The sequence below is a fragment of the Lygodium microphyllum genome, chromosome 6 (genome assembly GCF_053477565.2).
Source record: "Lygodium microphyllum isolate KBCC chromosome 6, Lygodium_microphyllum_v1.1.10, whole genome shotgun sequence".
In the NCBI taxonomy this organism is placed as follows: Eukaryota; Viridiplantae; Streptophyta; class Polypodiopsida; order Schizaeales; family Lygodiaceae; genus Lygodium; species Lygodium microphyllum.
In genome coordinates, this window is record NC_141140.1 from 56587761 (window position 1) to 56659849 (window position 72089).

Genomic DNA, 72089 nt, shown 5'->3' on the forward strand with positions numbered 1-72089 from the left:
AGTAAGGTGAACTCCAAAAAGAAAGGAGTGCCAACACTTTCTCTTATGAAGTTTCATCCATCTCCTCTTAAGTCTAAAGAAGAAGATAAATAGATGCAAACAAAAACTTGGAGGAATCTTCTTTATTATTTTACATCATTGTATATTTTCATTTCAATTTTGTAGCTCTTGATTTAATGAAAATATTTTTATTCTATGTAAATGTAATAATTGTTTTCATATTTATGGCTCAAAACCTACAATTGTAGGAGGCAAGTAACTCATACAAGAGAAAGATCATTCAACTCTTTTCCCAATTATTTTACCATTGACTTTGAACTTATATCTAGGGGATCTATTGTCTAGCAACTCCAAGGTATCCCTTACATCCTTCAAACTCCAATTGGAAGTGACATTCGCCTCCTTTTCTTCTTCATGTTCTATAACTTGTACCTTAAGTTTAAAAGGCATGCAATCTGTATCAGAATCCAAGGGAATCCAAATACCTAGTTTAAGTTTTCCTCTAAGGAGGAGAGGATGTAATATTCCCACCACAGCGCTTCATATCAAGAAACCAATTCGGGGGTATAAAATACACCTCATAGTATCGCCCTTATGATCATTCTCTCTAGATTTCCAAAGCCTTCCCATAACGTTGTCCAGTTCCTCTTCTGCAAAATTACTACCAAGCCAAGATACCTTTGTCCTTTGTAAATGTGCTATTTTGAACCACGCCACAAAGATATGCAAGGGTATAAACCATGATAGATGTATTTGTCTTGAGATCCTTTTAGCCGTCATGGACTTTTAAATATCTTGATATATTTGGATTTGAAAGTTGTGCATCATTGCCTTATTGGGTGGGAGAACTTCAATATCATATCCTTTGCAAGGGATGCACTTCATTTTTATAACTTTTTGGATTTCTTCATTAGCTTCATGGTGTGGTTGTTTTTCTGTCTATCCTAAGTGTGAAATTATTCTTGTGTGCAAGTTGTTTTGTGTGCTCGATGAATTTTTCTTGTGGAGTGATTGTGACCCAAGCATTAATGTCCTAGTTGTGATTCTATTTTGTGTGTTATTTTCCTTCCCTATCCGATGACAATTCAAATATGATGAAGAAAAGAAATGATGATTAAAGACAAAGATAAAGATAAAGTTTTCTCAAGTGTTGATCGTGGTTCTTCTCCAATTTGTTTCCGGGGACGCTTTGTTGAGATGGCAAGCTCAACACGTGCGGACATTGATGATGGACCACTTGGCTAGATGGGTCCGCACGTCTACACTTAGCACGTTGGTGGTCATTATGATACTCACATGGCCATTGACTTATCACTTATTATATTTATTTTGTTATACCTAGCTATAGTTGGCAAAGACATAGCATAGTCGGTTATGCACTGTTTGACTTAGTAGGCCACTTTCCTTTATGTTGTATCTTATTATTACTTTGTGTACATTGTATAGTGTGTGGAAGAAGAAGAAAAAACCAACAAGAAAACGTTTTGGCCTCCATCTCTCTTCTTGTGTTCTTGAGTGAGCTTCTTCTTGTGTATACAGTGTATGTTTGGCGCAGCAGCTCAAGAAAATTCCCCCATCACGCAATTCTTGATATGGTATTAGAGCCGCGCCATTGAGAGAGACTGATTTTGAAGGCTGAAGTGAAGGAGAAGAAGCAAGGTTCGAGCAAGGGTAAGAATCTCTCCCATTCTTCCATTCTCTCTCTCTCTTGGATAGTGCCTGTGGAGGCACTGAAAGCAGGATCGAGAAAAAATCTCACATTGCTATGAGATTTGGTGTGTGAGCAGAGCACTGTATATTCTGCAGATAATCCATTTAGGGATTTCCCGCAGTTATTTTAGGCATTCGAGGCCGTTTCAGGCCCCGCTTTAGAGCCGCAAGGTTGTGGACAACAGTTTCAGGGTACACTGTGATTTCGGCTGTATTGATCGAAAGTGGGTGCACAGGTTACAGATTTCAAATCTGTAATTTTTTAGGTGTTTGCAGGAAGCAAACATATGGTTTATCTGCAAACAGGTTGCAGATCACATGTACTATTGAGCAATCAGTGAAAAAGGTTGCTTAGTGTAGTGATGTGCGCGTGTTGTGAAAGATTGCAGAAGACTAGCTTGCTGTGTTATATCATTGTTTGTGATAATGGCAGAGAACATTGGAAATCCCATTATTGAGAAGCTCGACAAGAACAACTACCCTCCATGGAAGTTCCGTGTGACAAACTTCCTCATTGGAAAGGGCCTTTATGAGTTTGTCTTAGGTGAAGAAAAGGAGCCAGAGCTGGGTATTCCCCCAACCGCACATGAATTAAAAGCATGGAAAGAAAGGAATGCGAAAGACAAAAAGATGATGTACTGGTTATCTGCAGTCATTGATAATACGATGTTGGGGCATATCAGGAATGTAGAAACTTCACATGTAGCTTGGACAATTTTTGAGAGCATGTTTTCAATAAATACAAAGGCACGAAAGATTCAACTCAAGCAAGAGTTGAATGCCTTGAAGAAAGGGAAAATGTATGTCAATGAGTATGTGTTGAAGGTGAGGAGCATTGCAGATACTTTAGCAGCAATTGATGCAATGCCGGATGATGATGATCTGGTTTCATCCACTCTAAGTGGCCTTAACAATGAGAAGGCATGGAAATCATTTGTTACTTCAGTATATGTACGGAAGTCATTTTCAAATTTTGATGAGCTTATCTCTCTCATGATTACTGAAGAGATCAATATGCAGGGTGATTTGCCTGAAAGAAATGGTGAACAGGTCCAAGCATTTTACTCGTGTTCAGGAAGGAAACATGGTAGATCCTCTTTGAGAGGCCGTGGTATGGGACGTGCTGGTGATAACCAACAAAAAAGGTTCAATCAACAGTTTGGTGAAATGCAGGTTTCTAGAGGCAAAAGAAACTTTAGAGACGCAGGGGGAGCTGTAGAGAAAGAGGTGGATGGAAGAATAGAGGTTTTTGAAATTCTACTATTGTTTGCCATTATTGTGGCAAAATAGGCCATATTGCAACCCATTGCTATGCAAAGAAGGATGACATTCGTAGTGGTAAACTATGCATCGTCTTCACAACAGAATGAAGACAAAAATGAATGTCTGTTTGTTATGCAACATATGATGAATGCAATTATAGGAAAGGGGACACATGATGATGTATGGTATGTCAATTCAGGTGCATCTAATCATATGACCAGTCATGTCGAATGGTTTGGAGAGATGCAAGACTTACAAAATCTAGGTTATGTGCAGACGGGTGATGATTCATGCCACCAATTTCACATATTGGAAAGGTTCCCTTGTCCTTATATGATGGCCAGACAAAGAGTTTGACAGATGTATTACATGTGCCATCAATTACAAAGAATCTAGTGTTTGTTGGCCAAATGGTAGAGTAGGGGTTGCAGGTCCGATTCAATGCAAAAGGTTGTTTTGTAGAAGACTTTAATGATAAGTGCAGGTTGGTCACAAAAGGAAGTAGAGTTGGCCGAATGTTCACTTTAGATGTTGGAATTCTTGCAATGGATGCTGCTATATATGCTAAAGGAAAAGGAGTAGTTACAGAATTGAAATATGGCATAAACGTATTGGACATGCAAATGTGCAAAGGCTGAAATTAATGCAGTCCAGAGGATTGGTTACAGGGTTGCCTTCTTTTAGAGTTGCAGAATTGCATAAAGTCTATGAAGCATGCTCACCCAAACCTCGAGAGTAAGAGAAAAATAGCTCTAAACACAACATCCACTCTGATAAGAAGCAATGGAGGCATGTTCCAATGGGTAAGGGTGAGAGGCAAGAGTTAGTTTGACAAGCATGTCAAATAGCATGACTTCGAGCAAGGCAACCTAGTATTACTATACTCTAAAGAGCCATAAGCAGAAGATGAAATTCAAAGGATTAGGGCCTTTCAAAGTCTGCCTTATTAGTTGAGCAAGCAATGTAGAGCTTAAAGCCTTAAAGGAAGAGGGCATAGGCTTCTTTAATGGCAGTCATCTCAAGACCATGCAATGCTAGATCTTTATGCTTTCCATCAATACAACCCTGACTTCTTCAGCTGGTTTCATCCAAGCCTACATGACAGGAACCCTAAACCATCTCTTAGCTCTATGCTAGAGTCACCCAAACCTCTAGAGCAAGAGAAAAACAGCTCTACAAAAAACATCCACTCTAATAAGAAGCAATGGAGGCATGTTCGAATGGGTAAGGGTAATGACTCGCAGCACATTCACCTCACCAATAGCAAGGTGAGGATAGCAATGGTAGCATGGCTCCACCCAAGCCCATAGTACCACCGATAGTTGTACCTAACACAAAGTCCAAGGAGGGGGTCGTGATTTGTCCCACCTTGCCATGTAATATTTCCGCACGAAATATTAAAGAATCTTGACCACTGCACACCTGTGCAAAAGCAGTGCTAAGTCATCTCCCGCAATGGAATAATGTCAGTGGGCTAAGTCCTTACCCCGCGCGCACGATAATAAGCCCCACCTGCATGGTGCATAAGAGGCCATGGCTTGAAGATCGCAAGGCCGCACGAGAACGCCCTTTACGAGAAAGACAAAAGGATAATGGTTAAAATTTTGCACATTTTTTTACTAAAAACCCCTCCCCCTCATCCGATGCATGGCAGGGGAGAGGAGTGTGAGAGGAAGTGAAGCTAGATGTCGTGGAGTGCATGAGGGAGGGAGGAGGCATGTGATGCCATGTGGGTGGCTATCTCCCCCCCCCTCTACCTATAAGACCTCCCCCTTGGAAAAAAATTTCCACAATATGAAGAAAGCTTCAAACTCTTTAAGCCATGCTTCTAGGTCTTCTCTTGCTTTCTTTTCACCATCAAACTTCTTCAATTTTACCTTCTTGAAAACCTTCTTGATAGAAACTTCACCAATATCATCTTCAAAATATATTTCTCTTCTCTTCCTTATTGTTGTGATCTAGGTTACTAAGGCATCTCTCCAATCTTTGGTGTCCTTGTAGCTTCATTGCCAGCTTGTTCCCTTCCCAAGTCACCAAGAAGACATTGAATAAGTTTTCCTTGCTCCTTAAGTTCTTGCTTCAAGCTTTCCATCTTCATGAATCAGAACTACTTTGATACCACTTAGAACACAACTAGTCACAATCTAATGAGAATCAGTACAATCTTCAATAAAGAGATACAAAGTAGAGAGAGAAAGAGAAATCTATATTATAATTTGAAGAAGAAAAAGGAGCATCAACCAATAGCACAATTAGAATATGCACTCTAGTGCGGAGCTTGAATTTCTCAATCACCCTTGAGCTAATATCATGTACATGAAAAGGATCACAATGAGGTCAATGCGACTGGACGGCAAAAAGATTACCTTTGTGGATCTAGTCTTCAGGTTAGATAGAGTACTTATTCTAGTAGCAACTCAAGACACATTGCATTGAGTTTTAGGTTGTGGAAGCTATTAGGGGCCCTTTTTCAACTATTCAAGGCCAATGGAAGTGGCCCCTAGTTGGGGGGTCTCAGGGGGTCGAACAACCCCCCTGACAAGGGTCTGGCATTATCACCCTCAGCTCGATGATAAAGAAAATACTTCCTAACTAACTAGGAAAGGTTCATAAAATGGTTGGATAGGCTAACCAAACTGTTGAGAAATGTGCAATCACACCCACCATAGCGTCTTTGTATGGAACAAACAAGGCAAAGAAACATACTGCAAATAAAGCCTTAGACTAGGTCATGTATGCATGGTTTATTAAAACCATGGTTGGTGATTACCACGGTCTCTTTCCACTTTTATCCACCTACCAATACCACCTACTGTAAGGCCTATAAAAGGCACTCACCCCCACACTCATTTAGTCTCATCAGTTGTACTTTCATTATGCTTGGATAATATTAGTTGTTCTTCTTTGTCAATGCTTATGCTTCATTATGATTGTCTATCTGCTCTTCAGTGATCCTCCATAGCATGCATTCTCAATATTTTAACATGGTATCAGAGCGGATTTTAAGTTAGTGAGTCATCAAGCCACTAATTGAGTCATTCCAGTTTGAATTTTTGGCTCCCTCCACTTTTCCATGGATCTTTCATCTACCTCCATAGCTACCCACCATCAGTGGAGGACATGAATCTCTCTTTCCAGGACATTTCAGCTCATGCTTCCTTCTGGGCAAACCTTTCTTGACTCTAGGCACTCCTCTCTATCACTTCAAAGCCCAACATTGTTGACTCCATGCTCCAGGATTGCGTACTTACTTAGTCACGCTACCGTTTTCTACGCCCTCTGCCATTCGTGCGGTTCATCCCTGCACACATCACGATGTTGATAAGCATCATAAGGCTTTGATAGCTTACCTCTTAAGCTTCATTTCTATAAAGAAATTTTTGGAAATTATCAAGTATTCAGTTCACAGGAGCTGAAAAACCAGGCTACCCCCAGAAACCCTAATGCAGACTCCATAGCCATCAACCTCAAAGCTCAATTTTTTCTTCATTTTCCTACTTTGTTTGGCTCAATAATGTCATTGACCCTCTGATCTACTAAACACTGATTTCCTAGCTAAGTTATCACTTGGAACTAGTAAGAAGAAGATTCAACATCAAGTGCCAACTACATTGTATCTCTTAATACTAGTGTTGATTAACACTAATCCTCATGTGTCCTTTGACACACTCAAATTCAACACTTATGTTGGAATATTCTCAGTTTTTTTTTTGCAACTCTAACATCAAATCAAGGAGAGGAAGACTCAAACTCAGATTTGCAAGATCTTAAAGAATCCAACTTCAACAGCATAACAGTCACCAAATCACCTAGTATCTCTTGATACTAATCACCTAGTGCTGCCTGGCACTTGTGCTCAACTAAAATTTGAATTTTTTGGAGCTGATTTGCTGCTGATCTTGCAATCTCAAAATGGGCAAGGACTTATTTACATCGCGGTTCAATGGTGTTGGATTCCATACATGGCAAACCAGGATCAAACTGATCCTAATGAAGAAAGGCTTGTGGTCAATCACAAGTGGTCAAGAGAAGAAACCAAGGGAAGCTGCAATTTCAATCATATGGGATAAAAATGATGATAAGGCTCAAGCTATTATCAAACTCAAACTTGATGACAACTACATTCATCATGTTGATGATTGTGAAACCTCTTACGTGACATGGGATCGATTAGAAACCCTATTTGGAGCTCATTCCAAATCCTCAAAATATGGTTTACTAATTGAATTTTTTAGGCTTGACATGCAAAGTAATACCTCACTTGCAACTCATTTGAATTATATGGAAAGCTTGTTGGCACAGCTTGTAGGAATCAACTTGAAGATGGATGAACACATTTGCATTGGAGTTCTTCTCAAAAGTCTTCCACCTAAGTTTGATAATGTGTCTACCACATTAATCAACATGCCAAAGCCAAAACTTGTGGACATCAAAGCCTCTCTTCTGAAAGAGGAAAAGAAGATCAAGAACAAGGGAGAAACAAGCATCCCAAGAGGAGACCAACAACTCCTCTATGTGAAAGGGAAGAAGAGCATAGTCTGTGACTTTTGTAAGAAAACTGGGCATATTGAGAAATTTTGCTATGTTAAGAAAAGGTCTCAACGAGCATATCTTGCTACAGTCAAAGAAGATGAAGACAACATTGAAGAAGAAGGAGAAGAAGAACCCTAAGAACAAAAGGATAGGACTCACTATTCCCTCTTTTGTAGCTCATTTTCTGATAGAATTTATTAAAAGGTTAAAGATGTGGACTTGCCTAATGTTCCCACCATAAGCTCCTATACTCCTCATGTAACCTCTGCACACTACAGCCTCTACACACTTAGTGAGGCCTTGTAACAGTCTCTAGCTTTGTATGGTTGTCTTTTTTTCTTCCATGTCTACACTTAGCAAGGTTCTACTCACGACTACCTTTGTATACTCAGTGTCTTTTCTGGTTGTGATTGAGGAGGGGTGTTGAGAAATGTGCAATCATACCCACCATAGCCTCTTTGTATGGAACAAACAAGGCAAAGAAACGTACTGCAAATAAAGCCTTAGACTAGGTCATGTATGCATGGTTTATTAAACCACGATTGGTGATTACCATGGTCCCTTTCCACTTTTCTCCACCTACCAATACCACCTATTGTAAGCCTATAAAAGGCACTCATCCCCACACTCATTCAGTCAGTTATTCTCATCAGTTGTACTTGCATTATGCTTGGATAATATCAATTGTTCTTCTTTGTCAATTATTATGCTTCATTATGATTGTGTATCTGCTCTTTAGTGATCCTCCATAGCATTCATTCTCAATATTTTAACACAAACTACCTTCCCATGCTATAAAAGGAAGACCCCTCCAAAGCCATCTTTAATTTTTCTTTCATCTAGTTAGAGTTCTTTCAACTAGCCACCATAAGCGCTTTGTCTATCATCTATCTAGACTGTCATCTAAGCTTCACAATAAAAGTATGCGGGTGGGGAAAAGCCATCTTTGTATCAGTTTATGTGAACTTTTTAAAATATATATTATTTTGATATTTACTATGTATTCTCTACTCCTTGCTCAGATTCTATCTGATGTGCCATGTAATTTTTATAATTATGTGACTCCTTAGGCATCTTAACTACTACTAGCCATCAAGTTAACTTTTATGATCATATACTAAATGGAGAAATGAGTGTTTTATCTTTAGCATAGGTCATTTCATAATTCATTAATGTAAAACCTACTCTTTTTATCTTGCATCTTTTTACAATTTGGCATTTATTGAGATTGAGAATAAACTCTAGAGTTCAAACAATGCATGATAAATATATTGAACCACAAACATAGTACAATATAAGTGCATTGTAGCATATTATTAGTATTATGTTACAAGAATTTAATAGCTTTTGTGCACTGCACCTTCTAGAAAGGAGCCATTATGTAGTTAAATCTCATCAAGGCAATAAAAATATTTTTGGACTCATCATACTCATAGGAAATCGTCTTTCAAGATTTTCTTCCTTCTACTTCCATATGCTCCTTCATAAAAAATTATAATTCTATTGACTCTCTAATGGATGCATTTCATATTTTTTGTATAGATCTAAGTTGAAATAGATTATGGACAACTATATGTTTTATATTGTTGTTGTGAGCTAATGCATCTGCTATCATGTTATACATGGTTTCATAACCCTTTCCAGTAATCCCATTTGCATCACATGTGATTTGAACTTGTTACACTAATAAACAATTAAGAACATCATTTAAAGAAGCAAGGCAAAGTTCTCAATGTCAAGAGTCTCTCAAAAGCATAGCTAGATACATGTGTTTTAAGAATGTCTTTAGAAGCTCCAGCTATTGACCCTCACATAGGCCAGTACCATATTCAAAAAGTTCCTTGAAAAGAGATATATTATTAAGTAATATATTGATTTTAGATTTTCCTTCAATCATTATGTACGTCAATGCTTTCACATACCTTTTTGTACTCTACCATTCAAACATATTGACAATATTGGTAGTGATTGGATGTTTTTATTCCTCCTAACCCATTGGAGTTTTCTTGCATATTTGAAACTTTACTTTTGCAATGTTCTTATAGTTCTCAATTCTCCCTAGAAGTGATTTCGATGAAGCATTCTCTTGCTTCAAGGTCAAATTTCTTTGCATTGCCATCTCTTATTCCATGTCTTTGAATTGTGTAATATCCCCCCTCCCCCCCCGTAAGACTCCCCCTTTATTATATATATTTTTTCTAACACTCCCCCTATCCACTCCGCCAGTTGGTGGATGGAGGGGGAGCTGCATTGAGATCTCGAGCACGGCAGATGTGGCAATGATGTCGAGGACGCTGATAAGGATGATGTGGTGATGATGTTGATGACAGTTTGCATGGCGGAGTTTGCATGGCGGTGGCCCACCTGGTCGCCTAGATGGAGATAGGGGGAGGGGGGGTCCATGCCATGACATTCCCTCTTCCCCCTGTTGAGTGCTGAAATGATGTGTTTTTTGGGCTAATTTTTTGTTATTTTTGTTGCTGAATGGTAATTTTTGGTGATGGATTTTTGAATTTGAAGATGTTTTGAAGTGTTTGGAATGGTTTGAGTATGTTTGAAGGGTTTATGATGGTTTTTTATGAGGATATGTTGTTCTATAGGGTTCTATAATTTTTTCTGTTTGATTCTATAAGGTCTGATTTTCTTCTGTTTTGTTCTGTTTTGTTTTTGTTTTGATAGTTGAGATGGTTGAATGGATGTTTTGAGAGATGGTTAAGGTTGTGTTAAAATGTTTATGAAATATGGAATTGGTTTTGGTTTGGTTTTTGTGGTTTTTATGGTCTATGTTGATCTTCTGTAAGGTTCTATAGTTCTATAGTATTGTTCTTCTGTTGTCTTGTTGCTCTATGGTCTATTCTGTTTGTTTCTGTTGAGTGTTATGTTGGATGTATGGATGTTTTGGGATGTTTTTTTTCTTAGGAAAATGATAAATGAAATCTCTATTCAAGTCAATTGAAGTGAAGAAGTAGCTAATGAAGACTCATAGAAGGTTACAGAAGAATAGTGACAGAAGCCATAACTCACAGGACATTATGATGTCTCTGGTGTCTCTTCGCATTGGACATACCTTTTGGGAGGTGCATCCATGACCAAGAGAGAATAATTAAGTGCCATTATAGAGTATTATAGTGAGGAGATGCTGTACTATTGATTGATTGAGAGAGAGAGAGTCAAAGATAGTCAATTCTATCAAAATAATGTATCTACTATGAGAGATTGAGAGAGAAAACTATGAAGACAATGAAGATGAATACTATGTGATTGATTTCCATTCAAAAATGGAGTATTCCTTTGTGTTCTTTTTTATTATGATGGATTATATGAAGATATTGAAGATTATGGTTGATTCTATCAAATCCGTGGGAGATATCTACTAGAATGATGCGTGAAGATTTGTTGCTTTCCTTATTTTGGTCATCAAAAGAATGAAATAAAAGCTTGTTGATGTTACAATATAGATTTCTTGCAATAGAATCCCCTTTTATTTGGTGTTCCTCTTGGGGCTCCATGTTTTTGGTATGCAGCTAGGGAAACTTGCCATTAACAAGCATCAGAAGAGGCTGAAAATGAAGGAAATGGCATTACCAAGAATAGAATATCTCAATGGATGCTTGCAAAGTTCTTTATTCTTTTGAAGAGTTGGAGATTCTTATTGCCAAATCCACTTTCCACAAGAAGTTCATCCCACAATGGTTGAAACACATTATCATCATGATGCATGCTCTATGTGGTGGACTTTTTCCTCTTCATGTTGAAGCAACAGGAACTTGCTTCTTGGTGGCAAATTGTTTGGAAACAAACTAAAGAACAAAAACAGAGAGAATGACTATCCATGGAATATTTGGTATTCATTGAGAAGTTTCCATACATCATCAAGTGGGAGATCATGAAGAAGCTTCAAGAGTCGTGGTCTGTGGAGGTTCACAAAAACAAGAAGGAAAAGAGTTGGAATTTGTTCATGGATGCTCAACAGCAAGATACGTGGGATGCTTGGTGCACTGACAATCTTCTATTTGTCCAATTAGCAACCCACTGGAAGTTGATAGACAGAGTGTTTTCCACAACATACACTGTTGAAACCATTAGAAGATGGCATTATTATAATGATGGCACAACAACGATCCTAAGAAGAATGAGTTTTGATGCTTTCAGAACGGAATTCTCCCCCTCTGTAGTGGTTTGAAAGCCGAATTCAGAGATGTTGAAAAGAAGGAAGTAGAAGAGATGTTGGCCAGAGAATCCCCTAGAGACTCAAGCCCTCTCTGATTCTATTCTATTGAGTATAGACCAACTAGTTGGAGCCAACCCCCTGATGAATGATGCAATCAAGAGGCAAGCATTAGAACGAGTCCAAAGGTACATGAGAAGAGAGAAGGCAAGAATCAAGGTGGCTGAGAACGAGCTCATATCAGAAGCCTCCTTTGACGCCCTGAAAGCACTCTTTATAGAAGTCCCCATGGCAACTCAAGGTCCCCTTCCTAATGAGATTCATCTTGGAAATATTGATGATAGGCCAGCAAATGTAGTCCCATTGCCAATTTTTAAGGGAGAGTATAATGAATACCATGATCATCATATAGTAGAATTTATGGTAGCATGTGTGGCTAACAATGCTAGAATCCTTGAGCATTGGTTAGTGATATTCCCCACCACTTTCAAAGGCGCGGCGTTTCAGTAGTATGAGAGACAAGCAACATGAACTTTTGGCACATGGGACGACTTGAAGTTGGCCTTACTCACTAAATTCAGGCGTGAAAGATTTGAAGAGAGGATGCGAGAGGAGTTCATGAACCTAAGTCAGTCCTCTGGAGAAAGAGTAGAAGCTTATGTCTCCCGAATGGAATCCATCCTAAAGAGATGGACTAACCATCATTTGGACGAAGATATCCGAAAAGGAGTGTTCCTAAGAGGCCTACAACCAAAAGTTTCAAGTTTGTGGAATTGAGAAGACCAGTCAATCTGCAAGCTACAGTGGAAGGTGCAAGATTGTATGGCAAAGTTGAATCAAGGTTGTCAATGACTCCATGAACAGGAGTCTTACATCCTCCCATGCGAGGAATGGTATACCCACCAAATGTAGTCCCATGGACAGTTCCCTATCCATATCCCCAGATGCAAACAGTGCTGTAGTATAGTGCACCTAATCCACTGTGGTCGCCACAGACGACAATGCCTCAAATGATGGTTCAACCACCACAACAAAAATGGCCTCAAATAGTCCCTCCAATGGCGACTCAACAACATTGGAACCCTACCAATTGGAATCAACAACCCCAAGTCTCAACAGGATCTCTGAATCAGAACCAAAACAGAGGACCCTCTGGATCAACCCAACCAGTGTATGCAGTAATTACAGAACCTTCCCAAAATTCTACTACAAGTACTCCAGGAGGTGAAAATATGAAGGACTACTTATCCACCTCAGTTGCAAGTATCGTTGCAAGTATCAAGAAAGAGCTTATGGATGTGATTACAGAGCAGCTACAGACGCTGAAGTGAATACCGCCAATATATCCACCCCTGCGGGAGCTAGGAGAGTTGTGATGCGTTCTAATACATGGTGCGAAAAGTGTCATCAAGCGGGAAATTTATCCACTGAATGTACTTGAAAACCAACCATTCCTGGAGCCTTTTGTTCCTACTGTTTACAGAAGAACCATACAGAGGATATTTGCTCTCTGAAAGAGATGCATGAACAAAGATAGAAAGATTAAAAAAGGAAATATGAAAATGGGCATAGCCCCATTCCCCAGCAGGCTGGAGAAGCCCATGGATCCTATCAAAGAGTATGACTTGGTCAAAGATCTAGATACCTTTAAACCAAGCCTAACACTCTGACAGTTACTGATGCTATCCCCCAATCCCGAAAGAAGTTCAAAATCATCTTGATAAGAAGACACGGACTAAGGATTGCTCCTTCAACAGTGACCAAGACCAATAAGGCCCCAGAACCTATGAAAGAAGTGGATGTGGCTAATGCCTTCCTAGATCTTGGAACCCCAGAGATTAGTGTATGGATAGAAGGATGTTTTATTTCAGATGCATTGATTGATGGAGGCTCATTAGTAAACATAATGACGGATGTGACAAGGAAGGATCTAGACTTGCAAGGAATTCAACCTACCCAGTGGCTTATGAGATTGGCAGACCAAAGCAAAATTAAACCATTGGGCATCCTCCCATACATAAAACAACCCTTGCATGAAGAGACTATTGGCTAACGTATTTGGTGGTCAAACCAAATTCTTACGGGACCTCATACCCTCTGCTATTGGGAAGACCTTGGCTTTTTGAAGCGAGAGCCAAGACGGACTAGTTCAAAGGAACCCTAACCCTAGGCAGAGGACCCAACAAAGTGGTGTTGAAATTATATGGATCACAAAAAGACAATGGATCCACATCCATCGAAGTCATAACTAACTCCTCCAATGAGGTAACAGATGGTACATCAGGAGACGAAGAGGTTTTTAAATAAATCTTTCCCAAGAAAATAGAGGCACAATCCCTAGCAGTGGGCACTATAAGCCAACTACCAAAGGAAGCCAAGTCTTTGTCTATGGGAGAATACCTCCTACCTCAACTAGAATTGACTTCTGAAATCACCTCTGACAGTGAAATGGAAGCATGGATGTATTGTTCCCCCTGTTACATGGCAAAAGCATAAGACAGAGACAGAAGCAAAAGTAGAAGTAGACACAGAGATGGAGGACCCATTCTTCTCCTACATAGCCTCTACAGAAGCAGAGATAGAGCCTCTAGAGGAAGAGGATGAAAATGATGAGGAAGAAAAAGAAGTAAATTCTGAAAGTGCAGATGAAGAAGTTCCTCTGATAGCGGACGATCTTGTTGATGTCCCTATAGAGACCTCAAAGGCTGAAGATCTCAGGGTGTTGGATGGAATGACCATGGTTCCATTTGGGTTGACCAATGGACCACAAAGTATACAGAATCTGCATAAGCAATGGATTAAAGGTATAAAAATTAAGTTCACCAATGGCTCTTGTCACCCTAACCAGTCATTCTAGAGAAAAGATAATGATGATGCCCCTTGTCAATAGAAGCCAGAGCCATTAGAGCCACGGCTTCTAGAAGGTTCATACTATGTGACATTCTTGGACACATCCTCTAAAGATGAATCCCTAAGTCCAGAAGAAATCACCACTCACATAGAAGCAAACAAAGCTCTGATACCCTTCCAATAATCTCAACAAACAAATGAGTCATCTATTCAAAAGGAGGACACTGGTTCTAGTGGAACATCAGATGAGGACACTACTTCCTTGAAAGAGTCAGACCTCTATCCAGAAGCAATCCATGGGACATTCATCCGCAAAGTGGAGGGTGAAAGGCAAGTGACGTTCGTGGATACTGATGGTATTGAACGTCACCTGAAAGTGGGTCTCAATCTTCTAGAAGAATAACTAGTGGTCCTGCGAGATCTACTAAAGGAGAACTTAGACATGTTTGCTTGGTCATACAAAGACCTAAAGGGGATTGATCCCACAGTATGCCAACATCACATTGACCTAGAGCCTGATGCCAAACCTATTAGGCAAAGACAAAGGCATATAAATCCTAATTATTTAGCTCTAGTGAAGGCTGAATTATTAAAGCTTCATGAAGTCGAGTTCATTTATCTTGTGGCTAATAGTGAATGGGTTTCGCCCATTATGGCTAACAGAGAATGGGTTTCACCCATTGTGGTAGTACTTAAGAAGAACGGGAGACTTTGAATATGTGTAGACTTTCAAAAGTTGAACTCGAAGACGAAGAAGGATCATTTTCCTATCCCTTTTACAGACCAACTGTTGGAAACAGTGGCAGGCCATGAGCTGTATTCCCTCTTGAGTGGATTCAACAGATATAACCAAGTCCAAATCGCAGAAGAGGACCAATCCAAAACAACCTTCACCACAGAATGGGGGACCTATGCCTATAGAGTGATGCCATTTGGGCTCTGTAATGCTCTTGCCACCTTCCAACGAGTAATGATGGCTACCTTCTAGAATCATTTGCATGATTTCATTGAGGTGTATCTTGATGACTTATGTGTGTATAGCTTAATCCGTGAGTATTGGGGACACCTAGAGCAGTGTTTTGATAGATGTCGAGAGTATGGGATTTCTCTCAACCCTGACAAATGTGTCTTTGGCATCTCATCAGGAGTTCTTTTAGGCCATATTGTCTTTGCACAAGGGATTGCAACAGACCGGCAAAGATTGAGAAGATTGCCGCCTTGACAGCACCAACAAACCTCAAGCAACTGAGAGGGTTCCTTGGCCATGTGCCGGGCTACAACAGAAGATTTATGGCACATTTTGCAACCAAGGCAGCCCCTCTGCACAAGCTCCTAAGGAAAGATGCGGATTTCCTTTGGACTGATGATTGCAAAGAAGCCTTTAGTACTCTAAAATAGTGCCTCATCCAAGCACCTATCTTGCAGCCTCCTAACTGGACGAAGGAGTTTCATGTGCACACAGATGCATCAATTGAAGGGCTAGGTGTTGTCCTATGTCAAAAGACCCCCTCTAAATTAGATCAACCAATCTATTATGCAAGTTAGAAAGTAATCGACTACGAGCGGAACTACACAGTGACAGAGCTTGAGTGCTTAGCAATGGTGTTTGCACTGGAGAAGTTTCGACACTATCTACTGTCAATGCATTTCAAGTTCTACGTGGATCATAAAGCCTTGTCCTTCCTGATGAACAAAGTAGATGTTAAAGGACGATTGATGAGTGGTTGCTCCTATTCCAGGAGTTTGATTTTGAAGTGGTCACTAAGCCTGGACCTTCCCATTTCCTTCATCTATCACAGATCCCTCAAAACTATAAAAGAGGAACAGGATGATCCAAACCTTCCTGATGCTTCCTTGTTTCTAGTTAAAATAGTTACTCCCTGGTATGCAAACATAGCCAACCTCCTAGCAACTCAAAAGTATCCTCCTGGCATCTCAAGCCGTGAGAAGAAGAAGCTTCTGTTAGAATCATCCCCCTACACTTTGCTAGGTGGTGCACTGTACAAGAGAGGCAAAGATTAAGTATTGCGAAGATGTGTCGCAGGAGATGAAATCGGCATAGTATTAAAATCATGCCATGATGAACTATGTGGTGGACACTTCGCAGGAGAAGCGACAGCCAGGAAGGCTCTGTTGGTGGGATACTAGTGGCCGACCCTCCACAAGGATGCACATGATTACTGCAAGAGATGTGATGCATGTCAATGAATGGAGAAACCCACCAAAACAAGTGTCATGCCACTGCAACCTATTCTTCCCCTAAAGCCGTTCGAAAAGTGGGGGATTGATTTTGTGGGTCCCATTGATCCACCCACCAGACGAAAGCAAAACAGATACATCTTAGTATGTACGGATTATGTCACAAAGTGGTGTGAAGCTAAAGCGAGGCGATGGTAGCAGCGTAGCTCTGTTCATGTATGAGAATATTATTACCCGTTTTGGCAGTCCCCTTGAGTTGGTAAGTGACAGAGGTACTCATTTCCTTAACAAAATCATGGAGGAGTTGACAGAGCTGTACAAGATCTGCCATCGCAAGTCTACTCCTTACTACCCCAGAGCCAACGGCCAAGTTGAAGTCACCAATTGCATCCTCTGCCCGATCCTGACAAGAACGATTGCTGCACATCATCGTGATTGGGACGATCAACTTACATAGGCCCTCTGGGTATACAAAACCTCTCATAAGGTAGCTATAGGACAGACCCCTTTCCAGCTGGTGTATGGTACAGAAGTCGTCTTCCTTGTTGAACTAGAATTGCCCTCTTTGCTAGTGACAGTTAAAGAACACTTGGGAGATGATGAGTCATTGCAACGCCGCCTCCTACACTTGGAATGTTTGGATGAGATTCGGTGGATGGCCCTACAATATATGGAAACCACTCAAGCACGACGCAAGGCCTATCATGATAATTTCATCAAGTAAAAGGAGTTCCAAGAAGGTGATCTTGTCCTAGCCTATGATTCGAGATTTGGCAAGTTTCCTGGAAAGCTTCAACAACGATGGATGGGCCCGTACAAGGTACTTGTTGTCAATCCTAATGGCTCTGTTTAGGTGCAGACCATTGATGCCTCTAATGATCCTTTTCTAATCAATGGCTATCGTCTGAAGAAGTACTTCCCTCCTTGGGGATATTGACAATCACAGTCGACCTACCCTCTCCCTTTTGGGCATCACACTGTCATTCTTTTCGTGCTTTTGATAGCCCTTATGATCTTCCTCATGAGGCGGTGTCATTCTGCTAGCCCCTCACAGATATCTCTCAACCCTACCTTTTGCACTCTTCTCGTCTGATCCAACAACGGTGGTGAGGTTGGTCCTGACACATGGTATTTCTACCATTCTCTTTATTAACGGAAAAAAAAAGAAAAAAATTTAAAAAAACAAAACAGACAAAGCTGTTATGGGAGAAAAGGAAGAAATTCCCTGTCATAACAGGCCTCATTTCAAGAAAAGGTGGAAACACCCTTGGGCGGGAAGCTGACTGTGGAAAAGGTGGTAACACCCCGCAGTTCAAGATAGCTGAGTCACCAACAAAACCTTTCCAGCAAGTAATTTGAAGCCACCTCCCTTGGTGCGTTGTCTCTGCAATATCAGTCTGTCTGCCCTTCTTTAACAGACAACCTTTCTTACAAATCATCGAAGTACTAGACTTGTTGGCTGCCTCCCTGGGTACTCCTCGTCTTCAATATCCTAATGACAACAACAGTCGACACGATCTTCATCACCAACCCCTTGAGTGATGTGAGCTTTCATCCTAACAGGATGGGGATGTGAGTATGGGCTGCCCTCTGTATATATCAATGAGCGTGGGACAGAGGGTGGGCTGAGTGACCAGTCTTTCCCTTCAAATCAAATGAGAGGTGAGATGTGTAACTTGAGTGTTGCACACATGGGATAGGCCTCTCAATGCACAATGCATGATCTGTTCTTGTGCACTGCACCATAAGGCTCCCTGGCCTTCCTTCTTGCACTGTATGCTGGCACAGGGCGGGATGCACAGTTGCACCATCAAATACACACAAGGCATACAACCTCTGCACAAGTGACAGTGAAGATTACATCAATGGGTTTCAGGAATGGGTTACCCTCCTGTATCTTTCAATAGAGAGTGAGACAGAGGGTGGGCTGAGTGTGACTGGTGTTTCTTCAATCAATTATTGAGAGGTGAGGCTTGAGGGATGTTACAACAATTGGTGTCAGGTACATTTATGTTTCCCTATGCACCCATGGGATGGGTCTTTGCTATTGTCACAAGACACGCCACTCTGTTATGTGCACTGCACTACAAGGCTCCCTAGCCTTCCTCCTTGCACCTATGCCAAATGGGTGGAATGCATGAATGCACCATCAATTGCACACATTGGCATACTCCCTCCAAATCAGTTTCCCCTTGTTCAATTCTACACCAACCGTGAGTTATGGGATTTCATGCTATTCATTGAGCGATGTGCATCATGGGGTGATTTAGTAGATTTGTGAGGGGTGTTGCGATTAAGCCATAGTCCTTAATGAAGATCCTATACCAGCCTGTTAATCTAAGAAAGCTACGCACTTCTTTAACAATAGTAGTTGGTGGAGGCCACTCTTGGACATCCTTAACCTTTATAGAATCTACAGAGATTCCTTCATTTGACACAATAAATCCAAGATATTGGATCTGCCTCTTGTGGAAGGCACACTTTTTCTTCTTAGCATAGATCTTATGAGTCATCATGGTCTCAAGGACGATGTGAACTTAGGACTCATCATCCTCCTCTTCCTTGGAATAAACCAAGGTAACATCAAAGAAGACAAACACAAAATCATCAAGATAAGGTCTAAAAATGTATTGTATTAGCTTAAAAATGTATTCTATTAGCTTGTTAAAGGTGATATGGGCATTAGTCAATCCAAAAGCCATTGCTATGAATTCAAAATGACCATATCCGGTATTGAATGCCGTCTTCAAAATATCCTCATCCTTGATGTGAATCTGGTAGTATCCTAACCTCAAATCAATCTTGGAGAAGATTTTTTCTCCTTGCAATCGATTAAGTAACTTGTCTATCCTTGGGTTAGGATATTTATTCTTGGTGGCTACTTGGTTAAGGCCTCTATAATCGATGCAAAGGCAAACTGTAGTATCCTTCTTCTTTCGGAACAAGACTGGAGCCCCAAAGGAGAACTACTAGGGCGTATGTACCCTTGGTCCAATAGCTATTTGAGTTGTTCCTTTAACTCAATAGCTTTAGGAATGGACATCTTGTAGGGCCTTTCTGCGATTGGTGCAACTCCTGGTATTAGCTTAATCTCATGATCCACTTCCCTTGGCAGTGGTAATTTTGTCAATTCTTCTGGGAACACATCTGCATACTCTTTTAGCCATGATGGTTCTTCATTGGATTCCTCTACATGTTCTGGTTTGTTTAGCTTGATCAGATAGATGGGTAATCCTTTTCTTATTCCTTGAGCTATTCGTGTTGCCTTAGCTAGCTAGATCTTTGGTTTACCTGCTTCTCCTTAAGTTGTAACTTGCTCACCCTTAGGATTACGAAAGGAAACTTGACCTTTTTCACAATGGATGTGAGCATTGTTGGGGATTAGCCAATTCATCTCGAGTAGGCATTCATGGACTCCTAAATTCATTACCCTGAACTTAATAGATGTGGGCTCCTTTTTGAGTAAAAATTCTACCTTAGCAGTTTGTCTAGCGCAAGTGATTTCTCACCCATTTGCTAGTTTGACAAGCAAAGTAGGTGCAGCTACAGTGGCTATCCCTAACCTTCTTGCAAAAGTTAGTGAAATGAAAGAATGAGTGCTGCCACAATCAATGAGGGTTTTGAATTTCTTACCTTGGTAATTCGATGGTGTTTGGATCACCAAAAATTAGTGATTTGGGCCCTTTTTGTGGAGAGCGGTATGAACGGATGCTTCTCAATCTCAGCTTTCATGGACGGGTCTTCTTCTTTGTTGGTTCCCTTAGTGGTGATATTGGAAGTTTTTGCCCTTCCCATTGCTGCACGTCCATGGCCCCACAGGTAGCCCTGGCTTGGCCACACAGAATTTTCCTTGATGGCGATATCCACCAAGTTTAGGACATTCTCTTTTGAAGTGCCCAAGTTCATTGGAGTGAAAACATCGTAGGACTTGGTCACTTCTTTGAGTGGGGAAAAAGTCACTAATTGCATTTACTTTCGGCTTCTTCTGTTGGCTTTGACTCTGTCCTTGCGCCCTTTTAATTTGAGCTCTCAACATCCTTGGGTTATGGTCTTTGTGAGACCAAGGTCTATTATTCCTAGACTTTGGTTGGACTTCTTGGGCAATAGGTCTTGCTCTTATCAATGTATCTTGCAAATCTGAAGGACACATTGATTCCAACTAAGTGTTCATTGGTGGATTCAGCCCATCACAGAACATTGAGAATTGTTGGGGAATACTTGTTATCAGGGCGTATTTCAGCAAGGAGACAAATCTCGAGTAGTACACCTCCAGAGACATGCCCAACTGTTTCAACTTAAAGAACTCATTCATCTATTGAGTTCTGTATGCAAGTGGCATGTACCTTCCGTGCACTGCTTCCTTTAGCTTATCCCAAGTTATTGTGCTTTCCGTGGGGACTGCTTGGTCTTTACACCATTGCTTCTACCAGAGCCTAGCTTCATCGGTAAGCTTGAGTTTGGCAATCATAGCCTAGTTTATAGGTGTTGTTATTGCTACACCGAAGTAATCTTCCATGGATCCAATCCATACTTCGGCATAAGCTTCAACAGTCTTCCCTTTTCTGTCAAATTTTGGTGGTTTAATTTGTTTAAGAAGAAACTTATTCTCTTATGCCTCCGCCGGGGATGAGATTCTGGTTCTGCCTCTGGGTTGTATCTGGTTTTCAATTTAAACTTTCGTGTTAGTGTCAGAGAGAGAACCAAGGAGAGAGAAAGAGGAGAGAGAAATACTATAGAGGAGAGAGAAAGACTGCAGGAAGAGAGAGAATAAGAGTGACGAGGAGAGAGAAGGACTAGATTTAGAGAGAGGAAGACAAGAGAGATGAGGAAGCCATAGAAGCTGTGAGCAAGAAGGGAGAGAAAGACTGTAATTGTATTAATTTGTCAAAAGATATGTAAAATTACATGTCCTCTCTTTTTATACCAATGTCAGTGTGACATGGCATAATATCAATGTTATTTACACTAATTCCTTATTCTCATCTTCTTATAATCCATCCCCACTCAAAATGAAGGTTTTTGTCCTCAAAAACAAATATTGGACTTATTGGTATAGCCAAGTGGGGGGGCTGCAGAGTGCTACTCTGTACAGCATTACAAGGGGTAAAGGAAAAGATTACCTAATACTCAATAGTAGTACTAATCTATACAGGAGGTCAAAATCAGCCTGTAGCCTCCCGGATCAAAAGGAAAAGTTGTATCTTTGCCATGCATTGGATTAACTTTCATAAGATCGAAATCAAATACTGCTGCTGGAAACATGATTATCATGATGGTACTCACTAACGAAGTCTCCATTGCAAGATGATCCTCCAAATCCACATGATGTCCATAATCTGCCTTCTTGAATTGAACTTCTTGTTGTTGAACTTCTTGTTGTGGACTCATACCAAAATGGTCTTCAACAAGATGTTCTCCATCATTTACATCATAATATTCAAATATCAAGATTATTTTGGCAGACTTTGCCCTACATGTGGCTTGGTGATTACAAGATAGTGGCTTAGCACAACGATAACATAAGCCCGCAGCATGCAGTTCTCGTATTGTATCACTAGTAAGGTGTCTAACACGTTTAGCCTTAGATAGCAATTTACACACCTGTTCAACACCATTGGTCAGCTCTATGATAGTTTTGACATGCTGCTCATAGTCATCTTGCTGCTCATACATAACAGATGGCTGTCCATGCTCATCATGTACAACAGATGGCTGTCCATGCTCATCATGTACAACAGATGGCTGTTCATACTCATGACCATATTGCTCATGATGTCCATACTGCATATGGTGATAATAGCCCTGCTGCACATCAGACGGACAGTTTGGTTGAGCATATGCATTTGCTTCCACTGATGTTTGCTGCTCACATACATAAGCATGCTGCCTTTGATCATTAGTCCCACAGCATTGGTCATAATCACTTGCTTGCTGTTGATCAAAGCTAGAAGTGTACTGATAAGCATAACCATTTCTGTCACATCCATAAGAACTGGGCTGGTCAACCAAGAGAGCTTCACAAGTATAATCATAACTATTTTGCTGAAGAGATGGATGCTCATAAGCATAAGCATGTTGACCATAATAACCATTTTGCTGCCAAGGTTCAATGGAATGATACTCTGCATTATGATATGGTACATCATATTTATAAGCATTAACATGCTGTCCAGATGTACTTGCATACTGCTCATATTCATTTGCATGTTGTTGCTGTTCATATTCATAATATGCATGTAGATCATAGTGTGTACCATCAGCATATACATGTTGTCCATAAGCATAAGCATTTGATCCAAGTGTACCATCAGCATATAGATGCTGGCCATGAGCATAAGCATTTGATTCAGGTCTTGCTGTTTTTTCCATAAGTGCCTTTATAAGAGCAATACACTGTTTAGTCGAAACTACAAGTTTGTCAATTTTAGCTTGTGTTTGAAGCCAACATTGTTCACTAGAGCTGGAGCTATTGTTCTCAGCTACCATTGCAGTCAAGTTGAAAAAAATATGTTGTTCCTTGAAAAATAGAAGTCCAAATAAGGTGTATGATAGCTTGGCTTGAAAGGTTAGGATGTCTAGTATCAATTAGAAATCCTGGTTTGAATTTAGGAGTAGCAATACCCCTCTCTGTTTAAGAATTTCCAGAACTGTCCACAGTAAACTACTAGTGAACTGCCGGTACCAAATAGGCTCTAGCTCGAGAAATATGTGTCCAAATGAGATGTTTGATGGCTCCACTCGAAGCTTATGATATCTAGTATCACTTCTAGTTGTTTCTTTGTCGTTAGAATGATGCTACTAATTTCTATAATAACTTTTCCAAATCTGTCCTTGTTTGGACTGCACCCTGTTTTAGCCCTGTTCTAGTTGTTTCTTTGTCGTTAGAATGATGCTACTAATTTCTGTAGCAACTTTTCCAAATCTGTCCCTGTTTGGACTGCACCCTGTTTTAGCCCTGTTCCAAGTGTTTTGAGTACTTCTTATCCAACTTGAGTCGATACCCAATGCCTATACACTCAAATGAGTAAGAAACAACATTCCATGAATATGGCATTACAAGATTGCATCCCAAAAGCCTATATATCCTCAGATGGTGGTTGGTTCATGGATGTTTTCCATGTTACAGATCAACTTGGACACAAACTTACATATGAAAATTTAATTGAGTATATGCAACAAGCTTTGGGAGCAAAAAGAACTGGTGCAAGTTCAGAGGTAAGAACATGTTTGGAACATACTGTGGATGTTCAATCAATTACTAAACACACATCCATAAAGTTGACTGGCACTGATCAACCAGGACTGTTGTCAGATATCTCTGCTATTCTCACAAGCCTCAAGTGCAATGTTGTTGCTGCTGAGGTTTGGACTCACAATGCAAGTGTAGCATGTGTAGTGTATGTAACTGACGAATTTACTGGATCTCAGGAGCCATTTTCCCTACAACAGCTGTTTCAGTGAAGGGAACCTTTGAAAGAGAACTGGAATTGTTAAAATCTATGTTGCAAAGCATTCATGGAATGGCATCCATGGAGTTTGTTCTCTCTTCCTAGTTTGCTTCGCGTATCCCTTGACGATTGACAGGGTCTTCGCAGGAGAAGAGGATGGTTTTCTGAGAAGCTCCTCGGCTGTTAAACTAACTCTTGCATAGAAGCTTTTCTCTTCGGAATTGTCTGTTGCCACACTTAGAACTCCGAGCTCTGCATATCAGAAACAGAACGTTGCAAAAAGAAAGGCTGAACACAAAATGTACGTAGGTAATGGAGGCCAGAGAATGCAGACGCAGCTTTCTTTACTGTGGCATCTCTTTTTGGCAGAGAATGGAGATATAGAGGCAGGAAATGGGAGGCCCGAAGAATGGAGAAGCAGCTTTTCTTCACAGGCAGTAGCATACGATCTTGCTCATAGCTTCCGAGACAGCAGGGAGATGATGATAATGATGATGAGAGAACAAAGGAAGTGCAAGGTGTGCAAGATGGATGAAGTATGCATCCTTTTATTGCCTTGCAGGCATCTCTGCCTGTGCAAGAAGTGCGAGGGATGCCTTGATGTGTGTCCGGTGTGCAGAACTCTGAAGAGTGCAAGTGTGCAAGTATACATGGATTAAAAGAGATCGCACTCGTATAGTCTGTCTAACCTCTTCGTGATAGCGGATGGCACAAACTGCATGCAGCGGCCGCTGTTACACCTCCACAGCCTCTGCTTGTCCTGGATGCCCTCCCTGGAACAACTCATGCCATGATGAAACAAAGACTGATCTAGATAGTGACGAAAATGTACATCGAGATGAACCGCTATATGGTGAAGCGCTCAACCTCAGCTTTCAAGTCTTACAATATCCAGAATCAGAAAAGCCCGGTTCATGAAATGGCAGCATCAGTGCCCTTGATGCATATGCCTTCTCATCTAGCTGCACCTTCAACATGGGACAATCTAACAGCAGCAGTGTTGATCGGTCATTTTCATCTCCGAATGTCTTCAAAAGATTGGTCGAAGCAGAATTCTGAGAGGCAGCATGCAGTGATTCCTGGAGTTCCGTGTTACCAGGGAGGTCTCCTCCAGGTTGAGATCCGTTGGCATGCAATCAACTTCCTTGTGTAGGAGCTCCTTAACCGCCGCAGCCGCAGACGAGACCTCTACCAGGCCGATGTAATCATGCTCCTTGAGTACGGACCCACTCTGTTTTGAGCTTTCTTATGCTGCAGCTCTCAACAAACTAGTATATGAGCTTGAAAACATTGTTGAGCAGGAAAGAGATGCAACTCTTGGAAATGGAGGCCTTGGCAGACTTGCCTCTTGCTTCCTTGATTCAATGGCAACCTTGAATCTCCCTGCTTGGGGATATGGACTTCGTTACAAGTATGGATTATTCATGCAGAAGATCACCAAAAAAAATCAGAAAGAGTATGCTGAAGACTGGCTTGAGAAGTATAGTCCTTGGGAGGTTGTAAGGCATGATGTGGTCTATCCAGTGCAATTCTTTGGTGAAGTACAGATACATGCAGATGGCAGGCGAAGTTAGGTTAGTGGTGAAGTTTTACAGGCTTTGGCTTATGACGTACCTATTCCTGGCTACAAGACAAAGAATACTATAAGTCTGCGGATTTGGGATGCAAAGGCCTTTGCAAAGGACTGATATCCCTGCTGTCGTTCAATTGGATCATATGAGGTTGATCTGTGGTTTCACGTCCAGAGGTGCAGAAGTCCGAGTCTGTTGTCCAGTCAAATACGCAGGATCTATAGATTCAATCAAGCCATTGAGCTCTCTGCAATCTCACTTCAGGGACCCTGCAAAGGACTGATATCCCTGCTGTCGTTCATGGAGATGTTAAACCGAGTAATGTGCTGCTAGATCAGAAATTTTCTGCGTACATTGCCGATTTCGGATTTGCTAGGTTCAAGATCCAGGATCTCGTCCGGGAATCCGGCAAGCAAGAGACTCCTGATAGAGCTGGAATTGAAGCTCCTGAAAATTTCAGATCTGATCTTTCTGATCAAGCGTATCAGACGCCAGGCACACCTGAGAGCATGCGCGGATCCAAGACGAAGAGCAGCTTCGATACTGACATTGTAGAGAATGGAGGTAGCATAGAGCTTAGACAGGCAAGGAAGATGAAAGGCGGCATGATAAACTCTGTGTGGCAGACCGGGCAATGGCTGCTTAGGGATTGACTGAAGCAGATTCTGTACCTAGTTCTTATATCGGATCGCCTCACAGCGAAATACGGTGGTCTTCTGTGGAGGCCGCAATCAAAGCCGACATCTAAGGGTCTGCGATCGTTGCAACAGGCAGATCTCTAGATGGCCTTTCCGACAGCCTCGTTGTTGAACAAGAAGCAGAGGCCACGCCTCCAGCCAAGCGAGCATCGTTGGAGAAGAGGTCTTCGGGCAAGGATTGGTGGTGGAGAAAGAGAAAGACGTAGAGAAAGAGAGAGAAGGGGAGAGGAGAAGGGAAATGGAGAAGAGGAGAAGGCCAGAAAGGAAGAACTTGTAACTAGAGGATAAAGTGAGGCAGCTGAGCTTGGAATCATAGCTATGGCAGAACTTGGCAAAGAACAATGAGCTTATGGCGTTCAACCTTAAGAAATACAGCAACAACATTGTGTAGGGTACCTTTGATTCCCTGTTTAAGTGCAAGAGAAGCACACAATTTTGCTGCTTTTGTAACACCTTTATGCAAAGCAATGGAGGCCATCTTTGTCTGTCTACCTCCATTTTTGGTCCAAACTCCATTTAAGACTCCAAGAAAGGCTGCCATGGTCTATGTGGTCTTCATAGAAGCTACCATTAATGCTCCTGCATGCAGTCCTTATGGTCCAGAGATGCTTTGGAAACTCCCAAGAAAGCTGCCATTAATGCTTCTGCATGCAGTCCTTGTGGTCCAGAGATGCTTTGGAAACTCCCCTACTGCTCCCCGTACTTGTGTACCTGTGACTCAAAATTCCATGTAACTAGAAAGTTGTAACTAGGTAAAAATGAGGGACTAACTGGGACCAAGAACCTAGGCTCTGATACCACTTGTCAGAGAGAGAACCAGGGAGAGAGAAAGAGGAGAGAGAAATACTGCAAAGGAGAGAGAAAGACTGCATGAAGAGAGAGAATAAGAGTGACGAGGAGAGAGAAAGACTAGATTTAGAGAGAGGAAGACAAGAAAGATGAGGAAGCCATAGAAGCTGTGAACAAGAAGGGAGAGAAAGACTGTAATTGTATTAATTTGTCAAAAGATATGTAAAATTACATGTCCTCTCCTTTTATACCAATGTCAGTGTGACATGGCATAATATCAATGTTGTTTACACTAATTCCTTATTCTCATCTTCTTACAGTTAGGATTGCATCTACACATCTCTACACAACTTAAATCAATGCACAAATTGTTTTTTCATCACTACTGTGCAACAAATCAAATAATTATAGAATTCTTATTTATCCATAAAGAAGCATAAGCCTCAAGTACAATTATTTGGAAATAGATGGAGATTGGCTAGGATGATATTCTTTCCAAGAGATACATCAACGCTCGGTTAATAATTCCCTATTGGATTCACCTAGAGGGATAGAATAGTAATATGGATTGGAGGAATGGATTCTCAGGAAGTGGTAAGTCATGGAAAGTTCAGGAAATCCCCGTTTTTGATAGCCATGACATTCGTTTTGCCCCATTACTTTAATTCTATCTACTGGAAAAACTTTGACAACCTTCTCATAGATATAATGATTTTTTTCAACTTGCCGGCACCCGATGTGTAGGCTTGAGTTCACACGAGCCTCATGGAAGATGAATAACTTGATAATCTTCAAGTCCTACAACCACTTTAGCCTCTTCAGATTGTTTTGAAGATAGGCGAGTTGGTTGGCATCTATGTAGCAGTAACCCGCACTCCAAGTCCAACGCCTTTTCACATACAGTAGTGAGGGGTTGTAGAGTCGATCTAAGATCCCCATCATGTTAGATCATCTACGATACCTTGAAGATTTCATAGATGTCCTAAACATGATATGAAATACGAGAAACCTGCTCCATGTCTCGTAGGTCTGGAAGCAACAACAATCCACAAGTGAGTGAAAGGAAAAAAATATATTTTCTAGTGAAAACATCATTTCACTCTTCCCGATTTATTCTTATCCTGATTTTTTAATTCATTAGTTTGCACTGATACCAACTATAACATGCCCGTCTATCAGCTGTCCGGGCACGTTTTTAGCAATCCATCGAGGGACGAGACTAAGTGACACTGCCCCCTGGCACTCCCATGGAATGTTACGGGGTTTGTCGCCTAGGGTTTCTCAAGTCCGCCTCGCAACGGAACGTTCGTGGCCGAACACATTGGGATCGACCTGAAATCATGGTTCCTAGTGGACAAGGTCTCCTGACAGCATTTTAGCATCGGGTTTTGGATATCCTACTTTACGTAGAGATACCGAAGCTGAAGCAAACCCATGCCACACTTCGTTTTCAAAGAGAATGGGAAACGAGAGGGATGCACTGCTCAACCTCTCTATCCATAGGGTGTAGTCCCATTCTGATCCCCTAAAACATCATGAGTCAGGTTCTAACCTATCATTACCTACAAGTCGTATGACCTTAGAACCTTGTGAGAAGCCTCCTAGTTCCCTGAGACCACCCTACCATAGGATGGACCCATCGGGGTTTTGCCCACCCGCTTTCCTCAATAGGCATTCTTTAGTTTTCTAATTAAGTCCTATCACATTTATGTGTGACATTTAAAATCAGCTTCCTTAATTAAGCCTTTTAGGGAATAGGTTTTGTTCAAGTAAATTATGGCACTGACATGAAAACGATTCAGGCAGGTTCCTTGGAAGCAACTTTAAATTAGAATTTTAAGTGGGATACAAGTCTTATCCAAAAAGGAGGATCCTCGTAATCCATGAGGATGCATCTTATTTTCTCCAAGTTTTCTGCCCTTGCACTAGTAACAGGGCCTCGAGAAACCATCTCGAGTCCATAGATCGTTTGAGTAGGACCCAGAGGCAAGGAATTTATAGCCAGAGCCCCCCTGGCATCCAAGTGTCCTCCTAAGTTCAAACTAACCCATGGGGAGATCTCTCGTGGTAGGTTCGGTCCACGTTTTTGTCATAGTTATTTAGAACTCCCTTGGATAGGGTTGGTGGCCAGTTGGGGGTGGTTTAGTGCGCCCTCCATGAATTCAACCTGATTCATTATTCAAATTTCTTTTGTGAGCTTGGTCATCATACAATTCTTTCATAGACAATGATTCTAGATTTACAAGCACAAACAATAATGAAGGTGAGTGCTCAAAACATCTGCTAAGGTGGAGTTCCCATCTTTGAACGCTTAGCATTCGCCCTTCTTGGGTCTTTCTTGTCTTGGTGTTAATTGCCATGACCTTCTGAGGGATAGAGAATACCCTCATTCCGACCTCCTTCCTATGTGATAGGAGTGAGAAATTACACTATTGGATTTATATCCGATAGTTTTCAGATTGTAGCTGCCCTAATTTGCTAGCCTTTAGTCTAGGGTTCTTGTCTTGGGATCACAGGTCTTAAATAATTCAAAATTCAACCTACGATTTTAATTGGTTATTTGGTAACCATTTTTCTCCTTAGAACCTTATCGAGGTTTCTAAGTTTACCCTAGGGTTTCACTCCCTTAAGAATTCTTAACATAAACTTTTTTTCATTCCTTCCGCAAGCCAAGAGCAAACTAGGTCCTTTGGAATCCTTGAACAATCGCGAGCATTAAAGGACAAGTGGCCAATGGTCGTTCTTTCTTACCGATATGACACTCGAGTTTACTTCTATTGACATCAAGTTGTATCATGGTTAAAGATGATATCTCCAAGGGTGTTTTGGACTTATTGCAGCTAGTTGTAGGATAGAGACGAATGAGCGTGTTTACTTGACTCTAAGTCAACCTACGATCATAATGATAATTTGGCTTACTTACAATTAAACCCTAGCCTTACGTATCATATAGGGTTTCATTTATTGAACTGCCTCGTGCAATTAAGTTTAGAAATTCACATACACATCTTAAATCTATCTTTTAAGATGAATCCCTATTATGTAGTGCAACAAAAACTGTCCATGATGCCACGCAAATCTAGATGCAAGTCTTTCCCGAGTTGATGATGCAATGCAGAGCTTCTATTATTGGAAATTCATTTCAATGCACTTATGCAAATCATAAATTGTGACTTGTATTTTTCTTTGTGCGAGGAACATGAAATAATCATGTCTAATGCAAATGCGAGCTACTTCTCTTTAAAGGTTTATAGGATGCCATTGTGTTGCACGGTCTTGCAAATTTATATATTAGTAACCTAAGATGCACTTGCAAAAATTTGAGCCTAATACTCAGCTTAGTATTGCAACAAACCATAGATACTTAATCTATTCATGGCAAGTCATGATCATCATGAACTTGATTCAAGCATTTACACCTACCTTTCCAATTATGCAAATTATGTGATGCAAAAATATTATTTCTTTCTAATGATGACTATGCTTTACCATCCCGTTCATAGGGCCTGACATCGTAACAGTACCTAGTTTTGGAGTGTCGAAATAGCGGTTATACCCGATAACCCATTTTTTAATTCCTTTTTCCTCTCAAGCATGCCAATGCTAGTGCATAAATCTAATGCTCTGCAAAAAAAATCAATAAAATCCTTGATTTCAATGTGCACCAATGAGTAATATTTGTGCAAATTGTTCATTCTTTAACATGCCATAGTGCAATAAAACACAATTACCAACATGATTTTATAATACAACCTAGTTGGTGGTTAGCTATCATAGATTTTTGCATGAATACTTCTCCCTACCTAATGTAGTCGATTTACATTTTTAAAAGTTTCCTACCAGAGTAAGATTTATGAAATGCACTTGGTTACCAAGTATCCCAGTTCCTTGACACGTAGCTCCATCATTTGATGTAGGATTCACACTCAATTGGACCTTACTAAGGAGTCATCGTATAGTTCGGCTTTTCCTTCGCAGTATGCACATGGGATACTAAGGAGTTGACTCCTTGTGGGAGAACGGCCATGGGAACCCTGTCAAAGAGGTAGGAGGAAGCTTGGAAGATTTTAAGAAGATTCCCCCTTTCTCTCTCTCTCTCTCTCTCTCTCTCTCTCTCTCTCTCTCTCTCTCTCTCTCTCTCTCTCTCTCTCTCTCTCTCTCTCTCTCTCTCTCTCTCTCTCTCTCTCTCCCTTTGTCTCTTTCCCTATCCATTAGTGCCCTCTCTCTCTCTCTCTCTCTCTCTCTCTCTCTCTCTCTCTCTCTCTCTCTCTCTCTCTCTCTCTCTCTCTCTCTCTCTCTCTCTCTCATTCAATCCGACCGCAGGGGGAAAAGGAAAATAAGGTGTCCCTCTCTCTCTCTCTCTATCTCTCTCTCATGAGGGGGGGATTTTATAGCATTATGGGAGGGGGAGGGGGTGGAGACCCAAGAGGAACACCAAAGAAAAGGGGATTCTACTACATAATGCTATAAAATCCCCCCTCTCTCTCTCTCTCTCTCTCTCTCTCTCTCTCTCTCTCTCTCTCTCTCTCTCTCTCTCTCTCTCTCTCTCGCATGAGGGGGGATTTTATAGCATTATGGGAGGGGGAGGGGGTGGAGACCCAAGAGGAACACCAAAGAAAAGGGGATTCTACCGCAAGAAAATCTATCTTGTAACATCAACAAGCTTTTATTTTATTCTTTTGATGACCAAAACAAGGAAAGCAACAAATCTTCACGCAGCATCGTAGTAGATATCTCCCACGTATTTGATAGAATCAACCATAATCTTCAACATCTTCATAAAATCCATCATAATAAACAAGAACACAAAGGAATACACCATTTTTGAATGGAAATCAATCACATAGTATTCATCTTCATTGTCTTCATAGTTTTCTTTCTCAATCTCTCATAGTAGATACATTGTTTTGATAGAATTAACTATCTCTGACTCTCTCTCTCTCTCAATCAATCAATAGTACATCATCTCCTCACTACAATACTCTATAATGGAACTTAATTCTTCTCTCTTGGTCTTGGATGCACCTCCCAAAAGGTATGTCTGATGCGAAGAGACACCAGAGACATCATAGTGTCCTATGAGATCTGGCTTCTGTCCTCACTGTTCCTCACTGTTCTTCTGTAACCTTCTATGAATCTTCATCAGCTACTTCTTCACTTCAATTAACTTGAATAGAGCTTCCATTCATCATTTTCCTAAGACAAAAATACTTCCCAAAACATCCATACATCCAACATAACACTCAACAAAAACAAACAAAATAGACCACAGAGCAACATGACAATAGAAGAACAGTACTACAGAACTACATAACCTTACAGAAGATCAACAAAGACCATAAAAACCACAAAAACCAAACCAAAACCAATTCCATCTTTCATAAACCTTTTAACACAACCTTAACCATCTCTCAAAACATCCATTCAACCATCTCAACTACCAAAATAGAAACAAAACAGAACAAAACAGAAGAAAATCAGACCTTACAAAATCAAACAGAAAAAATTATAGAACCCTATAGAACAACATTTTCTCATAAAAAACCATCATAAACCCTTCAAACATACTCAAACCATTCCAAACACTTCAAAACATCTTCAAATTCAAACAATCCATCACAAAAAACAACCATTCAGCAACAAAAACAACAAAAAATCAGCCCAAAAAGCATATCGTTTGAGCACTCAACATATCCCCACATTTAGAAAGGAAGTGTCCTCGCCAACTAAAAAAATAAGAATAAAATCTCTAATATCTACTAAAAAGAATCTTCAATCCAACTCAAATCACCAACTACTATCACGACCCTAACAAATCAGCTTCATAGAACATGTATCGAAAACACATATGAAAGGAAAACCAATAATACCAAAAACCATTCCAATACCATAAAACCAAAATAATTCAAATTATTAAAGGATATAAGAGTTCAGCATCCAAATCTTCAACTGCAACCATGATATAACCATCATCAACAATCTTCACAGCTTCATCTTCACCAACTCCTCACAATAGAAAAAACAAACAAAACCCTACACACAAAAAAAACCCAAATAGAAATATAGTTTGAATGGCACAAATCCCCAAAACAAAAGTTTCCATTAAGAAAGAGAGGAATGATACAATCATGGAAACCCTCCTACAAAGTAGGATGAAGGTATTTCTTCTTAAATTGCATACTAAATTTAAGACGGTCTAAGGCTTTGTTCTCATCTACAAAGTACTGAGGTACATTTTGAAGGAACTGTAGACAACACATCCTTTCCAGTAAAATTATGAACCTGGTAGGAAAGGCATGTTCAAAGTAATAGAAACCATCCATGTGAGCAACAACTACATCCTCATTTGGATTAATCAGCAACTGTGGGATACTCTTTCGAGTATTCAGGGTGGACTGCTGATGCATGAAAGCAAGATACCAGCAAAAATGAGCTGCAAGGAAAACAGTGGTATCCCCAGAAGTAACATATACTCTAGCAAAATGGAGGTAAGAGTTCGAACATGCTGCAGAGGTATCCCAGGACCTTGGAATAAAAGGCCAGTTAAACACTAGTCCTATTCACAGAATCATGTAGTTTTCATTGTCGTCGACGGAGTATGTCACCGTCATACCCTGGTGTATCCAACACTGTTTGGGGAGGAAGGTTAATGTAATCGGATGGAGAGGGCAATGGAATAAAAGGAAAACATTGTAATGGAGGATAGGATAAATCATAAAAGGAAGGTAAATGAAGGGATAAAGAAGGTGGAAAAGACGAAGAATACAGCAAAAAGGTATGAAGGGATTCGGCTAGAAAAACAGAAGGAATGAGAGGAATGGGAGATGGGGGTTCAGGGGGAGTAGGAGATAATGTAGGATTAGCAATGAAATGACATGTAGTAAAAATAGGAATATGAGAAAATCCTAAAGGGGTAAAGAATAAGAGAGGAATGGTGTCAGGACTAGATGAAAGAAGAGAAACATAAAGAGGGAAACGATAAGACATGAGGGAATAAGAAAGAAGATCTGCAGGATCTAAGGGATAAATAGAACAACGAAAATTAAGGTCTTGAAAAAGGGACTCTGTAAATAACGGGTGATCAGTAATAAAGCTCAATAACTGAGTTTGTAGAGGCTGGATATCAGATTTATGGAATACACTCCTGAGTCGATGAGGTTCCAAAGCAGCATCCTCGAAAGGTAGATGCCAAGCATGTCCCTTACACCAAGACGTTTGCTCATGATAATGCTTCAAACTATCTGCTAGTAGGAGCTCAACTAAGTGCACATACATCACTGCTTGTAAAATCACATCTCCCACATAAACATTCAAATCCTCCTCATCAGGAATTTGTAGATGGCTTGTAAGTTACATGAAAGATAATAATTGGACCTCATGGGAAATCAACTCATCCACAAATCTATCAAAAACTCATGGGACCATCCATCCTCTGGAGGCTCCAAATCCACATTACTTAAGGAGATATATAAATCAAATCTCTATTGGTTATATTTCACCCAAAAGGAAGGAGGAGGTGATACCAATTCAGTATAATGGACAAAATCATTCTGCATGCAATCCATATGCTACTGAAGGCGTTCAACCTTAGTTGAGGACCCAACACATAGTTTAGCTTTTTGTTGCAACTAATCAAGCTCCTCTTTGGAAGACAAAGCAGACGATATAGGAGCGGGAGGAGAAACAGAAAGAACATCCACTCTTTGGTTAAGTTCTTCAATAAGTTTCGTTTGGAACTCTACAATTGCCTGAGAGTGCTGCAACTGTTCCTCACTAGTAGCAAGTTTACTAGCCAAAGTGACCATTTCCTCAAGGGCAGAATTTTTCTCAATCATCAAAGATACATTCTCCTCCTCCAATTTAGCAACCTTAGATTCCAGCTCTTGAATATAATTACCTTCTGTGAATCCATAAAGGTTGTGGTAGTAATCATTTGGTTATGGATATCACTGAGTGTAGCCCATTCAGAAGACAGTTCCTCCAGTGTCTTACTCAACTGGCTGGTTAAGGAATCCACCTTGTCTTGCATGGAAGTGTAAACACTTGTGTACATTGTCTGAAGGCAAGAGGTAAGGGAGGTTTCTAGAGTAGCCTGGACATTTGAAACCATCTATGGAGGCATGGGTCCAGATAATATGGTTTGTAAAGATGAAGGAATCTGCAAATCAAATTGGCCGTTCTTTTGGGCTGCAAATAGAGTAATGCATGGTGAGTCGGAAGCGTAGCCCGATCCCTCTCAAACTTGACATGACTTGACTAGACTGGGTCTCTACTGATGCAGTTCATTTTTACAATTACATGATGTGTGGCACTTGAGTGCATGCATGCGTGACTTCGGGGGGTTTATTTTAATTACAATTTAATGTGTCTGTAACGTGTGTGTGTGTGTGTGTGTGCACTTGTGAATTAATTGTTTTAGAAAATTAGGTGGGTTATTGTGCCAAAGTACTCATGCAACGGCGGGGTTACTTTTACAATTAACATCCGGTTCATTTTACTTACAATGTTATGATGTGCATTCTGTTAATTTGGTGTGTACAATGGTCAATTGATTTTTATTACAATGAAATGTGTGTTATGGTGCAATGTGAGAGAGGGAAAAAGAGAAAAAACCTGGCAATGTGTGGGGCTATCTGCAAAGTCTGATACCATGTCCTAAAAAAAAAGGAAAGGTGCAATCCACAAATATTCCACACAACGGACAAAAGGTCAACTAAAACTAGTCGTCTTGTCATACAAAAAAAATGAGAAAACGACTAACACATTGACCAAAAAGAATAAAATAAATGATACGTATGACCAAAATAAAATAAAATGATGGATATGTTGGGATTTTGTTTTGGTTGGGTTTGATTGGTATGGTTTTGTTGTTTGTTTGTTGGTTGGTTTTCTTTTAAAAATTTTGTTTATTTTTTTTAAACGACAAAAATGCAGAAAATAAAATGAAGGGCCATATGGTGGTTCATGTTGATGTGTATCGAAACAAAAAACCAAATGAAAAAACATGTCGGGGTTGAAATATCAATGTGCGGAAAGTTTGTGGTTTTGTTTTGTTTTGTTTTTGTTTTTATAGTGTGTTTTGTTTGTTTGCTTGTTTTTGTATAAACATAATGTAAAAATGCGATTTCAGTAATCAAACATGATCATCAAATGTCAATAAGGTAATCAGATTCAATTCACATTTTTCAACTCATTGTTGAGATTTAAAATGAATTTTGCATGAATTTTCGCACAAAATTAGGGTTTTGTGTCTTCAAAGAAAACTTTTGCCAATTAAGGAAGCATTTTCAATTGAGAAATTATTAGCAAAAGTGCAAAGAAGTTTGTAGAGTTTTTTGAATTTTTTTGAAATTATATCGATATTTTTATTAATTGTTAATGAATTTTATCCATTTTTGCATGTTTGTGAAAAGAATTTTGAATTTTCGAATTTTTTGTAATTTGTTTCCACGATTTTGAGTTTAGTAAAATGTTTGAATTGTCGAAAAAAATATTGGAGATTTTTTAGGATTTTTAAAAAATTGTTTTTGGATTTTAATGGAATTTTAATGAATTTTTGAAAATTTTAATGTGTTTTTAGAGGTTTTCGGGATTTGAAGTACCCGTGACTGCATAGGAATGGCTGCTAAACTGTGACTGCGTAGGAACGACTAAAACCTATGCACAACAGGTCGGATGCGCGTCCCCACGCTGTGTGAACACTCACAAAGATCATGGACACACTGACCACGCACGCACGATTGCGTGTGAGCAGCCGCGACGATCCCGCAAGCATGACCATGCGTGCATGCACATGGAGCACCCCGCATGCATGCGCGGAGGGGGAAGGCACATGGCGGGACGGAGGAAATGGGTGCAGGTTGAGGGAAGGAGTTAGGGTGGGACAGGGGGCTTGTGGGGGGGTGGTGTTGTGTTTTTTCTTTGGTAATTAAGATAAAAGGAAAAAAAGAAAAAAAGGAGGGCTGTGTGGTTTTTCGAAAAGCTGGCAAGTAGGCAGGATAGAGAGGTGGGGGGGAGGTGGTGTGGGAAGGTGGGTTGGAGGGAGGGTGGATAAGAGGCGGACGATAGGAGGGGGAGGTAGAAGGGAGGGGAGGCGGACGTTGGGAGGGGGAGGTAGAAGGGAGGGGAGGCGGCAGACGACGGCGCAAGTGGGCGGCAAAAGGGGCGCGGGCGGCGGACGAGGTAGGGGAGGGAGAAGAAGGGGAGAAGGGGAGAAGAGGAGAAGGAAGAAGGAGAGGAGGGGAGGAGAAGAAGAGGGAGGGAGGGAGAAGAAGGAGAGAAGGGGAGAAGGAAGAAGAAGGAGAGGAGGGGAGGAGAAGAAGAGAAGGGGAGAAGAAAGAAGGAAGAAGGAGAGGAGGGGAGGAGAAGAAAAGCAGAAAGAAGAAGAAGAAGAAGAAGAAGAAGACAGGGAGAGAGAAAGAGAGGGAGAGAGAAGGAAGAAGAGAAAGAGAGAGAGAGAGGGAAAAAAAACCGTCAGGGGGGAATTTGATTGGGTTAAAATAATAATAATAATTTAAGGTTGGTTTTTTTTTGTTTGGTTTGTTTTCTATGTTTGTTTTTTTGGTTTTTTTGTTATTGGTGTTATTGTTTTGGTTTGGTTTTTTTGTTTTTTCTTTTTCTTTTTTTTGGGTTTGTTTTTGTTTTTTCTGGGTTTTTTTGTTGAATTATTGTATTTTTGTGTGTGTGTGGGTGTTTTTGTTTTTATAAAAATTTTGCTGTTTTGTTTTTTTTTTAATTTTGTTTTTAATGGATGTTGTTTTTGTTTTTGTTGGTTTTTTTTTTTTTTTTTTTTTTGTGTTTGTTTTGTTTTGTGTGTGTGTGTGTTTTTTTTTTTTGGTGTGTTTTGCGAAATCCATTAAAAGGTGAGCGCACCCATGTCCCATGCGTATACGCGGGACGGGAGTAAAAAAATTTTCATCGGCGGGATTAGACAGGGCGGGGACGGCGATCGCGAGGCACAGAGGCTACGGAGGCGTTCCGAGGCACTTAAAACCAAAAACATGCACGTTCATGCGCGACGAGAGATGCGGCCACATGTCAAGATGAAGAAAAATTAATAAAACCCAAACCATACACTGGATCAAAAGATCGTAGAAAGGAAAAATGTACCGGGAGACGAGGGGAAGATGACAGAAAACTGCGACATGGGTGCCGGGCAAAATCAGGGTGTTCACATGGGAAAAACACAAAAAATGGCTCTAAAATACATATAGGGATTAATATGGGAGAATCCGCTCGTCGTAATGTGGGGCAGATGACAGAAAACTACGACACGGGTGCCGGGGCAAAATCAGGGTGTTCACATGGGAAAAACACGAAAAATGGCTCTCAAAATACATATAGGGATTAATATGGGAGAATCTGCTCGTCGGAATGCGGGGCAAAAAGAAGGCAAAATGTGCCAAATAACATGCCCGACAACCCTATCATGTCAACACACGGTTCCAACTGAGAGAGGATGCGTTGATATGGAAAAAATCCAAGAAACGAACCCAAAAATGGGCTTAAATATGAATATGAAAAGAATTGAGCAGTGAAATGAAGGGCAGTAAAAAGGAAAAATGTTAGCGCAAAGGGGATGCACAGGGCTATCACATCAAAACTCACTTCCGGTGGAGTCAGAAGGGATTCATATGCGAAAAACACAAAAAATAGAACCGAAAATATATTAAAATTTTAATAACGAAAAATACAGCAGTCAAATTTGGGTGGAGAAAAAAGGAAAATTGTGGGGAAAGATGGGCGGGACACAACAATCAAATGAAACTGGAATTTCGGTGAAAATAGGGCATGTTCACAAGGAAAAATGTTAAAAATATGCACGAAAATGACCCAAAAATACAAAAAAATTAATATCGGATGAACCGTACATCATAAGGATAGGGAGAAAAAAGAAAAAATATCAGGGGGAAGATGGAGGACAGGGCTGTCATGTCAGATTGTTGTTCGGAAGCAATGAAGGTGCATTCACATGAAAAACCGTCTAATTTACGAGAAATGCTTCAAAAATTAAAAACTCAAGAACCGACGGTCGAAAAAAGGGTTGTAAAAAGGAAAAGTATACCATGCAAAGGGACGAACAGGGTTGTAAGGTTGGATGGGGGTCTCGATGAACATAGGATGCATTCACATGGAAAATCGTCACAATAAGGAATAAAGGGAAAAAGAAAAGGAACAATCCCAAGGGTGGGGTGAACATGGACGGGTGGGTGGGGAAGGAACCCCATCAGGGTAAAATTAGGTCATGGCATACAAGAAGGATTAAAGTGAGGCATATGCAGGGGTATGCATCATAGACGTGTAGGGACTCGTCCCCACACTTAAAACCTTAACGGAGTGGGTTAGATGCAGCAACACAACCTAGGACTCGTCAATCGACTGTCCCCACACTTAAAACATAACGTACACTTGCAATCATAAGGATAAGGGTAGAAAGACTTGGTCCATTTCACATATAGTCGAAGGAGCCGTCACTGCTACAGAAGGGTTGGAGTCGGCTGTAGGAGGTACCACGGCTCGCTCCAGTGTTCAGCCAGCATAGCAGGGACCATGCAGTAGCACCCAGGGAGGTAGCTGGTTGATGAAGCTCGTCGGGGAAGGTGTCATTAATGAAGGACAGTCACTCAACTCACGGGCACTCAAGAGAATGATAGAATAGTCGCCAAGAATAGAAGCTTCACATTGCATCATCAACTCAGAAAAGACTCGCATCTAGATTTGCATGGCAGTGTGGACAGTTTTGGTTGCTAGAAGGCTACTAGAATGACCTATTTGTTAGAAGGCTACTAGATGTCAGATGATCTACAGTCTGGACAGTTTCGGTTGCTAGTGCGAAAGGAATGAACAAAAGTTTATGTTACGAGTTCTTAAGGGAGTGAAACCCTAGGGTAAACTTAGAAACCCTAATAAGGTTCTAAGGAGGAAAATGGTTACCAAATAACCAATTAAAATCATAGGTTGAAATTTGAATTATTTAAGACCTGTGATCCCAAGTCAAGAACCCTAGACTAAAGGCTAGCAAATTAGGGTAACTAAAATCCAAAAACTATCGGATATAAATCCAATAGCATAATTTCTCGCTCCTATCACATAGGAAGTAGGTCGGAATGAGGGTATTCTCTATCCCTCAAAAGATCATGGCAATTGACACCAAGGCAAGAAAGACCCAAAAAGGGCGAACGCTTAGCGTTCAAATATGGGAACTCCGACTTAGCAGATGTCCTAAGCACTCCCCTTCATTATTGTTTGTGCTTGTAAATCTAGAATCACTATCTGTGAAAGGATTGTATGACCCAAGCTCAGAAAATGAATTTTTATAATGAATCAAGTTGATTTCATGGAGGGTGCGCCAAACCACCCCAGTTGGCCACCAACCCTATCCAAGGGGGTTTTAAATATTCGTGACGGGAACGTGAACTAAACTTGCCACGAGAGGTCTCCCCGTGGATTAGTTTGAATGTAAGAGGACGCTTGGATGGTGGGGGGGCTCTGGCTATAAATTCCCTGCCTCCTCCGGGTCCTACTCAAATGATCTGCATGACTTAAGATGGTTTATTGAGGCCCTATTACTAGTGCAAGGGCGGAAGCTTGGACGAAAAAAGACACATCCTCATGGATTGCGAGAATTGTCCTTTTTGGACAAAACTTGTATCCCACTTAAAATGCTAATTTAAAGTTACTTCCAAGGAACCTGTTTGGATTGTTTTCATGTTAGTGCCATAATTTATGTGAATGAACCCTATTCCCTAAAAGGCTTAATTAAGGAAGTTGATTTTAAATGCCACACATAAATGTGACAGGGCTTAATTAGAAAACTAAAGAATGCCTATTGAGGAAAGTGGGTGGACAGAACCCCGATGGGTCCATCCTATGGCAGGGTGGTCCCAAGGAATTGGGAGGTTTCTCACAAGGTTCTAAGGTCATACGACCTGTAGGTATTGATAGGTTAGAACCTGACTCATGCCGTTTTAGGGGATCGGAATGGGACTATACCCTACGGATAGAGAGGTTGAGCAAAGCATCCCTCTCATTTCCCATTCTCTTTGAAAACCAAGTGCGACATGGTCTACTTCAGATTGGGTATCTCTGCGTAAAGTAGGATATCCAAGACTCGATGCTAAAATGCTATCAGGAGACCTTGTCCACTAGGACTTGTGATTTCAGGTCGATCCCAGTGGGTTTGACCACAAAAGTTCCATTTTGAGGCGGACTTGAGAAACCCTCAACGACAAACCCCATAACATTCCATGGGAGTGCCGGGCAGCATCACTTAGACTCGTCTCTTGATGGACCGCTAAAAACGTGCCTGGACAGCCGATATAGGCAGACACGTTACAATTTGCTTCACTTATTCTTTGAGCTTCTATATATATTTTTTAGCCTTGCAAGGATTTTGAAACATGTTTAAAGAGCCCTAGGTTGGTAACAAATATCGATGAGTGTTGGATAACATTGATTAATAATATTGATGTATATGAAGATTACCACCTAAGATTTTGTACTAACCTAATAGACCTTTTTCACCATTCCCAACAAAAGTGAGCAAGGAAGAAATGGAGTTAAAAGGTGGATCTCTCTATCAGAGAGAGAACTAGAGAGAGAGAAAGAGAAGAGAGAAGATTGTAGAAGAGAGAGAGACTGTAGGAAGAGAGAGAAAGAGAGTGACGAGGAGAGAGAAATATTAGAATTGGAGAGAAAAAGATTAGAAAGAGAGAGAAGCCATAGAAGCTGTGGGCAAGATGGGAGAGAAGGACAGTAATTGTATTAATGTGTCAAAAGATATGAAAAATTACATGTCCTCTCCTTTTATACCAGTGTCAATGTGACATGGCATAACATCAATATTATTTTTACACTAAATCCTTATTCCCAACTTCTTACAATCCATCCCTTCTCAAAAGTTTTTGTCCTCAAAAACAAACTTGAAAGACTAGAAAAGGATGGATATAACAGAGTACTACTCTATTTTTACAGCTTTACAAATGGGAAAATAAATGAAAAATGACCAACATATGGACTAAAATTGAAGAAAAAGAGTAGGCCTTAGCTATATACGTGATCTAGAATACTTCAAAAGTATATGGAGCCATAAAATCTTCAACAGATAATCTCAAAATGAAGTAGACAGCTTGTTGTATAAACACACCCTGCTGGACCAAATCTACCATAACTTTTAGTAGAAGTGTCCAAATGAGGCGTGCCATATATCAAAATGGAGCTCTTGAAGAGTACTTTAAGCCCATGTAGATAGCTTAATTCTAAAAATTAGGCATGATAAAAACTATTCTAAAATAGTGTGCTGTCCTGAATCTGTTTGCCTAAAACTAGCTCCATAATCAATAGGCTTCAGCCACTAATGTATCCCTTAAGAAAGGAAACTCATCCAATATAGAATCGGGTCTCCAAGAAGCTTCCTCAGGTACTCTCCATTTGATCAAATATTCCATGATAGAACGAGATCGAAGCTTCTTCTCATGCTGACCTATAACAGCCTCTGGGATGTACTGAATAAGCCCTTCTTCATCAATAGATAGCAGCTCATCAATTATATCCACTGGATCACCATAAAAAGGCTTGAGTTGACTAACATGGAAGACATTGTGAATCTTTGTGGAAGAGGGAAGCTCTAATCTGTATGCCAAGTCTCCAATGCGCTTAAGGATCTAGTAGGGGCCATAAAACCAGTGAGCAAGCTTATTACTAGATCCATCTTTTAATGTAGAGTACCTAGACTTGGGCACCTTTAGTAAGACCAACTCTCCTCTTGGAACTCTAAAGGCCACCTCTTCTCATCAGCATACATCTTCATTTGGTCTTGAGCTTTCCTAAGATTCATCTTACATTGCTGAAGAAGGGTTTGCATTCTTTCTAACTCTTCCTTCCCATAAGGATTGATCCTTTCATTAAATATGATTGTGGGTAAGGGAATCTTGTATCCATATAGAGCCTCAAAGGGTGAAACTCCAATACTAGCATGGGTAGAGTTGTTGTAAGCAAACTCAGCCAAGTGTAACCAAGAATCCCATGAAGTTTGGACATCATAGCAGAAATTGCGAAGATAAGTCTCCAACCATTTATTAACTCTTTCTATTTGTCCATCAATTTGTGGATAATAGGCCATAGATGGAGCCAATTTAGTGCCCATACATGTAAATAATGCCTGCCAAAAGTTACTCATAAACTTTGAGTCTCTATCATGAAAAATCACCTGCGGTAATCCATGTAGTCTAAAAATCTTCTCCATAAATTGATTGGCCACTTGAGAGGCAGTAAACTGGATCTTGGTTGGAATAAAATGGGCTAGCTTGGTGAGTCTATCTACCACCACATATATATTGTTCCATCCCTTCTTGGTAGTAGGCAAGCCAGTAATGAAATCCATAGTAATATGAGTCCATTTACATGTACAAATAGGTAATGGCTATAACAAACCTCCTAGCTTATGGGTGTTGTCCTTATTCTGCTGACAAGGCATACACTTCATAACAAAGTCCTTGACATCTTTCCACAATCCTTTCCAATAGAAACTTTTGTTGATCCTGTCATATGTCTTGAAAACTCCTAAATGTCCAACTAAAGGCAAAGAATGTAGTTCCTCCATAATTTTCCGTGTAAAAGAAGAGGTAGAAGGAATGACAATCTTGCCTTTCAACCAAATAAGGCCATTTTTGAACTGATAATGAGAGTTTTCTTCCATAATACATTGCTATAATTTCTAAAAAATACGGCTAAATTCTTCATCCAAAAGATAAGCCTCCTGTAGTTCTTCAATCCAATCATTATGCAATTCTCTCATAGCTGAAACTTTGCAAGCCCACATACGAGAAAGAGAATCAGCCACTATATTGTCTTTTCCCCTCGTATGAGTGATGTCAAAATCATAATTTTGTAGTGTAGCTATCCACCGACGCTGCTTAGGAGTAAGATTGACTGAGTAAGGAAATACTTAAAAACCATGTGATCACTCTGGACTGTCAATCGGCTGGCACCATACAAGTAATGGTGCCATTTCTTAATTGCATGCAAGATAGTCAACATCTCCTGGTCATAAACATTCATGGCCATTTCTTTATCTGTAAGCTTACGGCTCTCAAAGGCAATCACTCCATGCTCCTGTAACAAAGTAGCCCCAATGCCACAACCACTAGCATCACACTGTATGGTAAATTCTTTGGAGAAGTCTGGGCATACTAAGATAGGAGCAGAGGTAAGGAGTCCCTTTAACTGGTTGAATCTACTATCTGCAAGAGCATCCCAAAAGAAAGCCTCCTTCTTCAACCTGTCAATCAAAGGAGCTACAATAGCCGCATAATGCTTGATGAATCGGTGATAGAATGAAGATAGACCAATGAATCCTCTAAGAGAGGTAGTAGTAGTAGGTGTTGGCTGATCTTTTATACACTGCACCTTCTTGGGATCAACCTGTATTCCTTTTTCACTGTCAATATGTCCCAAGTATTCCACTTCAGTCTGCATGAAAGAACATTTATTCTCCTTAGCAAAAATCATGTGATGTCTCAATACATCAAAAACCCTCCTCATATGTGCTAAGTGATCTTGTAAAGTCTTATTGTAGATCAGAATGTCATCAAAGATCACCAAGACAAACTGAAAGAGGAAAGGCTATAAAATCTTATTCATTAAGCTCTGAAAGGTAGCTGGAGCATTTGTAAGGCCAAATGGCATCACTAAGAAATGATAGAGCCCTCGATCAGTCCTGAAAGCAGTCTTGACTTCATCACCCTCTCACATGCGAATCTGATGATACCCTGACCTCAAATCAATCTTTGTAAAGAATCATCAATCCTGGGTATTCAATACATGTCATCACCCTCTCATCATCCTCTCATCTAATACTGGTATGAATAAGCAAATCATCAATCCTAGGTATCGGATACCTATTCTTCACTGTGATCTTATTAAGATCCCTGTAGTCAATGCACATTCTGAAAGATCCATCTTTCTTTTTGACTAATAGAACTGGAGATGCATAAGGTGAAGAACTTGGTTCAATGAATCCCATCTCAAGAAGTTCCTTGATTTGCTTGGCTACTTCCTCTTGTTCACACTTAGATAATCTATAAGGTGGCTTATTGATTGTCTTTGAGTTGGGCTCCAAATAAATAGGGTGATCTACTACTCTCTTGGGAGGAAATGAAGTAGGCACCTCAAACAAATCCCTATACTCCTCAAGAAGAGCTGTCAAGGCTGGATGGTTTGCTGAATTATTGTGCTGATCTTGCATCTCTTTATTCAAATGCAAAACAAATATTTGTGAGCATCTCTTATACTCCCTTTTGAGTTGTTGAATGGTAATAAGCTGAAAATTTGATCTACTAGGAATTCCCTGTAAATGGATGAGCTTTCCATTGAAGATAAACTCCATATACAACTATGAAAAATCCATAGTGATCCTGCCTAATGTCATCAACCAATCACAACCGAGTACAATGTCTATAGGCCCCATTTCCAAAGTAATCATGTTTACTTTTGCTTCAAAATTTTCAGCCAGCTGTAAAGAAGCCTATGGGCATATCTGTGTGCTAATTTCTTCTTCATCATTGGCCACTTGAACTCTAACGGGCTGTTGTAAATCTATGGGAATACAATTCAGCTTGTCCATGATGGACTTATTCACAAAACTATGGGTACTGCCACTATCTATTAGAATGAACAGAGTCTTTCCATGAATGTTACCCTTCATACGAAGTGTATTAGAGCTCTTAGAACCTATCCAAGCATCCATGGAAATAGAAGAACTAGTGGCAGCAAGTGGCTCATTATAAGTCCCACCTGGATCAAAAGGAAAAGAGTCGGCTGGATCATAGAAATACTCTTGCCCAACTTCTTCCTCAAGATCTTCATTTTCAGCATAGATTGCAATTGCATTAGCTTCATCCATCTCATCTTCAAGATCCTCAAAGATTAACATACTCTGAAGCTTGGGTTTGACATTTTTATATACGCACTTTGAGGCATGATCAAGTGTATACTTTTTCCCACACTTGAAACATAAGCCTTTCTCCTTTCTTTCTTTGTAAAGATCCATAGGAATGGACTTAGGATTCATGTTGGCTTAAATGGATTTAGGCTTGATGTCCTCTTGTTTGAAGTCAATTCTAAGACTATTTGCTATCCTGAAATTACTTTGAAGTCTAGAAGCATTGAATGGTGGATAAGTTGGCACCCTTAAGCTCCCATTTGGCACATGATTGCTACCATAAGTGTTACCAACTTGCCCCTATTTAAAAATAGTCCTTGGCCGTCCAAAACCAAGTTGAAATGAAGATTATCTTCTATATTTTCTTCCATAGTGCTCCGCAAGCTCAATAGCCTTAAAGAGAGAAGTAGGGTTTTGTGCCATGACATCAGCTGATAAAGATGGGTCTAAACCATACATGTACTTGTGGAGCTTAGTCTCACCCACTGATACTTTCTACATATATGGTTAGGTTGAGAAATTGGTTAATGTACTCTCTTACACTCAGGCCTCTTTGTTCCAAACCATACCATCTCCATGCCAATTTCTCTTTTTCAAGAGGGGAGACAAATACTTTAGCCATAAGTGCCTTGAAAGCTTCCCAATTCTCTAAATTATGTTTTCCCTTTTTATATGCCTCCACCAAGTATGGGCAAATCCCTCCAAGTGCAAAGGAGAAAAATGAATCTTCATGTCATCAAGTTTGGGGAATATGTAAAAGTAAGATTCCATCTTAGAGGCCCACTTCTCTAAGATGGTGAAGATGACTGACCATTAAACTTGGCTAAAATGTTCTTATCCTTCAGCTCTCTTTCATGGAATGGTTACTGTCCCAAAATAGAGTGATCATGAGTACCATGCATTGAACCCCCAAATTGAGATGGAAATCTCCCAATAGGTGGCTGAGAACCACTATGAAATCTTCCTGTTGGTAGAGGACCCCTAAGAAGTTGAGTATTCAGCTCAAAAGCTTGAGAGTTGGCTCCATTCAAACTGCCCAAATAGTCATCATGCCTTTGTGAAGTCTCACCTACTTCATATTGGCTATTTGGAATGCCTCTTCATCCAATAATTCCATGACCATGATCATTTTGGTTAGATGGCTGAACTGGGATTGAAGGCTCACTGTTTGAATAAGCTTTCTCCTTGGCTTCTTTAGATCCCATTTGCCATCCATTGGGAGAATTGAGCCTCAATTTGAGCATTAGATTCCACCAAATTGTCAATAGAAAGAAGCCTTTGTTTGAGTCGTTGAATCTACTAACTTTTCAATGGAAGACTTCCTAGATTAATGAAGAATCTTCAAGAAATTCATGAGAAATAGAAGCTTGGACTGAAGCTTTCATGGCTGCCATGAACTATTCATCTAGGGTTTACAGGAGAGCTGAAAGTTCTTGAATAGAGTTCAATCCTCAAATATCATTGATGATTTACACTTGTCAATGATCAGAGAGAGTGCCAAGGGCTGGAGATGAAGCATCAGATGCAGGAAACCGGCTAGAATCAGCCCAAAAATTGCACCGCAATTTTCAAGGCTATTCCTGGCTCCATTGCTGAGCCAATCTTGAGCAAATGAGTAGTCCTCCTATAGGTATTGAAGTAATGAAGCTATTCCAGATGGTGCTTGGCCAAAAAGATCACAAACTTGAGAGATATGAGCACATCTTGCTGATGAACTTCCATGAAACCTGCACAAAACTCCAAGAAAGGGGAAAGAAGACTCCCTCTTTTCAAAGTAACCACAGTTTGTCCCCAAACTAAGCCCAGTTAACTCTCCTTTACCCTAGTTACCTCTAGTTTTGCATAGAATTTGATGACAACCTGCCACTCTAGCCATCCTCCACCATATTTGACCTTGGAGATCTCCAAATGTAGTCTCTTACTAACTGTAGATGGTTTGCAGCACTCCACTAGTCACTATCTTCTACAATACTTGTCTGAAATTGATTTTGATGAAAGAAAATAGGACTGAAAATAGAAGGAAAAATGGATCAAAGACCAATGCTCTGATACCACTTGTCAGAGAGAGAACTAGAGAGAGAAAGAGGAGAGAGAAGATTGCATAAGAGAGAGAAAGACTGCATGAAGAGAGAGAAAGAGAGTGACGAGGAGAGAGAAAGACTAGAATTGGAGAGAAAAAGATAGGAAAGAGAGAGAAGCCATAGAAGCTGTGAGCAAGAGAGAAGGATAGTAATTGTATTAATGTGTCAAAAGATATAAAAAATTACATGTCCTCTCCTTTTATACCAATGTCAGTGTGACATGGCATAACATCAATATTATTTTTACACTAAATCCTTATTCCCAGCTTCTTATACTCTCCTAACACTAGGATTATGTAAATAAAATAAACTATCTATCCAAATATCAATATTTTTCTTTTCCTCTAAATGATAGTGGAAAATAGTTGATGAATCTAGGATAAACCTACTGTAAGGGTTGTTTGTGATATCATATTCTTCATCGATACAAACATGCAAATGTACTTTCCTCTTATGGTTGCTTATGTCCCTAAGAGGTTTCATTATGAAATATAAGGTAGGAGAGAAAATAGTGTAGATTGAGTTTTTTAGTACAAATTTAATTTAGAAATATTAGAGGAAAAAATAGAGAATGAAAGATACTTTGATAAATATATAATATGGTTACACACCATTAAAGATAGAAAATACAATTTTTTGATATAGAAGACAAAAAAAGTCACTTTTGTAAAAAAAATAGCATTTCCTAATGATATGGCACTCATGAGAAGTAGTGGAGTATAAAGTGGATATATAACTAGCTATTAAAACCCTAGGCAACACATATATGGGCATCAAGACAAGTAAACTGATTTGGATACAATTTAATACAGAAAAGTGTATAAAAATGAGTATTTTGACTTGCAATATATTTAGGTACCTTTTGAGAAAAATAAAATCATTTTCTTTGAAATTTTTAAAATGGTCATTATTTGGGCCAAAAATAAATATGAGTTTCCATATGGCACTTTTTCAAGAGTGGTGGCTCCCAACTTAGAGGATGAAAAGGGATAGTTACTTGGGTAAAAAGTAGGGGAGGCCCCCTCCTTTCTAGGTGGAGTCCATCACAAAAAATAGGGTGGAGCCTAGGAATATAAGGGGATCATGGGACAAAAAGGCATGCGATGATGACCATGTAAGAAGGACTTATCTAAGTTTAAGGATTCTTAATTAATTTCTTATAACATCCTTTTTGAGTCCATATTTTTCCTATGTCTATTCATAGATACAAATAATTGTGCACTAAATCAGTCCATATATACTTGAAAATCCCTATAATGGATCCAAAACACACCTCTCTCTTTTAGCCCAATATATCAAACTTTTAATGCAGGACAACAACGAACCAAGATTCATGTAAAACATTGCACTATCTCTCTAATTTTAGGACAACAAAGCATCCATAATAAGAGTGAAATTTATAATAGTAGTCAGGTATTGTAAACAAGTGCTTGAATACCCTATTTTTAGTGACAAAAATCAGCCCTAAAACATTCAAAGTTTAGGGTTTTTCATGCTTCAAAACAAGCTCAAAATATTTAATGTATATACTTTAAAGCATGTTGTATATGCTCTATCCAAAATAAAGAGAGAAGAGGTAGAGAATAACTCATAGAATCTATTGCAAATCGCTCTAATCCTCCTATCCTCCTCCATGACTATCTATACTACTCAATCTCTCCTTGTATCTCCTCCACAAGACTTCCACAAAGGTTATGCTTTTTCTCCTATTGTTCACCCCTCTCCTTAGCTTCATGCATATATGCTCACATAGTGTCCTTCTAGTCTCCTATCTCTTCACACATATATGGATGCAAGCAATGTGATGCACCTCGTACCTAGTCAATTCATTCAAGTCATGTCCATAATTTAATGTCTTGTCTTCAAAACCACATGGTATCCACCCCCTCTAAATGCGCCCATCATCCGGCATGCACCATATCTTTTAGTCTTCAACATATTTGAGCTCCTCATCTTCAATATTTTCTTTTTCTTCATTCTAATTGTGATAAATGTGCTCTATGTCTTGCTCCTCTTCTTCATAGGTACTCCCATCCCTTATTTTGAGTATCTAAATCCTCTTTTCTAGTTATAGGAGCATTTAGCTACATACCATCAAGCTTGTAGCTAGAGAAAAGATAGCATTTTCACTTCAAAGTAAGTGAACCAAACCGTCTCTTTGAAACCTTCTTGATAGCACTGTATTGATGATCAAGATTGTTATGATAGACTAGCACCCAATCTCCTTTTTCCATTGGCTTAGGACAAATTCTATGCATGTTATCAAATATGTCCTTATTTTTCAATACCTCAATAGCATCATTGTTTGCTAGGTCAATATCTTTAAGTCTTCTTTCTAACTGTTAAAGGTAAAATAAGTTCACTTCATAAAATAAGGAGCACCAAAGGTTATTCCAAATGTCCACTATACAAGGAATCATTGGGCTAGAGCTATGGGAGAGACTATGGTTAAAGTGGGAGACCTGGAGGTGCCATGCATTTCATTGATCGATCATGGGTCTGAGATCAATGCATGCTCAATTAAAAGTCAAAAGAGACCAAGTAACAGAAATTCTAGTTTCTTGCAAAGCCAAAAAAATTGCTAAAATATAATTAATAGCTCAATATAGAGACAAATGGACACTAAATAACTAAGACACGGTCAACTACAAGCCCAAAAATTGCAAAACCAAGTGCTCACTAGAATGGTAAAGACAATATCAAAATAGCCCACTATGGTTTATTACATACCAATCTTTTGTAATTTCTTTTTGGAATTTTTGGAGTATTAATCTAAGAAAAGATAGCCTCCAAGTCATACATATCTTTTTTTTATGGTATTAAAGCAATTCTACCTTAATTGAACTTCATCCAAAGTTGCAAAAAAGGGTTTTGGTGATAAAATAGATGCCTTATATATCCCATAACATGAAAAAATATAGGAAAATTATATGAGCAGCCCAAGTCACTAGAAGGCATGAACACATGTTGTTTTCATCATCACAAAAAATATCTTCATGCATTCAAATGAGTAGCATGATCTATCTTACTCTCTTTTGTTTTCTTTGTTAATAAATAAAAATAGATAGACTAACTACTTAGGTCTACAAGAAATCCTTGTGATTTATCCCCTTGCCTAAGCCATATTCTTCTAATAAGAAGGTCCCCTGCTTCCAAACAACAAGTTGCCTCCCTACTTAGGTAGGCCCTATGCTTGAATACACCAAAGTCATGTAACAAAACTTCTTCTTAAGTATCTAAAACCAAGCTGTTTTACTTCAATTCCAACCATTAATGGTTGTACAAATGCAACCAAATCTGACTATGAAAGCCCGAGGATTGAGTCTCAATGGGTCCTCAAGACAATACAACTATTTGACTTAGATTTAGAGATCCGCAATAATGAGAATACTGAATCTATCAATATGCAAAAAATAAGCGTAAAGTATTGTTGAAGAAGATCAAATTGTATATCTTTCAAATGAATATTTACTCCTTGCACTCCTCACTCCAAGAAAAACCTCCCTTGAGCACCGTTGTGGTACTATTTGAAAGGGAAGAAATGATGGGATGTGAGGTAGAAGCTATAGAGTGCATGGGGGTTAAGAGAGATAAGTAAACAAGAGAGTTTAGTTGGTATAATGAATAATACACTTACTCTTTATCATCTTCACTTATATATGAGTGTATAGTATGGAATTCTATAAGGGTTTAGTGCTCGACTATTAGCCATTATCCCTTATCCCAAGTCCCAACATTCCTTTTCCAAGGATAATCAAATGGATGTAGCTAAAGAAGATAACTTAAAAATAATATTTGTCATCTTCTATACTTATATGTACCAAGTTATCACATTTGGTGTATGTGGTCCAGAGAGGAGACCTTTGATGATATCTCATTTGAGGAGCTCAAGGTATTTATAGATAATATTGGGGTTGCCACAATCCCAAATTGACAACTCATAGTATTACATAAATGTTTTGAGTATGGCGAGTATTTTGTCCTCTAAATAAATGGAAATGAATATAATTGGAGTGCCTTATGGCTTTCTTTTGGACCATGTTGTGAGTGCCATATCTCTCTAAATCCATGAAAATGCATATTTGGAGTGCCTTATGGCTTCCTTTTAGGCCATGTTGTGAGTTCAACCCCAATATTGCTACCAATCCTAAAAAGCTAATTGTTATTGTAGCAATGAGCCCACCCAAAAACCCTAGGAAGGCTCACAATTTTATCTCATGAGTGGGTTACTATCAAAGATTTACCAATGTATTGGATAATGATCATTACCATTGATAAATCTTTTGTCCAACAGCTATGTATTTGAATGGACTAAGTCATGTAAAGTGGCTTTCAAATATAAGAAACTAGAATCGTCTAAAACACTAATTCTAAAGATAGCTAAAAGAGAAGAATTGTTATTTATCTTTATGGCAACAATAGTGCATGGCTATTACAATTGTAGATCCATACATAATATATGACATGATTACATTGCCATTATAGACACTATAGCAAAACTACATTATTGCTTCAAAAAAGAAGAAAAAATAGGAATACCATTATAAGAAAATAGGAAGAGATAGACATTGCCTATGACAATATACAACAAAGAAAAGGCAAAGAATACTTAGAGATTGATCACATAGAATAGGGTGCACATTATCACGTTTCTCATTTTCAACAAATACCCTCTTCCAAGATATAAGTGTGGATAGCCAAAATAAAAGTAATTCTTATTCAATTGGCCACACTTGCTATTACCATAAGTCCTACCCATCACATGACATTCTAAATCCATTTACATATTGAACTTTATGAGTCATCAAAGATTAAGGTTAAAACATATTAGTAATGATCATGTCAAAAGTCTATAGCCTAGAATGGCACAACCATCATGACCAAGACTTGAACCCTTAGATTAGCCTAAATAACTTTTCCAAAAATAGAACAATCTAAAAAGTATGTTTACATCCATGTAAATTATTTCTCCTCAAAATGAGTCATATAGACTAATCATAAATAGAGCCCCTCTACAATGTTCAGAACTATCTAATGTGGTTGCATAATCAACCCTAAAAACCATCCGCAAAACAAAAAGCTATACATATATCATGGTGATGGTAAAAGAATAATGACAAAAAGCTTGTTCATGAGCTAGATTGCTCATGAAGTACATGAGAATATGAAGTAGAAAGTGATTGAGTGTGAGGTTCATTCTTCATGATATACCTTACTAGTAGACATAGACACCAAATGCATGTCCATGTCATGAAGCTTGTCCACTATGAATTCATAGATTTTAACATGTTAGTTAATGGCTAAAAGAATCTCATTAGTATCCAATTTTGAAATATCTAAAGTCTTTACAACATCCCCTTGATTAGCCCCTTTTTCCTCTTACAAATTAGAAAGCATTTTCAACCTTCTATCACACTCTACTTGTTGAGATGGCAAGCTCAACATGTGCAGATATTAATGATGGTCCACCTTGCTAGATGGGTTAGCACATCTACACTTAGCATGTCAATGGTCATTATGATCCTCACATGTCCATTGACTTATCACTTATTATATTTAGTTTGTTGCACCCACCTACAACTAGCATAATTACAGTGCCAGTCGATTAGTATAGTTAGTTATGCACTACTTCACTTAGTAGGTCACTTTCATGTATGTTGTATCTTATCTATACTTTGTGTACATTGTATTATGTGGGAAAGAAGGAGAACAAACTAGTAAGAAAATGTTTTGGACTCCATCTCTCTTCTTGTATTCTTAAGAGAGCTTCCTCTTGTGTGTACAGTGTTTGGCACAAAAACTCAAGTAAGTCCCCCCACAAAGTGATTCATGACAATACTTACATTCCATCTACTCTTTCCTATAACTTAATATTTCTCTCAATCAATACATGTGAAGTATTTGACACAAATCCCTATCAAATCAAACCATATGGTTTGTTGCCTATGATATATGACTTCCTACTATACCCTGTGATGATCATACATAAACTTAGTTAATGTAGTATTTATCATTTTAATATCCTCCTACATGAAAATTGAACCATCCTACATCCATATCATATGATATTTGTTTGTCAACCTCCAACAATGATTGAAGTCAAGATTCAACAAGTTAAACCCTCTCTTCTTTGAGATTGACACTATTACATGCTTATGTAAAAATTATATAGTATAGCAGCAAAATCTAAGCAAGGAGTAGAGAATACACAAAAAATATGAGAAGAATAGAAAGTTCTTTGATTCCAAAAAATTTGATACAAAGATGGCCCTTTTCACCTATGTGCTTCCAGTATGAAGCTTAGATGGCAATCTAGGTAGGTGATATGCAAAAAGCTTAAGGCTAGTTAGATCAAAATTTGACAGTGTGAAAGATAGATTGATTATGGCTTTGGAGGAATCTTCAATTTATAGCTTGAAAAGGTAGTCTTGGAGGCCTATCTGACCATATCATGAACCTTTGCTGGTCACCTAGAGAATATTCTAGGAAATATTACATTTACCAGTGGGATGGGAGTATTGCAATTGGATCCTTGTTAAGGGGGCTACTAGCCCCCACCTCCCCCCTCAAGACTCCTACCAAGGGTTGCTTTTGTAGCCCTCAAACCCCAAATTAGGAGTCCCTAATAACTTCCACACCTCGTAATTAGATGCATTATTCCACTCCCTAAATTAGGGGTCCCTAATAACTTTTACACCTCGTAATTAGATACATTATTACTCTAGCTGCCACCAACATAACTACTCTATCTAAGCTAAAGGCTATGCATTATGTCTTGAGTTTCTACCAACATAAATAATTTATCTAAGCCAAAGGCTAGATCTATATAGGTTACCTTTTTTCCATTTGGTCACATAGACCTCATCTGACATACAAGTCATGATTCAACTAGGCAGCTCACACATGGCTTCTCTTTATAATGGGGACCTTATAGCTTGGAGCACCATGGAACATTGGTGGCATCTTATGAGGTTGGAGCATTGAGCATATTTAGCATTGCCCTCAATGTCCATGGACTACATACTTCGCTGAATGTCAAATCTTTGCATATGAACATAGAGAATATCCTTTGATAGAGCTTTGGTGAAGATATTTTCTTTATTATCATTTCTAGATAGTAGAAAAGCCCTATGATCCTATCATTGATCAAGTCATGCGCATATTGATGCTCAATCTCAATGTGTTTGGTCCATGTATGAAAAATTGGATTCTTGGCAATGGAAATGTAATTCTGATTGTTACATCTTACACCATTTTTACATCTTACACCATTTTTGGATCTTTATCATGTACTCCCATATGTCATAGGAATCCTCCTTAACTATAATATTAAAAATATGAGAGAGAGATAGGGGCAACAGAGAGCAGTCAGCTACTATCAGTATTCTCCTTCTTTATTATTCATCACACTTACTTCAATTGAGTAACCCAAAGTACAATGTACTACAACCTAATTCAGTAAGCAATGTATAGAGACTTAGCCAAATTGTACCAGCTAAGTTTGAATGACTTTATTATACACACATTTCATCCAACTAATCTACTGCTAGATAGAGTCGATAGAAGTACTAATTGAGCTTGCATATCTCAACACTTCCCCTCAAGCTCAAGTCACTTCTTATATCCTAAGAAACAATCTAAAATGAGTGAACTTAGTTCTACCAAGTGATGTGGTAAAGATGTCTACCATGTGGCCTTCAATCTTCACATTTATGAGGTCTATCCTATCTCCAAGTACCATTTCCCTGATGAAATGGTAATGTACCTCTATGTGCTTTGACCTGATATGATAAACTGGATTGCTTGCCAGAATCACACTGCTCTTGTTATCATAATATAGCTTGACTAATTTATCCAAATGAATCCCCAAGTTATCCATCAAATTAACTAATCAAGCAGCCTCACATGCAGCTAATGTTGCACCCCTATATTCTGCTTCTATACTTGAGAGAGCCACAGTAGGTTGGTTTTTTACTACACTAACCATGCTACTTCCAAGACTAAATGCATATCCATTAATCGATCTCCTATCATACATACAGTCAGTCCAATCTGCATGACTATAACCTATTCTACACTGTAATGTGTCCCCCTGTCCATTTGTAGGACACGTCTTAGCATCCCATCGAGAAGAGAGTCCAGAAAGTGCCGCCCGGCACTCACAAGGAATGTCATGGGGTTTGTGATCAAGGTCTTCCCGAGTCTTCCACGAAGTAGAAGCATCTAGTCGTTCCCATTTAGGACCGGGACCTAAATCAGGGTTTCCTAAATAGTCAAGTTTCTAGGAAGTAGCTAGCGCCAAGCCCCACTTTGCAGAGAACATCAAGGTTGAAGTGGATTTATACTGCACTCGGTTCAAGGAGAATGGGAAACGAGAGGGATAGTCCCATTCCGTTCCCCTAAAACAGCATAAATCGGGACTCTAACTCTATTGATTCTAGGTAATCACTGCTTCTCTATTAATTCCTTTGAGAAAAGTTCCCGGCCAACCGGGACCACCCTTCCATAGGGCAGACCTAGAGTCACGTCCACCGCACTTTCCTCGGGTTGCTTAGTTATCACCTACCACATTTAGTTTGACAAGAAAAAATAGCTTCCTTAATTAACCAATTAATCACCGGTTCCTTCACGTAACTTAGGCACTCACACAAAAAAACAATGTCAAGCAAGTTCCTTTTTCAACATTTGATCTTTATTTATCAGTCTTTGGAATACGTCAAATAACCTGTCCGAAGGCTATCCCAGCAATCCTCAGGGATCGCTATTCCAAGTTTTGCCCGTTGACTAGTATACAGGCCTCGAGATCCTATCTCGAGTCACGTTGGCCTCTTGTGCAAGATCGAAGGCAATGAATTTATGGCTAGAGCCTCCCCTAGCACCCAAGCGTCCTCCTGCTCCAAGAAGCACCCACGGAGAGACCTTTCGCGGTGGGTTCAAGTCCACTACCCGGCACGGCTAACAACCCCCTTGGATAGGGTCAGGCAAACAGTCGAAGGTAACTGATACTACCTCTCCCTCCAGGCTTTTAACCTAAAGCATTAGTTGTTTTTTGTGAATTAGTTCTTTGAGTAAAGAAATACAAACAGTGCACCTAAGTGTACAATCACAAGCATTCTAGTGGTCATTCGAACGTATGGCCAACTGCTAAGGTGTGATTCATTCCCTCTCGAATACTTCCAACATTCGATCCTGGATCATTCCCGACTTGGCAAGATCCCAAGGGTTTCGTAAGCTGAGTTGCTTGTTTACCCTTTTTCCTTGGGTTAGGGTTTATACCCTGTTGACCCAAATCGTCACTACCTTAGGTCTCCTTATATTATAATCAATAAATCCTGGACAACCCCATCGCCCTAACTTGGTTGGTCAATTGCTTCCTTGGCAATTCATAACTACCCTAGCTTGACAAATCAGTCGCCAAGGAAGAGTGTTGTAGCAGGACGACTAATCAATTCCTAGAAAATTAGACTTGTAATTAGAACTCGCCAACCTTGGTCTAAGGTGTAGTAGTACTAGCTTGTGATCTAGTCGCAAGAGCATAGGACCTTGTAGGCATGTTGCACGAGATAGGTGTTAGTACCTAATTTGTGGGATTATATCTCTCATCATATGGTATTTTTTTTATCAAGAATGCCTTTGATCAAGATATAGAGTTTGGGAGTCCTATTGACCCAATCCAAAACCCTAACCCTACTATGCTGATAAACGTTTTGGCCCTAGGGTCCCTAAATTCCTTGCGAAAGCCCACCATTTGATCATCTGATCCTTCGGGTGAGAACCCTAGGTCATTCTTACACGGGCGTTTAGATAATCCTAACATTTCGTGAATGTGGGTAGGACCTTTAAGATCGGAAATATTAATTTGGCATCCTAAGTGCAATACTAAGTAGAATTTTAACATAACTTAACCTAACCTAGCACATTGAGGTGTTCGTCGTACGCTAACTATTCATGCCTTATGAATCTCATGTGACTTACACAATTACATGTGATTTACCTAATTGATCTGATTGTCTTACGATTAAAGATGATCCTTCCCTTAGAGATGCAAATATTTCCCTCTAAAGTTTGCAAGAACTTTCCTTAAAAGATGGAAGTAACTGCAAGATGCATGAGATGTATCATTCCATGAGAATAAGCAATTTCAAGACCATAGCCCTTTTGCCTTTATGCAACTATAGGATCTACAATGATCTTTCTTTTCCTTGCCCTATACGGTATTGGTTGACATTCATAACTATTTCTTATAAACCCTATGTTTATGCATCAAATTCAAAGCTTTTGTATTTTAATGAAGATGCATCCTTTCCCAATTGCGAATTTTGATAAAATAACTCTATGCATGGATGCATCATTCTTCCATGACCAGAGGCCAATGAATACATCATTGATTTAATCCTTCCCTTATCGCTTAACTTAACCTAAAATGTAACTATCATTACATGTGAATTGCATACTATATGTTTTTTTGTCAAAGTTCATAAATCTTTTCCTTTCTTTGTAACTATTTAGTCATCATTTAATGACCGTCTACAATTATCTTATACACGAGTCACATCCAGGAATTTATTACGTAAGTGCATTATGTGTTATATGCCCTATCCTTTGCGTGATGCAACAAGGACGCCTTTGCACAATTTCATTTTTTACCTTATGCATCATACGTTCAAAAATGTGACTACCCTTGACCCAGGAAGTGCAACCAAATGCAAGTACTCGTCATGCAACTGAACTTTGTAAATCGAACAAGTATATAAATTTTCCAATGCATTTAGTTTCCCTACGTGAATTAAACATGCTTTATGCATCTTTTCCATGCGGGAATATTTTTTGAAACTGGGCATTCAATATCGGGGCATTGTCCACTCTCGTACTTTGGGTGGAAGCTCTCGCGTGCGCCTCTCTCGACTTTTGCTTAGGAGCCATTGACGAAGTAACTTTTGTCTCAGCGAACTCTCCCTTGGCTGCCTTAGGAGATTCAAAGTTACTACTGCCCGAGATCTCCTCCCTTGCACAGGAAACAGGCCTTGCAAGACACGGTCTAAAAACCCCGGGAGCCGTGGTTGAACTTGGTCTAGAGAAGCTTCTGAAGCTTCTGGATGGACAGAGATGACGTGTGTGATGGTGAAGATGATTGGAGTGATGATGGTGAGGATGACGATGGGGATGGTGATAATGATTATGGCGTTGGCGGCAGCAGCAACCTGACGGTGCAAATAACCTGGCGGCGGCAACAGATCGACGGTGAGCAGCTCCTTGACGGCAAGCAGCACAGACAATGCCCCCCCAAGCTTGGGAGGGGGGGTTTATATGAGGTGAAGGTGGGGGGGTGGCCACACAGGTGGCAATTGCATGCTGCTCTCCCCCATGCCCCTCCATAACACCTACTCACTCTCTCTCTCCCTGCCATGCAATGGCTGAAGGAGAGTTATATATATTTTAAAAATTGCAATTTATTGATTATTCCTTTTTCCCTTGAAGGGGAGTTCCCGCGGTGGGTTACGGTTTTGAGCCACGGTTTCCTATGCACAACATGGGGCTAGTGTTTGTTAGTATACGAGGACGGAGCACTTAGGCCAAAGTTTTTTTGTTGTGGGAGATTACTTTGAATTGCTTTTGCACGGGATCTATGGTCTTTAATATTTTGTTGTAGAAATATTACATTCTCTCCCCCTTAGAGGAATCCAGATGTCCTCACCTCATATAAACCCCACCTCCCAAGCTTGGGGGGGGGGGGGGGCATTGTCTGTGTTGCACGCCGTCAAGGAGTTGCCCGAAGTCGATCTGCTGTCGCTGCCAGGTTTTCCGTGTCGTCAGACTGCTATCGTCTCCAACACCATCATCATCATCACCATCCCCATCGTCATCCTCACCATCATCACTCCAATCATCTTCACCATCACACATGTCATCTCTGTCCATCCAGAAGCTTCGGAAGCTTCTATTGAAGCTCCTCTAGACCAAGTTCACCCACGGCTCCCGAGGTTTTTAGACTGTGTCTTGCAAGGCATGTTTCCTATGCGGGGGAGGAGATCTCCGGCAGTAATAACTTGGAATCTCCTAAGGCAGCCAAGGGAGAGTTCGCTGAGACAAAAGTTACTTCGTCAATGGCTCTTAGGCAAAAGTCGAGAGGGGCGCACGCGGGAGCTTCCACCCAAAGTACGAGAGTGGACAACGCCCCGATATTGAATGCCCAGTTCCGAAAAATATTCTTGCATGGAAAGCATGCATAAAGCATGTTTAATTCATGTAGGGAAACTAAATGCATTGGAAAATTTATATACTTGTTCGATTTACAAAGTTCAGTTGCAAGATGAGTACTTGTATTTGCTTGCACTTCCTAGGTCAAGGGTAGTCGCATTTTTGAACGTATGATGATGCATAAGTTAAAAGATGAAATTGTGCAAAGGCGTCCTTGTTGCATCACGCAAAGGATAGGGCATATAACACATAATGCATTTACGTAATAAATTCCTGGATGTGACTCGTGTATAAGATAATTGTATACGGTCATTAAATGATGACTAAATAATTGCAAAGAAAGGAAAAGATTTATGAACTTTGACAAAAAAACATATAGTATGCAGTTCGCATGTAATGATAGTTACATTTTAGGTTGAGTTAAGCGATAAGGGAAGGATTAAATCAATGATGTATTCATTGGCATCTGGTCATGGAAGAATGATAAACGTTTATGCCTAGTAGGGTTAGGGTTTTGGATTGGGTCAATAGGACTCCCAAACCCTATATCTTGATCAAAGGCATTCTTGATCAAGAAATACCATATGATGAGAGATATAATCCCACAAATTAGGTACTGACACCTATCTCATGCAACATGCCTGCAAGGTCCTATGCTCTTGCGACTAGATCACAAGCTAGTACTGCTACACCTTAGACCAAGGTTGGCGAGTTCTAATTACAAGTCTAATTTTCTAGGAATTGAGTAGTCGTCCTGCTACAACACTCTTCCTTGGTAACTAATTTGTCAAGCTAGGGTAGTTATGAATTGCCAAGGAAGCAATTAACCAACCAAGTTAGGGTGATGGGGTTGTCCAGGTTTTATTGACTATAATATAAGGAGACCTAAGGTAGTGGCAATTTGGGTCAATAGGGTATAAACCCAAACCCATGGAAAAAGGGTAAACAAGCAACTCAGCTTACGAAACCCTTGGGATCTTGCCAAGTCACGAATGATCCAGGATCGAATGCTGGAAGTATTTGGGGAGGAAGGAATCACACCTTAGCAGTTGGCCATACGAACAACCACTTGAATGCTCGTGATTGTACACTTAGGTACACTGTTTGTATTTCTTTGCTCAAATAACTAATTCAAGAAAAAAAACTAATGCTTCAGGTAAAAATCCTGGAGGGAGAGGTAGTATCAGTTACCTCCGACTGTCTGCCTGACCCTATCCAAGGGGGTTGTTAGCCGCGCCAAGTATGTAGACCGAACCCGCCGCGAGAGGTCTCTCCGTGGCTGCTACTTGGAGCAGGAGGACACTTGGGTGCCAGGGGAGACTTTGGTCGTCAATTCCCTGCCTCTGAATCCTGCACAAGAGGCCAATGTGACTCGAGATGGGATCTCGAAGCTCGTATACTAGTCAACGGGCGGAACTTGGAATAGCAATCCCTGAGGATTGCTGGGATAGCCTTCGGGCAAGTTATTTGATGATGTATTCCAAAGACTGATAAATAAAGATCAAATGTTGAAAAAGAAACTTGCTTGACATTGTTTTTTTGTGTCAGTGCCTAAGTTACGTGAAGGAACCATTGATTAATTGGTTAATTAAAGAAGTTGTTTTTGCTTGTCAAACTAAATGTGGTAGGTATTTAGATAACTAAGCAACCCGAGGAAAGTGCGGTGGATGTGACTCTGGGTCCGTCCTATGGAATGGTGGTCCCGGTTGGCCGGGAACTTTTCTCAAAGGAATTAATAGAGAAGCAGTGATGGCCTAGAATCAATAGAGTTAGAGTCCCAATTTATATTGTTTTAGGGGAACGGAATGGGACTATGCCTTACGGGCAGAGAGGCCGAGCTTCGCATCCCTCTCGTTTCCCATTCTCCTTGAATCAAGTGCAGTATAAATCCGCTTTGACCCTGATGTTCTACGCAAAGTGGTGACGTTAGCTACTTCCTAGAAACTTGACTATTTAGGAAACCCTGATTCAGGTCGGAACGTCCAGATTCTTCCGCTTCGTGGTAGACTCGGGAAGACCTTGATCTAAACCATGTGACATTCCTTATGAGTCCCGGGTGGCGCTTTCTGGACTCTCTTCCCAATGGGCTGCTAAGACGTGTCCTACAAGTGGATAGGAGGACACATTACATACACTTTAACAAAGTCATTCAATTCTTTGGCACTTCATTTCTCTCATATCTTTTGGTTGCGTGAGAGGATTATCCTCGATCATTACTTGCATGACATTCTTTTTTCGTGCCCGCTAAGGAGTACCAAAATTGACTTTGGTCACAATCTTTTCTTTTGTTGATGATTGCTAGTGACCATTTACACTGGCCAATTCTTTTCTCAAATTCCATGGTTCAAAAGGAGATGATCCTCAGTAATTCCTTGAGAAACTAGAGCTTGGATGTATAACCTAGTATATCATTGATTCGACTCTGAAACTTCAAACTTTAAAAATTCAATTGTTGGATCAAGGTAAAAATGGGCTTGTGGATTATGAAAAAATTTGAGACCAAGAAACCCCCCCCCCCCCTTTTCTATAGAATATAAAGCTACCAAGAAGGAATTTCTTGATAGATTTAAAGAGCTTGAGACTTCCAATACCTTTGGCAAAGATAAGACCTTGCCAGAAAAAAGACCTGACCATAGAATTTTTTGCCCTAGAATTCACCCAGCTATGGGATCATTGAAACACACGTCTAGGCATAGGAGAGAGAGTACCTAAAATAATGAAAGTAAAATATTTTTTGAAAATTTTACATGGGAGAGTGAGAATTGAATTAGAATTAAAGGAACCAAACCCTTTTGAGGAAGCAATAATGATTGCGATTGGAAAAGAAAGAAATATTAAGAAACTAAAAAAGATATATTTTTAAACACCAAACATTGAGAGAAGAGACCAAAATTTGCAAGAGGATAGACAAAATTATCAACTATTAGGAAGATAGAATGCTTAACTAGCACTTGAAGAATAGAACAAGTAGTTGGGGACCTATAGGATAGACCAATCAAGAAAATTTAGGAGTAAGAGGAGGAAATGGAAGAGGTTATAATAGGAGACTATTGACTTATTATTCATGTGGAGAGATATGACATATAAGCACAAATTGTCCTTATCCACCTATAGTAAGACAAGAGACTGAACGTTTATGGTATCAAAATTAAAGACCATAGCACATCCCAAGCACTAAGACCAAAAGAAGAAGAGAAGGAAAAAAACTACCATAAATTATATTCTTCTTGAAAATCAGAGTGAGAAAAACAAAACAGTTGATGTGATACTACCTACAACAGAGGAGGACAAATGTAGAGAGAAATGAACCTGAGACTAGTAAGGTTGGTGAGGAAAGAGGAAGAAAGGCAAAGCAAGAAAAGAAGAAAGAGAAGGAGGAAGATAAATACAGAGCACCTAGGAAACATTATCGTGCTTCTAACATTCCATTGGGGGAAGGCAAAAGTGACTATGACCTAAGAACAGATATGATTCATAGAAAGGAAAATATATATTTTTTACAATTAATGGAGTTCCCTAGGATAAGAGGATAAGTGAAAAAAGTTAGTAAATCTGAAGGAAAAGGAAAGAAAGAGAGGAACACTAAGAGCTTTGAGTATAGAGGAGTTACCTAGTATTTGTCCTATGGTTGATGAATGGTACACGAATCAAAATATAGGGGAGCTATATATAGATAGAGGTATACATGTTAGTATGATTACTTAGTCTTGTGTAGAGGAGTTTAGTCTTTGAATTATAGATGGATAAAATTTTCAAATCAGGCTTGCTAATCATGCCAAAGTGAGGTTCTTAGGCATAATTAAAAATTTCAAGGTCAAGGTTTATGGTGTGGCTATGAAAATCAATTGTCATATGCTAGCAGGGTTGGGAGCTTTTTCTCTTATCCTTGGTAAACCATAGCTCAAGAAGGTAGGTGCAACACAAAACTGGGAAAGGGGGACCATAATGATTCATGATCATACTAGAGTAATAGCAAAAAAGTTTGATATGGCATCAAGAAGGGAAATGGTGAATTAAGATGATAGTGAAGAAGAAGAAGAGGAAGACAGTGATAGTATTGAGGAAGATGATAGTGAGGATGAGAGTTCTAAGAGTGATTCTGATCAAGAAGTATCATCAATTACATTAGAACTAGTGAAATAGAAAAAGGATATAGAGCAAAAAACCATACGTTTGTTGAATCTTGAGAGAGATGGGAAGAGGCAAGAGAGTTGAGACTTTCTTATTTGATCTAATGATGAGAATGTTGGAGCTTTATATATCTCACCCTAGCCAGGCTAGGTCTCACCTATATATATGTAGATTGTGATCAATATGAAATAGCCTTTGGGAGTTTACATGGTGTGTATCTTCTCTCTCTCTTGCATCTCTGCATGTCTTCTCTCTTGATCGGCTACAACCAATTCCTTGAAGAAGACAAGCTAGCTCAAAGTAGGGTATTGTGTACTTGTACATTGCAATTTACTCCTTTTGTTGATTATAGTAATGATGCTAACGATATTGTTGCTTCCTTTGCTTACTACAATGATGATGAGGATAATGTGGCTTGATTCAATGGTGCTCAAAATGATGATATGTTAGGTGGACTGGTCCAAGGTTGATCTCTACCAAGCATTGGCTTTAGAAGGTTTCTTGCATTATTTCATCAATGAAAAGATTATTTGACCATATGATTCTATCACTTCTTTTAGCACAGCTTTCAGCCTATCTTCAAATTCTTCCCAATACTTAGCACCAGCAATAAGGGCACCCATATCAAGAGATATAAGTTTTCTATTCATCAATTCTTGTGGTACATCTCCTTGAACTATTCATTCCTATCCTTTGAAGCTTTATCTATATCAATTGTAAGAGAGAGATGCTCCATTTCAAGCTTCAGGACTCCCTAGTCAATCTCATCTAAGGCAGTAGGCTTTGATGTTATTTCCATCTTAAATTTGGTAGCTACTTCATCCACCAAATCAATTGCTTTGTCAAGAAGAAACCAATCACTGATATAACAGTCTACAAGGAGTGCAGCTTCAACTAAAGCATTGTCTAAGATTCAAACTCCATGGTGTAATTCATAGCATTCACGTAATCCACAAAAAATGGAAATTTTATCTTTCACAGATGGTTGCTCTACATAGACTTGCTGAAATCGGTGTTCCAAGCTAGTTGTTTTGCAAGAGGCTTGTAGCATAGACCTATTGTTCCGCATCAATACTTCCTTCTAAGAGGCAAAATTTCTTGAATGCTATTGTGCTGGGAGATGCTTTTATCATATGCCTGTTGTTCTACACCACATGTGACACCAAATGCAATCAACAATGCACTTCTGAGTAGATGCGATATTGCCTGCAAATCTTATACATCCCCCTATCCCTGTTATGAGCTTTTGTTCCACAACTTAACATGGAGTGTCATCCATTGTGACTGGAAATGTTGTTGCTTCTTCCTCATCGAGCATCGCTTCAAGATGATGCGATGGCCTCACTTCCACCACAAGGAATCAAGAAGCCTTCCAACTATTGTAGCTTTCCCTTCAAGTTGATGTGATGGCTCCCATCTAAACTGCGTATGTTGTTGCTCAACATTGTGAATTTGATATGCATCCTCCTCCTCAGACTTGTTGGAGCATACCCATATCAACCTTCATCCAATCTGCAGCACAAGGCTACCCAAAAAGCACAGAGATTTTTCTTCAAAAAAGCTTAAGGCTTTGAAAAGCTTTTAACAAATCTATTCTCCTCTGTCGCCAACTTGACGTCAATGCGTGCATCATCCTTCCCCCTATAATATCAGCAATTGCCATCTTTCTTCCTAATTTAGACTATGCCATGATGTTGTTTTTCAAAACGCCACATGCCCTTTATTAATGTCATATGCTCAGGTCTTCATCAATTGGTGATCACTAAATATGGAACATAGCTTTTTAGTCCTACTCCTCAAATGCATTAACATAGCTTGAGGGTGTTCATATAACTTCCACAATTCATTGGTAGGCTGGAAACACTCTCACTCTCAATCTCGTCCATGAAAGGCTCTTCACGAAATAACACGCCTTAGAAACTTAAATATGTAATATGAGATGTCAAAGTTTGTAAGAGGAATTCCCAAGTAACGTTAGTCCTTCCAAAGATAAACCCTTCAAGCATCTTTATGTTGTATAAGCCTTCATCACAATCTTGACTGAATTAAGGCACAATGAGGCATTTCTTATTAGCTTTGCTCCATTCATAAACTCGATCAAGAAGATAGAAGCACTCCAAATCCTCAAAAAGACTTCTCCATTAGCTTTTCCTTGATATCTCCTTCAAATTTTCTCCTTCATAGCACCTGTCAATGTTCTTTTGATAATTATCTCCCATTGTCTTCCTTGATAAAACCTTGAGCCAACATTTTGACTCAACAGCATGTGAGTTCCACATATACTGAAAGTAGAGCACTCCATGGTAACACATCATGGTTTGATCCATGAGCAAATACACTTTTTTCTTCCAAAAGGCTGCTACATTTACCATACATAGTCAAAGGGTGCTACAAACAAAACATACACTCTTGTTATTTACACCTAAGTACTAAGCAAGTACAAAAAATTTAGGATGGAACCAAGCAATCAAATTTTCAAACTGACAATTCAAACTAAATGAAAAACAAAAAGACACACACAATGGAAAACAAATTCCTAATGATATTGACTAATGAGTTCAAATTCCTGGCAAAAAACTCCACCCTCAAGTTCGTAGTGTTGGACACGCAGCATCATGACATCCACCTCCTCCACATCCACACATCCTCCGAATGGGCCACAACTACCCATACTCATCACCGCCAAGCTCGAAGGTCAATGCAATCTCCTCATCTTCTGCAAAGTCATCTGTAATTTCCATATCCTCATCTACATCATCTTCTACCTCAAGTCCATCATAAAACTCATCATCCAACTCCTCAATTGCATAGGTTGTATCATCTCTCCTCTTGAACAGTTTGATTCTCTTTCCTGCGATCGGAATCCGCAAGGCTATACCATCAAGCTTTGTTAAGGAATATGTAGCATTTGAATTGACATGTTGCACCTAATAAGGCCAAAATCATCATCTCGAAATCTTGCAGATAGAACTATACTGGTTGTGTAGACTGATGTCATAGACCAACACCCAATCTCCCTCCTCAATCTCTCTAGGTCTCAATCTGTCTACTATCAAATTGGTCTTTGATGCAAATTATTGCCTCTTTGAGCTTTTGAATAGCTCTCTTAATATCCAGTCCAGAAATAGGTGGAACCTATCATGCCTACATTTTTTATGCTGCTACAATTATTGAGGTCAATGGTCATTGTCAAGAGCTCCAATGCTTGCCAATAACCCTTGCAAACAAGCCTCAATAGGCTCTAATCATTATTTGGTAGGTAGACCACAAAAACATACCTAGATCTTAAGCTATGGTTGCCAGCACTCCAAGACAGTTCTTTACTCCTACAGACCACTCAAAGTCTCTTCATTCTATCTCCTACAACTCCAATGCCAAGCTTCCAGGCTTTAACACTTCACGGGGTCATGGGGGTTCATGGCTCTACAAGTGGCTCTGATACCATGTTAGAAAGAAGAGAAAGAGATAGGGGAAACAAAGAGTAGTCAGCTCTCTTAGTATTCTCCTTCTTCATTATTCATTAGACTTACTCTAATTGATTAACCCAAAATATAATGTACTACATCCTAAGTCAATGAGCAGTGTAAAGAGACTTAGTCTAACTGATCCAACTAAATCTAACTAACTTTATTGTTGAGATTCAAGCTCATAGTCTTTGATCATTGTTCTACCTTAGATGAATCAGGGTAAGTCATACTGACTTAACCATGTTTAGATCTAGGTCACTTGATCTTTTGTATGTGTGTAGTACACAGTTGACTTGATAGTGTGTTGATGAAATGGATTGAACATGGAGCATGGCTACTATCCTTCCTGCCTGAGCCTTTGTCCATCTCTCTCTCTCATTTCTAATATGGTATTAGAGCTTGTTGGATGTTCTTAAGTGCAGGAGATGTGATGGTCAAGTACGTGTTGTTATATACTTGTAGAAAAGGTTCATTGCCAATATTAATGTATCTAATATTCGCTCCAGTATTAGTGTTGAAGAAAAATGCCATGCAAATCTTATCAAGCACCACATAAAGTCATCCAAGCATCGTGACATGCTTATTGCTTGATTTGGAAGCCATCTACAACCTGTGTGATCTACCTAGAATTGCACATGTAGGCTGATCATTCTCTCTTGCTTAAAGTTAGACATTGGCAGCCATAAACACACTCTACTATTAGTTAAACAACTTGTTAGGGATTGAAGAGGACTCCATAACATTGACATTTTGGATCGCAGCTCATGTGTGGCATGTTTAAATTGGACATTGGCTGGAAAATAGAGCAGGTATGTTGTTAATCATATAGAGATAGCATACATCTACCTAATTGTAGGTCATTGGGAGCTATACTAATTCTTGGCAATGTAGATGCCTTTACTCTCATGCATTTGGGGATGGACTTGAAGAGTTTAAAACCCAAATCTAAAATCTGTCATTGAATGTATGATAGTTAACACTTGAAGGTTGAAGCACCGTGATGCTTGTTTGGTACCTAAAACTATTTGGATCTTTGCCATGTGTATTGAGGATGTGATGTGGATTTTCTTGGGATGTTGTGGGCTGTAACTAAATCTAGACTATTTTTCACTATTGGTTACAACATTGAACTGGCTAAAAATAGTCTATTATAGTTATGGAAAATTGATCAAGCATTTATGCCTATGTGATCATGTATTATTCCCTATGAGTCATGACACACGTCTAGTGTGATTTGAGGATGTTTGTGGCCTAAAATTGCCTTAGTTTTTCATAGAGAATTGTTGCTGGAAATTGCAAACTATGATCTATAAATGTTTTCAAGAATATACATATACGTCCCATATGCACTCAATGAAACCTACTTAGCACGCTACTGAACATGGTTGTTATGACATATGTGTGGATATGTTTGCCATGTTTTTGAGTTGAGAAATCATTGATTTTTGCAGTCAACTTACTATCATAAATATGAGGACTAAAACTATCTTGTGCAAAGTGTACTTGGTCTACAATGAGTCATTAGGCACTGCCTATTTCAGACAACATTGAATACATAGAGTTGCAGAGATGGCAAATGTTGAGAGAACTGATCACATAACTCAAATAATGGGCAACAAATCACACAACAACTATGTTATCTGGAAGTTTAGGGTGGAGAACTTTCTCATTGGCAAGGGCTATTGGATTTGGTCATAAGTGCAAAAGTTGAACCTAAGATTTCTAAAAAGGCTCAACCAACTATGCTGATCAGCTTAGGGCTCATCATGTATGGACTAAAAGAGTCTGAAGATTGTTACATTGCTTGTCTTTATGTATCGCTGACACAATGGTCATGTAGATCATGAATTGCAAAACGCCTGAGGAAGCTTGGAACATTTTTATGAGATACTATGGCATGACTACCAGTGAATACAAAAATCAGTTAAAGTAGAAGTTTAATATGATGGACAGGAAAGGATAGTCCATTCAAGAATATGTGATCAAGTTAAAGACTATTGCAAATTAGTTAGCTCTTACAAGAGCTGAGGTAGATGATGAATATATGGTGGCTATGACCTTGAATGGTCTAGGGCTAGAATATAAGTCCTTTGATACGTCAATTTCAATTATGGTTGAAATGCCTAACTTTAATGAACTTGTATTCTTGCTCATCCATGAAGAAGTGAAATTAGGTTTGGCTACGAGCTCAAGTAGCTCTAAAAACAAATATGTAGCTTTTTGCTCTAATCAGAGAGGCTATCATCATCACGGAAAAGGTTCTAGCTATGGTAGGGGAACCCAATAGCATGCATCTCAGCATGGGCAAAGTTAGCATGGATTTGCTAGTAGAGGTGGTGGATACTCCCGTGCGAGTGGGAGATCTCAAATTAGGGGCAGAGGATCCTGGCACACTCAGTTTATTCATGAAATTGTAAACACGGATCAAGATTTTCATTACTTTGGAAAGCATGGCCACATTGCAAGAGAGTGTTGGAAGAAGTAGGCTGGTCGGAAGGGTAGATAGCAAGGATGACACTATGCATATTCTAGTCATGCAGAGCCTGAGATGACAGGTGAGAGACTCTTTGCTATGACTCATGTACACAACAAGGGCAAGTAGAAAGAAAAGTTTGATTATGCATGGCATATAGATTCTAGTGCCTCAAACCACATGACACCAGATGGCGAGTGGTTTGATGAGCTGAAAATAGGTGCTAACAGCTATGTATGTATTGGAGATGATTGTTAGCATGACATAGCACACACTGGGACTGTTCCTTTGGTTATATAATTCGATGGCAAAAAAAAACACTTATATGATGTATTGCATGTTTCATCAATCACCAAGAATGTGTTATCTATAGGTCAGATGGTTGAGTAGAACCTATAGGTATAATTCAATAGAGACGGCTGCTTCATAGAGATGATTCCTATGTGTAAATCATGGAAAGGGATGCCTTCGAGCAAGTAAAGCTTGGTCACTTGGTTTCGACTATATGTCCTCTCATGAGATCATAACTATTTCTTGATTTATGTGCTATCGTTCATGTCATTGTGAATATTCAATCAAAGATATACAAGCTTGATCAAAATTGATCCCATCTTTGTTAGATAATATGGTAACAATATTATCATAAGGAGGATCCTTTACAATGCTAAGAAAGCTATGTTACCAATTGCTTTTGTGGAATTGCATAACCAGAAGCAAGCTGATTGATAATGTTCTTGAATGATTCGATATATATTGTCATAGAAGTTTTGATATTGTAATGTGACTCAGTGAGTTGACTATGAAGATAAAGTATTTATGTAATAGATTTCTTCTCAAAATTTGCTATCAAATACTCCCATATAGCTTGTGAGGTTGAAAGATTACATACATCAAACATAAGAGATTCTTGAAGAGCAGAAAGAATACATCGACGAGTTGCTTTGTCACGTCTGACATCTAGTCATTATAAATAATTTGCCATTATTCAAAGATATGTCCTTCAATTACAAGGGTATTATCATGAGCCTGATCGATTGGTTGAAGCATACATTCGTAATTACCAAGAACAATATCATGCAAGCCGTCACCTTCAAGAATTAGCAACATCTGTTGGGGTAAAAGGCCCTTCGGCCTGCCCGTGTACAATGACTGCTCATATTCTTTATTCATATATATATATGAAAGTGCAATAAGGCTGTCATAACATTGTTGACAACACCTACATTGCGTGTGCTCTTCTCTCCCACGTCTTCTACACCCTTTCAACTAGTATCAAAGCCACTCCTTCGTGATCTCTTCCCAGCATCTACACAAGGTATGAGAGCTTGCTTCTCACTCAATTCTCAGCCATTCTTTGACATGAACTGTAGGGTTTCATGAAGAGGCAGCCATAGCTTCCATCATTGAAGCTTGTTCTCTTCACCTCTTGCTTGGACTTGTCCTAGGCTTGTTTAGGCCTATTGTAGGACTTCATTGGGCTCTTGCTTATCCCCTACCCACCCTAATTTAGCCCCTCAAGTACAGCAACATGCTCACATTTTATTTGCGCCTGTTTGCAAAAAAAAAATCA